Raw genomic sequence first — 51595 nt, 5'->3', positions numbered from 1 at the left:
CACGAATGAGATCGAGCGGACAAATCCACCTCGCGGGTTCACTATGCCTCACTTCATTCCTTACAAGGGATACGAAGATCCAGATCGACATCTCAAGCATTACCGTAGTACCATGATCCTCTACAGGAATAACGATGTGCTTATGTGCAAAAATTTTACCATAACTTTACAAGGCAAAGCGCAAGACTGGTTTCACACTCTGCCGCCGCAGTCGATCTGGAGTTTCAATCCTTTGTTTTCACTAAGGAATATTCGTCTAACCGCTCAATCAAAAAGACATTCGACCATCTTTACAGCATCGTAAAAGACTCTTGGGAGACAATTCGTAACTATGTCAAGAGGTTCAAAGCGGAGAAGGCCAAGATTGTTGGTTGCAACGAAGACATAGCAACGGCAGCATTCATAAATGGACTTCCCACCGAACATCCTTTATTCGGAAAACTGATCATGAGAGAAGAACTGACCCTAGCAGCTTCATATGCTTTGGCAGAAAAGCATGCACTATGGGACGAAGCCAAGCAGTCTAACAAAAATGAGTCGGAAAAGAAACACATGGAACGTTCCCTAACCAGAGAAGACTCAGTGCCTGAAACATTCACCAAATTCATAGTTCCAATCGGCCAAATTCTCCGCAAGCTCAAGAACGAACCTTGGTTCGAGCTGCCGCCACCCATGAAAGTCGATCTTACCAGGCTGGATTATATAAATTATTGCGCATTCCATCAAGGACCAGACCACACTACCAACGGCTGCCTAAAGTGGAAGCAGTACCTTGAGAAGCTGACATATGAAGGTCGATGCGATGAGTATCTTAATAGGTTAACAGAACAGCCTACCCAAGCAGGCGAAGTCTTCATCACCCCCTGAACCCCGTTTGGGCTTTTCCCAATAAGTTCGAAGTCTCAAGCAGCATGACGAACAAGGCCTCGCAAGCCAAAGATTATCCAGTTTGTTATGCAGTTTCTACCTTCCAGCACAGTTGATTTATTTCTTTATTCTCAATGAAGATTCAAGAAGTTACTTATAAGCCTGGCTCAACTGATGTCCACAACAACTGCTAAAAACCCTTTCTGGGTCTACTCTCCAGTGCGAGAGGATAAACCAATTGCTCTCCAGTGCGAGAAGGTAAACCAATTCTCCGACACCCATATGGGTCTACTCTCCAGTGCAAGAGGATAAACTAATTGCTCTCCAGTGTGAGAGGGTAAACTAATTCCCCGACACCCATATGGGTCTGCTCTTCAGTGCGAGAGGATAAACTAATTGCTCTCCAGTGCGAGAGGGTAAACTAATTCCCCGACACCCATATGGGTTTGCTCTCCAGTGCAAGAATGCCACATAGTTCAAAAGATTGAATGTTTGAAGATCAATTAAGCAATAAATGGTTAGGGGGTAGCAGCCACTTTTACACTTAACAGTTCACTCATCCGACACTTTATCTTTAGAGACTCTGATCTTGGCAGCTTCATCTGTGACTGCTCCATCTATGGCAGTTGAAAAATCAAACTCAAGCAATTTCCTCATTTTCAGCAGGCAGCCCAGACGTGGTAGCCCAAACAATTGCCCATTCCATGCTACTTCCTTGGCCCATGCCGGATCAATCCTTGGCTTCAATCAAGCCGAGTTGCTCAAGCAATGGCCTCTGCCACATCACATCCTTAGCCTATGCCAAGCCGACTCCTGGTCCCGGCCAGCTGACGTGTCGCACCACCCTGACGACTACCCCGTGGCAGCACCACCCAAAAAAAAGACAAGAAGAATTAAGTTTTTATTGGTGCGGCACGGAGAAGACGAAGAAAGCAACGAAAGACGATCATTTGTAAGGGCAAGATGTAGAAGATTGCTAGAGGAGGGGGAACAAATATCTTCTAAGCTTTCTCTCTCTCTCTTGTAGGGTAGAATAAATCACTTTCCAAAGTTGATTTAATAACCCACTTAAGGTGGACTTAAATAGGCTTTGAGAGAAATTTATTTCCCTTTCCTAGAAGGATCTAATTTCATATTAAAGAGAGAATCTACATCAAAACAGGAAGCAGTCCTAAATTTCCTAGAGCAAGAAGATCTCTACACCTGCTGCCCTTTCCTACGAGCAACCCAGCAGGTGTGGGGGCATTTGTGGAGCCAAAAATAATCACAAGGCAACACGTGGATTTTTGGGTGAAGATGACAAATTTACCCTCGAGGCATACCGGGTCTCCTACACGCGAGCGGTGGAGAATCATCCATCAACCAAATCAGGAGTACCCAAAATAGGTAACAAGTTCAAATTTGTCTCATCCATCCTCATTCCATAACCTTCAAAACCCTACATACAAATTAGATTAATTAGGCTAATTAATGGATTAATTCCTAATTAATCCATTAATCACCAAACTAATCACCATTTTCACACAAAATCCTTTAAGGGCCGGCCACCTCATTCCCTATATATAGGACCCTATTTCTTCTAAAAAGCTAAGTCCACACTCTTGCAAAACTCCCAAAAACTCTCCAAATACTTTTCTCTCTAAATTCTAACTTTGGCATTGGAGGTTCTTTGGCCAAACCACCCCTCCCTCCAAATTCATCGTGGGCGCGTGAGGCTCTTGGCCTTGACCTAAGGTGTTAATTGTTTTGTAGGTGCAATTTTGTCCAAGAAGAAGAAGACGGAAATTTGCATCCACAACAAGTAGAGGACGAGGTTACGAATTCATATCTGTTCGATTTCTTAATCTTCATTTGAAGGTTAGTCGTACAAAAAGTTATTTCAATTGGAGGTAATTTAGTCATTCAAATATGTAAAACAAATCGATGGTCTAGGTACTAAGTAACATATTCATAATAAACCGTCTATATATTTGATATGTTTAGATTATTAAATGATCTCTCATTCGAATGAGTTTTTATAAGAGTGGTATTCAAATGAAGATCAATAAATTGAACAGTTCTAATCATTGATTTTAGTAAGTCATCATATGTTATTAATAACTTTAAAAAAAAATATGTGCATCCACACATGATAGGTACGCAAGTATTATTCATGAGAAATTTTCTTATTTCTGCGTGATCACTTCACAAAAATCTGTATCCAATCATTGATACATTGTGAAATTAAAAACCGCATTGGATATAGTCGCTCATTCGCACTGACGATTGTTCCTAACAAATTCATTGCATCATCCTCCTTTTTTCTGTTATTTTGGCAGTTGGAAAAAGCAAAGTAAGTGAAGAGAAAACTGGGAAACTTAGTTCAAGTTTGACATTGATGAAATCAAGTGGCATGAAATGCTAAGGATATTCTTTCAAAAATGGGTTTTCATAAACTTTCTCTGACCTTATATTTTTAAAAAATGAGGGTATAGTATTAGTATGAAAATTAACGTTAAACTGTGAAATTTTTTTTACTATGAAACAATATTCATAGTATTTCCCTATAAATAGTGCCCATTTTACGTGTTATAAGTTCCAACTTCCCGTTGCATGTAAGTAGGTCACTTCTTAAACCATCTTTTTCTTTTTAAAACAAATGATATATTATCTACACTGAAGAAGTAGGGGAGTGGGCTAAGTTTCACAATGGCTTAGCAATAATGTTATAAATTTGTCTTCGCAAGAATCGAATCTAAAATATCTTAGATACAAATAAAAAGAAAATATTATTAGACCGTAATACTAAATGATATCTTTTTTTTATTTAAGATACAGAGTCGACAAACTTTTTTTGGCACTTACAAAATGAAATTTATTAGGCGGTGTGAATGAGTTTCTGTACTTCATTTTCTAATTTATTATTATTATATATATTATTAATTGTATATTAAAACTAATTTATTATTATTATATATATTATTAATTGTATATTATATTTGAGAGATATATATTTATTTTTGAAATTTGAGAGAGATGCATATATAAGTGGGATGTGGTGGCTGACCTAAGTGGCCAACTTGGTAGATTTCCAGTCGGCAGCAGAAAAACTAATGGAAAAAGTTGGAAACTACCTACCGAAACCAATAAGAATGTGAAAAATTATTAATACAATAAAAAATAAATAAGTTTATTTGAGGTTGTCGCTGCTGCTTATCAGTTTGTGTCATGGAAAGGAATAATAATCATGTTTCTGATTATTTTAAGTATCAGATAATTACTCTATTATTCTTTAAATCACCAACTAATTAACAGTATAAAATTAAGCCAAAGAGAGAGTTGTCGACAATCATGGAAATATTTACGTCTATAATTTCCCCATATAGCCACTTATTACAAGAGCAGTTAGGGCAACTGAGCTGTTTGATTTCTTTATAGTACAAATATATTAGGTGTTCTTCGAGAATAAAATGCTCAACAACTGATTCGACGTCGACCGAATCGAACCCCAGAAGCTTAATGCCGTAAACCTAGGCTGATTAGGGTTTCTATCTCCGGGGCCAGAGCCATAAGGGTCGGAGTGGTCCGGGATTCATCCTGACTACAGTGTAAGAAAAATCCCGGCGACTACAAGCCTGCAGTTGCCTTGAGACGTGAAGAAGAAGATAGATTGTTATTTGTGAAGAAGCTGAGTGGAACAATGTCATCGTCTTCTCATTCTAACAATTTTGTTATTGTAGTTTAGTGAAACAATGAGTTTGTAGATGAGAATTTTAAAATATACTTTAAATGATTTCTAAAGCTACCTAATCAGCTATTATTGGAGACCTCCTCTTTTCCCTCCTATCAAACGATGCAAGCCACAACTTTTTTGTATGTTCTTTCTATATATATATATTTGTTTTTTAATTTTTAGTGGTTACCCTGCACTCTACCTCCCACTAAGTTGTATTGCACAGTAATTCTCTTTATTAAATTTAATAAAAAAATTACTTCAATTGCTTATGTTATAAGTTTAATTTTTTTCTAGGCATGTAAAAGGTCATCCTCACATAAAATTCTGTCTCTCTCCAAGCCTACATGATAGAATTCCATGATATTGTTTTGGCACACCACACAAGTAACATTGGATGGATTGGGTTTTTTTTTTTTTTTTTTTTTTTTTTTGCATTGGATCGATAGTTCAACATTAAACTTTAAACTAGAAACATTTCATACATTACTTGGTTGCTTTAAAGTGGCTACTAGATCGGACAATTCGTAGATATGTTGAAAATAGCGGTGAATAAATTTTTTATTTTGATGAGATTATAAAGGATTAGACACGACTAGACATAAATAAACTTATGTGGAACTACTCATGCAGGTGCAGTCAAGAAACACAAACTATAAAAATATAAAATAGTTCTGTAATTAAAACAATTTCAGTAAAACCATTATCTCCTCTTTTTTTTTGTTGAAATAATTAAAAATTATCTCTTGAAAATTACAATAATATTTTTTTTTTCAACAAACGTCATTATCTACACTAAGGGAAAGAGAGTGAGCTTAGTCTTACAATGACCTAGCAATAATGTGATGCAAATTCATCTTTGGCGAGAATCAAATCTAGGACCTCTCACTTACAAGTGAATAGAAATATCATTAGACCATAATACTAAGTAGATACTATAATATTTGTTAGACACGCTGTTGACCCTAGAAACTACAAAGCCTACGTGGCGCGCAGGCCGAGTAATTAGTGAGCTAACTACGTCCTTCGGTGAATGCGGGGCGTGCCAACTCGTCGGCCGAGCTCGGTCGAGGAGTAAATTTGTTGATGTTGCGTTGGGTCGCGCTACTGACTTCTGCGTCTTGCGATTGCGGCCGAGAAAGAAACACGTCTCGGCCTCTTGGGCTCTCGAACCTGAAGACAAGGTTACTATTCTTACGAAGTTCAATATCAAATTCGGCTTTCAATGTGCCGAATGTAATAACTGTAACACCTCACTTCGCCGAGAAGGCTGATGAGATGACCTCGACCAATAAGGATTTAAAAACCCTTCTCGACCGAGACTTGGATAGGTAATCAATCGTTCTCGCCGCAGTGCTGTTGATGCCAACGGAAGATACTGCGAGACCGACTGACTCTACGGTGACAGAGCTATCTATGCCGACTTAAGATATCACCGGTTGCTTCCACAGTGTTGTTGATGCCAACGGAAGATGTGTCAGCGAAAAAGGAAAAAGAAAAATCACAAGTTGTGAGAATTTGCGCAGGGCAATTTTGTGTGTTGAATTGGAGAGCTTTTGAAGGATGTGCAACCTCTTCTATTTATAGCAATGGCTCCCCCAAGGTCGAGTTAAAAACCTACTCGGACTAGGTTTTCTTCCCCTGATCAGCATCAACTCGACCAGTCCTACCTTCACTAGGATTGTGAACCTAGTCCCTAACTGAGCCGGATTCACTTCCGGGTCCTGCCGAGACTCCTTATTGCACTAGGATTCGACCTCTTGCGTTATGACCTAGCCGACCTAGGTTTGGAGGCCCATGTACTGAACGATCCATGGTATTCTTGTCGCAAGGCTTTCCGGGCCGAGAATGACCCTACACTCGCCCCAAACTGTTATTTTGGGCCCAAACATTGCCCCCTCGCTTCTGAGGTCCTCGGCCTGAATTCTTTGGCCGAGTTTCGGCCTTGAAGAAGGGAATCTACCACCCAGAACCCTAATGCCCGAGTTCCAAGGCGCATTTATTGAACATGATTGCACGATCTTGATCCTGCTAACCAAACTCGCCACGTGGCGTCCTTTAATACGGCCAACTCCAATGATGACGTCCAAGGCGTGCGGCTGCCTGAACCGTCGACATTATAACCACTACCTCAAACCGCGAGCCACTTCCTCAGTTCGTGAGCCCACTTGTCATCGTGCAGGCGTCAAAACGTCTTCCGCCATTAATTTCGCCGTCACACGCAATCGTGCGCCCCCAACACCTGAAACCTTCGGTCTTCTCAACTGCATTTCCCAAATGTTCATCATGATCAACGATTCTTTCGGTCGATTTTGCCCCTTTGTTTTGAATTTCAAACGATTACCCTTCCTACCAAAAGCCTATAAATACTGAAAATCTCTCATTCGCACTTTACGCTCCCAAAACTTTCTGAAAAACTCTTGCTCTTATTCTCCAGCACCTTTCTTTTTCAAGTCTTCGTTTTCAAATCCCTAACCCAGAAAATCCTTTTACGCCGTGCCTCCTTACAATGGCGTCCTTCATCTCCAAGCTTTCCAGGGAGTGTGACCAGCATCAGAAGATTCTTGATCGGAGCTCGATCAAGACTATACGTTTTGAAAATGACATGAGCACTCAGCACCAAATCCTGGGTCCTCTCTTCAAGGCTGCAATCCCACCGACCATCACCTGTCTTCTCCAGGACCACTGCCTAACACCTTTGCTCCAAGGGTTTGAATGGTCGCGATGGGATGCGGCGAAACCCCAAGGTTCCTGGCCCTCGACGACCACAACCTGGGCAGCCTGGGTTGTTCGAATGGAACGACTCTTCGGCGAGCAATGGAAGGCCCTCGGCATCTACGACGCCATCCTCCTCTCGTCCATGGAAATCGTCTTCGACAAGGAGCTTCTCCTAGCCGCTCTGTGCTTCTGGTGCTCGGCCACCAACACAATGGTTCTTCCTCTTGGTCCTATTGGTCCTACCATCTTGGATATCACCGCCATTCTGGGGACTTCGGCAACCGGGATCCCTGTCGACGCGACCCTCTCTGGGTACCCGTCGAATATCGATCTGAAGACGCTTTTCGACCGTTGAGCTTTCGAGACCCTGAACCGTGACGGTCACATCCCGTCGAAGGAAAACATTCAAAAGCTCCACAAGAACTTCTGTAATTACAACACACTCTATCTTCACTTCACCGGCCGAGGAGAAGAGGACCTGCGAGAGGGAGAGCATGAAGCCTTCCTCTTCTATTGGTACAACAAATACATTTGTTGTACCAAGTCAAACAAGTGTTTGGTCGAGAACATGCCGGTAGCCGAAGCCCTGGCTAGTGGTCACGTCCTGGCACTGAGTTCCAACATTCTCGCCCAACTTTTCCGTTGCCTGGCCGAGGCGACCCTCCACAAGGTCGACCCACACCAGAATGGTCCCCTCTGGGTCTTCCAACTCTGGTTGCAAGTATACTTCGCCTCCCTTCGGCCGGCCATAGCTGACTTCTTACCAACGGAGGCTCTTGGACCTCAGCTGGCTTCCCGACCAACACCTCCTCATCAAGCCGAAGAGGTATTTCGGTACCTCTTCGCTCTCGACGACTTCTCCAACGACGAGTTCCTGATATGTCGTCGTCGAGACTATCCTTCCTCCATCAGGCTGCCTACCTCTACGTGGGGCGCGGAAGAGGACGCCGATCTTCGCCAGACCTGGGGGTCGTTTGTGCTTGCTCGCGACCTCCCTCTCGACTGCGATGGGAAACGATCGGGTTGGGAAGTATATCATCCGAACTTCCTTGCCCGACAACTCGGCTATCTTCAGGGCTGCCCCGTCCCCCTTCTCACCTCCCGAACAGTCCTAAGCAGTGGACGTGAACCTCGTTCCTCGGAGAAGGAATGTAAAACTGCCGCGAGGGAGTTCCAAGAGTACTTCCAAAAATTCCGCCTTCGACCGGCCACCCCAGAAACCCATTGCACTGACACCTTCGGTGAGTGGTGGGAAAATTACACCCAGGAGTTCTTTGGTGCGCCGGTCGAAGATGTGCTGAGCAGACTCTTCGGTGACCGACCTAAGAAGGCCTCGGCCCCCCATACTCAAGGTACCTGTTCAATTTTCCTCTTTTCCTTCAACCTTGCATATTGATTTGCCTTACTGAATTGTCTTTATCTTCTTAGGTAGTCGGCCCTTGAGAAAAACGGAGGCAGTTGCCGCTGCCATGGCCGAGAAAAAATCGGTCGTGGCCAAAAAGGACAACCCCGCTGGTCGGGCCGTGCTGATCAAACGGCCTCGCCAAGGGGCCGAGTCGGCTGTCGAGCCTTCCCCGCCTGCCAAGCGAGTCAAAAAACTGGCGAAGAAAGGTACACGGGAGATCCACGTCATCTCTAGTCACACTACAGGGACGACGACTCCCAGTGCTTCCCCGTCTCCAGCCGCCGGCCAACCCTTGGTCGAGAAACAGCCGGCTTCGGTCACAAAGACAGCCCAAGCGCGGCATGTCTCTGTGGCCGGCGCACCAGTCGTACCTCCCTCCGTCGAGAAGGCACCTGTCCCACAACAGGCGGTTTCTACGACCGAGGGAACCTCCCCAAAAAATCCAAAGCCTTCGGTCTTCGTTCTAGAAGAGAGTGAGGGGAGCGACGAAGTCCCGCTAGCACACCGTCCTCATCTTCGCCGACAACCTCCTCTAGTGTCTAAGACGGCGGTTCAAGCCAGCCCTTCCACGGCTGATCGCGGCAAGCGTCTGGTCGAGGAACCAATGGTGGTGGCTGAACCCCTTGCTCCCTCTCAGGAACAGGGTGTTCCTGCCTCCGAAATGGCTGTCCCGGTCGGCCCTTCCACAGCCGACCGTGGCAAACGACCGGTCGAGGAACCCGAGGCAACGGCGGAATCGCCCGTTCATCCTCAAGACCAGGGCTTCCACATTCCTCCGCAAGAGGCTACTTCGGCATTCGTAAGTATCTTCTTACGTCTTTCCTTGATTGCTTTTCTACTTTAGAATTCTAAACGAGGACAATACTAATGTCAGGTGCCCTTACATTCTTTTCACCGCCAATTCTACGCGCCGAAGGGCGTTATCTATATTTCTTGGCCGCCTCAGTGGCCATCAAACGTAGATAACCTCCATCGGTCGCGTGAATTGAGAAGCAATCTGAGACACTGGGCTCGGCCATTGAGTTCTTTAGGTTCGAGCAACGATCCTGGGGACATGGCCGAGGTCTCCTCTCGGCAGGTTAAAAAAACGAAACCTTCTTGCTATTCTTGTCATGACTTCCTTTAAGCCTAACCTTGTTTGTACGTGCAGGCTTCGTGGGAGGTCGAATTCAAAGCCCTCCTCTCCAGCACAACTGCAGAGTCCGGTCCTTCGGCCATTCCGACTGAAGCTGCCGATCCAAACGCTTTAACCCAGCTGCGAGAAGTTCTGTCGCTCTCCGCGTCGCAAGTGCTAGAGCGCAATGGTCTTGATCGGCTTGGCGTATGTCTGAACGATCTTGGGGTCGACGGTCGCCTAAGTGGAGAGGCCATCGTTCGGGCGTCGTCTGCCTTGGAGCAGGTTCGGGAGACATTTAGTGTCTTCCAGACCGCTCTAAAGGCCGAACAGGATCTACAGGCTGCCACGGCCGTTCAAGACACTCTCCGCCCGAAAATCGATGATTTGAGGGCAAAAGGAGAAGTACTAGCCGAGCTCGACCGTCAGATGGCCGAACTGGCAAAACATCGGTCGGCCATTGCTTCCGAGCTTGCTAAAGACTTTGAGTCGGGTGGAAAGGATTGCCTTACTGAGTACGCGACTACAACAAAGCGGGTCGAGCGGTTGAAGCTGGATAAGAAGAATCGGCAAGCTGAAATGATCATGGCCGACGTGCGGTGGTTGGAGTTAAAAGCCCTGCTCAGCACTCTTCTACCTTCTTCCCCTTGATTGTACTTAGTTTTAACCTGACTAACTTAGCTTGTACTTGCTCATCAATCTTAATGAAATAAATTTGTTTATTCTCGCATTTCCCATGTGACCGGATAATATTTTTTTAAAAACTTCCCATTGATCGGTAATTTGTGAACTACACCGGTTCGATCTTTAAGATGATACGCCCCTTTTCCGTATACTTTATGCACAATGAACGGCCCATCCCAATTCGGCGACCACTTGACGAACCTAGGATCTTTTAGTCCTACGGGCAACACCGTTTGCCACACTAATTCACCCTCGCCGAATGTTTTCTGTCGCACCTTTTGATTATAAGCTCGCTCGGCAATTTGTTTTTGTGCCACCAATAAGTTATAAGCGTCAAGTCGCACTTCTTCCAAATCTTCTATTTCCTGTCTCATGGACTGATTATATTCGGCGCTAAACAAACTACTTTGTTCAAGTAATCGCAACGAGTTTATGCTCAACTCGACTGGTAGCACTGCATCGTGTCCGTAGGTTAGTGCGTACGGGGTTGTCGCAGTCGCCGACCGGGGCGACGTTCGGTATGCCCATAATGCCTCGTTCAACTTCAAATGCCACATGCCAGGCCTTTCTTTTATTATTTTTTCGAGGATGCCGATCAACACTTTATTACTTGCCTAGGCCTGCCCATTCGCCTGTGGATAATACGGTGTGGACTGTTCCAACCAAATTTTTAAATTTACCGTGTATTCTTTAAACCTTTCGGCTGTGAAGATTGTTCCATTGTCGGTTATGATCGTTTCCGGTACACCGAACCGGGTCACAATGTGTTCCTCCACGAAGTCGCAAACCTCTTTAGATGTTAACTCGGCGTATGATTTTGCTTCGACCCACTTAGTAAAGTAATCAGTTGCGACTATTATCCATGCATGCTTAGCAGCTCCAGAAGTCGGCGTGATTTTGCCAATTACGTCCATGGCCCATCCTCTAAACGGCCATGGTTTAATGACCGAATGTAACGATTCGGCCGGGACCCTTTGTATTGGCCCGTGGATTTGGCACTGTACGCATCCTCGTGCAAACTCGATACAATCCTTTAGTATCCTTGGCCAAAAATAGCCGTGTCGTCGAAGTAACCATCGCATTTTCCGTCCGGATTGATGAGCTCCGCAAACCCCTTCATGAACTTCCGAGATCGCCCGAGCACCCTCTTGGGGGCCGAGGCATAGCAGTAGTAATCCATCCTCCCCTTTTCGATACAACTCGTTCTGGTACGTGACATAGTTCGTGGCGTGAACTCGTGTCTTGCGACTATGTTTTCCATTGGGATTGTCAAGGTACTGCATAATGGGTTTTCTCCAATCATCTGGTATTGCCTCGACGGTGCAAACCTCTATAGTATCTTGTCGGTCTAACAACGAAGGTAAAGACATGACTCGAGTGCGTATTACATCGTCGCGCCGGAGGATTTGCTGGTTGACCAAGGCCGGGTATAATTGTCGTAGCACCGGTATTTCTCGGCCTAGCTTGCCCCCCAGGAGTTGTGCGCCAGAGGCAATTTGAGCCAACTCATCTGCGTCGGTATTATGGATCCGGGAAACATGCTCGAACGTAATACCGTCAAAGGACTCGGCCAAATAGCTGGCAACCATGTGGTAGGGTGCCAGGGTACAACTCATGCAGCGAAAAGATCCATTAAGTTGGTTGATCACAAGTTCAGAGTCACCGAGGACGAGGGCACGGGTGGCCCGCAAGTCATGAAGGAGGCCAAGGCCGATGATTAAGGCTTCATATTCGGCCTGATTATTGGTGCAGTCAAAATCCAACTTAAGCGAAAAATACCAACGATCATGATTAGGAGATTGAATGACAACTCCAACGCCGGCCGAGGATGAAGTACTGGACCCGTCAAAATACATCGTCCAATAGTTGTCGCGTGCTTCAACCAGGTCGATTTCGACCTCGGTGTCCCCAAAACCATAGGGGGAAGGATGGTGAGCCAGGAAATCGGCCAATGCTTGGCATTTGACAGCTTTCTGAGGCACGTATTGTAGGCTAAACTCGGACAACGCCATCGTCCACTTCCCAATTCTCCCTTTTACGATCGGCCGGGTAAGCATGTACCGGATGACGTCGGTCTGGGCAATGACTTGTGTGACCGACGGAAGCATGTAATGCCGGAGTTTGGAGGCGGCGAAGAACACGGCAAGACAGAGCTTCTCCACGGCGGAATAATTGATCTCCGGTGGATTAAGATTTCGACTGAGGTAAAAAATAGCCTGCTCTCGCCCGACATCATTGTCTTGGGCAAGGAGGCAGCCGATGGACTCTTCAGCCGCCGAAATATATAGTTTGAGGGGTTTACTGCGCCGAGGTGGAACAAGAACAGGCGGCGTTGTGAGGGAGACTTTGATTTGTGTGAATGCCGCCTGATGCTCGGTAGTCCACGCAAATGTATCTGAGTCCTTAAGTTTCAAAAGCGTGGAAAACGCGTTCATTTTTCCTGCCGAGTTAGCTATAAATCGGCGGAGAAAATTTATCTTGCCGAGTAAGGACTGCAGCTGTTTCTTCGTAGTCGGTGGTGGAGCACTGATGATTGCACGTGCCTTATTCTCATCGACTTCAATCCCACGATGATGTACGAGGAAACCAAGAAAATTCCCGGCCGATACACCGAAGGCACACTTGGCAGGGTTCATCTTGAGGTTGTGCTGACGCATGCGGAGGAAAGCCTGTCGGAGATCGTCCAGATGTGTCCGTCGGCGTTTAGATTTGACGACAACATCGTCGATGTAAACTTCGATGATGGTGCCAATTAAATCATGGAAGATGGTGTTCATTGCCCGTTGGTACGTGGCGCCGGCATTCTTGAGGCCGAATGGCATGACAACCCATTCGTAAGTGCCGAGTGCCCCCGGGCAACGGAAAGCAGTTTTGTGCACATCGGCTTCGGCAATAAATATTTGGTTGTACCCGGCATGTCCATCCATAAAGGATAAGATCGCGTGATTTGCCGCAGCATCGATTAACAGATCTGAAATCGGCATTGTATACTCATCTTTGGGAGTTGCCAGATTCAGATTTCGAAAATCAGTGCAGATGCGCAGTGCACCATTTTTCTTTAATACATGAACGATATTCGCCAACCATTCGACATATCGAGCTGTCCGAACGAATCCGGCTTTCAAAAGCCGAACTAATTCGTCCTTGATACTGAGTTGTACTTCGGTCGAGAATCGACGAGGTGGCTGACGGAAAGGTTTAAATCCAGGCTTAATACGTAATTCATGCTCGACCAGAGTACGATCTAGGCCGGGCATTTCATGATAACTCCAAGCAAAACAATCTTTGAATTCCGTAAGCAAGGTACGAAACTCGTCTTTCATTCGTTGGGGAAGTAAAGCACTAATAAACAAAAGCCGTGGGTCATCGGCCGTCCCAACATTAATCTCTTCTAAAGGGTCCTTAACTAGGGGCCGATGATCTTTGAGCTCGGCCGGGGCGGCTCGAATTTTATCAAAAGGTAATACAGGCCCATTATCTTCCTCAGCAAGGAACTCGACGAGGTTGACGCCCGAATTTGGTTGTTTAGATATCGTATACCAATGGGCCAGCAGCCGTTCCATAGTAGATGAAACCGCGGCCCGGCGTGTTTCCCGATCGGTGTCAAACATCGGCTTCGGGGAGGAAGTTGGCTAATCCGAGTCTCGCCGAATCCTGCTGGACAGTCTCGGCGCCAACCTCGATAGCTTTCTGAACGGAAATCCGAATCGGCCGTCCCTCTTCATTGAAGCCTTGCAAAGTAATGTAACCGACGTGATCGTCATAATACCGTGCTTGGATCATGTTAGCTTCGAAGGGCTGGCTATCAGCCGGATGAACAGTGACCGATTTGCCGTCCCAAAAGACGAGCACTTGGTACAATGAGGAAGGAATATAACTGGTTTGATGAATCCAATCTCGGCCGAGCAATGCATTATACTCGGTTTTGGAATCAACCACGAAAAAGGCAGTCATGTGGGTGCGACCGGCAATATTCACAGTTAACGGAAGTACACCTTTGGTGTGGGATTTGTCGCCGACAAAACTACTCATTGTGATTCCTGACGGAATAAGTTCGTCATTTGAACGACATAAGGCCTTCATGATGTTCAGAGGCATGATATTGACGGTAGCTCCACAATCGACAAAAACTTTAGAAACTGGATATCCCTCGATGTGAGCCGTCACATATAATGGCTTTAAATGGTGAAGCTTGGCCGATGATGAACGAGGGAACAATTTGGCCAAAGCGGCCTTTAGACTATCATCTTTTGCTGTTGACTCGCCTTCAGCAATCGATACAAAATCAACATGGCCGGGTTCCTCGGCAACCACATCTCCATCAAGGAAATTTGGTTGAGCCGTGCTTGATTGAAAATCGGCAGGTAACACATGGACCATACTGATTTCCATATTATCCAGGACTGACGGGCCCATCTGGTCAAGACCCTCCTCGTTCGGTTGGTCGGCGACTACGGACTCAGTTGTCGTCAAAGTCGGACAACGAGATTCTTCTGTCCCTTCTTCAATGTCGTCACTCGGCGGAGCTGCTTCGGCCACTTGTTGGTTCTGCGTGACCGCCTCAGGTAAGGTTGAGATTGACAATGAACCTGGGGTCAGGACCTGAACCTGCTCCTGGTAGTGTAGCCGAGCATCCCTAGTGTCGAGATAAGCATCCAGACGGGCAATACGTGCGATTTCATTGGTCGTAAGGCCGAAGAGAGAAACCGCCGAAAATACTTCAAAGTGATATCGTAAATACTGAAGGTCCTCCAGAAAGAAAGGAAGGTCGGCTACATCGATATCAGTGTACGGGTCGACTTCAAATCCAAAGACACGAGCTTCTCGTATGTGCTGGAACCTTGCTTTCAAGCCTGGATATGAGGTCTTCTGGATGATTCGCTCAGCATCCGGACAAGTCAGGACAAGATCAATGGTGTCCTGGCATGCCTTCGGCAAACCATACAGATCGTTGGCCGAATGTTTCTTATGAAATTCTCGCATATATTCCAAAGACTCCCCAAGGAACGGGGGATGCAAATTCCGTCGAAATTTGACCAAAGGTTCTTGTATAGCCGGCGGGGATAATTTGCATTCGGCCTCTTGCCTGAAATGTTCAAGGCGTGCCTTCATCTCCCCTGGTCGAATGAGAAGTTTGATCCGTTTATCAGCTTCTTCAAACGTGGTCTCGACATCTTGATCGACCAACCGTTTCCCCTGAACCAACTCTGTCATAATTGCTGGAGGTGGTCGCTCATCATCAGTGGCAGCTGTGTCCTTCGGCCGCCACTTATGGGCCGAAGTTTCTTGGGCTGCTCGTCGGCGAGCCATGCAATCTATCCGTTGATGCCGGCGTTTCTGAGATTTGGACAACGCAGTGTAGACGCCCTTCGAAGAATGATATGTGTACCAACGTTGATCTCTAGGCTCGGGAGGCTTGAAGGTCTTTTGGCTTCGCGATGATTCTGAACTGCTAGAATTACGCTTATGGTAATCATCGTCATAGAATGAAGCATCAAAATCGAGGCGCCGCCTGACCGGGGGTGTCTCTTCCATCCGTACTTTAGGACCGAGCCTCTCAAAAACCCCGTGATGTTGGCCTTCATTGGCTACCTTTTGCCAAGTTGCGGCCACAGGTTGCGAAGAGGGCTTCTCCTCTGGTTCACTGTCGACCTTCGCTCTACATTTCCTGCACAAAACCGCCGTCCCACTGTCTTCATCGGTGCTATAATCCATCATAGGTTTGACAATAGCGGGCCCCGTTAAAGCCGTAGGTGGTTTGTTTGAACGAAAATCGGCCATGAACCGTGGCCGAAAATTCTGATTCCGCGGGCATTGCGTCTCAACCACTTCGGCCTTGCCTTTCCCTTTGTTCTTGGGTAGGTACGCGTCGACCATATTTACTGTTGCCGTGGGGAACGGATCAGTATCAACACTCATCCTCTTCTCGGGAAACTTCAGTTTGCCATTATCAATCCAGCTTTGGACGTTATCGCGAAATACAACGCAATTGTTTGTCGTATGTTTGCTTGAATTGTGGTATTTGCAATACACCTTTCCTTTAAGCTCTTCGGCCTTAGGAATGTTATGACCAGGCCGAAGCTTGATGATTCTTGCTGATAACAGTTGGTCAAAAATTGCGTCAGCCTTGGTAATATCAAAAGTATAAACCTTTGACGGTTTCAATGTCCCTTCAGTGGCCGAGCGACTTTTGGCTTCTCTAGAATCAACCTGAGTCAACGCCTTGCAAACGTATGGCTTATCTATCACTATCTCAGCCGCATCCACACTAACGCATTCATCCTCGGTTGATGCATAATTGACAGTAGGGTTCTTGTAAATCGTTCCCCGAGTTGGAGTTTTCGAAGTCTTTTCCTCGCGGAGTAAATAATCATACTGCTCGACATGTTGGGCTAATTCGTACATATCCCGAAAGTTTGCCCCCAAGAATTTCTTTTTGTATTCAACGTCGAGGCCGTTCAAAGCAAGCCTGACAAATTCGACCTCGGGTAAAGGCACTCGGCACCAATTCCTAGCTGATTTGAACCTGGTAAGATAATCCATTGGTGACTCATCAGATGCTTGGGCCATCCGTGCTAATGAAGAGACTGACATCTCCATCCCCGGCCGATAAAACTGCTCGTGGAATTTCTCGACCAACTCCTCCCAGTTTTGGACGGAATTAGGAGGAAGATTGATGTACCAGGCAAATGCCGAGCCGGTCAATGAAAAGTTGAACAGCCGTAACTTATGGAAATCACTATTAACATCTCCGCATTGCGTGGTGAAACGAGCCACGTGTTCCAACGAAGACAGGGACGATTCACCGGCGAAAAGACTAAAATCTGGGATCTTGAAACCCTTCGGGTATCCAAACGTTTCCATGTAAGCTGGGTACGGATGAATAAACTTGGGAAACTTCGGCCCTTTCTTCATGGCCGAGTCAATCATCCGCTGAACTTCGGTTATATCAACAGGTGTTGCTTCGATCCTCTGGTCGGTTCCGTCTGACCTACTATTCGGCCCTCCTCCTTTTTCCAGGTTAATTGGTTTGAGCGGAGCAGGAATAGGCTCGGCCGGTACAATCGGTACCGGGTTATTTCCTGGTGGACAATGTTGGAGAAGCTCGAAATGCCTGCTGCCACCAACTTTACTAACCAGCATTTCGAGCAGCCTGGTTTGTCGATCATTGGAACTAAGTATCGCGTCATGCAGCTTGTCAATGCCTCGACTGAACGTCTGCTCGACTGACCGAGACTGCTCGTCTAGTCGCTTTCGGAGAAACGACCTCGTTGGTGGGTTAGATCCTTCACCACCATCCTCATCACACTCCTCTACTATCCCTTCATTGAGAACGCATGTGTTTCTGTTAGGGATTTCTAAACCACGGAGTTGACCGCCGAGATTAACTTCTCTCTCTCGGCGAGTCGCGCTCGTGGACTCAGGTGTCACAGCGCTAAGGGGATTCTGCGCCTGCGGCACACTTTGTCCCAGGCTTTGATTCGGCAAATCGGTTGTCGACTTTCCCATAGTTGTTTTCTTTTTTACCGATCGTGTTTCTATTGGCATGAACTTCGTAGTTTAGCACTAGGTCCCACCGGGCGTGCCAAAATGTTGACCCTAGAAACTACAAAGCCTACGTGGCGCGCAGGCCGAGTAATTAGTGAGCTAACTACGTCCTTCGGTGAATGCGGGGCGTGCCAACTCGTAGGCCGAGCTCGGCCGAGGAGTAAATTTGTTGATGTTGCGTTGGGTCGCGCTACTGACTTCTGCGTCTTGCGATTGCGGCCGAGAAAGGAACACGTCTCGGCCTCTTGGGCTCTCGAACCTGAAGACAAGGTTACTATTCTTACGAAGTTCAATATCAAATTCGGCTTTCAATGTGCCGAATGTAATAACTGTAACACCTCACTTCGCCGAGAAGGCTGATGAGATGACCTCGACCAATAAGGATTTAGAAACCCTTCTCGACCGAGACTTGGATAGGTAATCAATCGTTCTCGCCGCAGTGCTGTTGATGTCAACGGAAGATACTGCAAGACCAACTGACTCTACGGTGACAGAGCTATCTATGCCGACTTAAGATATCACCGGTTGCTTCCACAGTGCTGTTGATGCCAACGGAAGATGTGTCAGCGAAAAAGGAAAAAGAAAAATCACAAGTTGTGAGAATTTGCGCAGGGCAATTTTGTGTGTTGAATTGGAGAGCTTTTGAAGGATGTGCAACCTCTTCTATTTATAGCAATGGCTCCCCCAAGGTCGAGTTAAAAACCTACTCGGACTAGGTTTTCTTCCCCTGATCAGCATCAACTCGACCAGTCCTACCTTCACTAGGACTGTGAACCTAGTCCCTAACTGAGCCGGATTCACTTCCGGGTCCTGCCGAGACTCCTTATTGCACTAGGATTCGACCTCTTGCGTTATGACCTAGCCGACCTAGGTTTGGAGGCCCACGTACTGAACGATCCATGGTATTCTTGTCGCAAGGCCTTCCGGGCCGAGAATGACCCTACACTCGGCCCAAACTATTATTTTGGGCCCAAACACACGCTTTCTCCAAGCATTTGCTAACTAATTTGTCATCAAAATCTAGCATCAACAAAGTTTTTTTTTTTTTTTTTTTGAGATTATAATTTTCTCTCGTGAATGATATGAAGACTACATTTTTCTTTAACTACGAGTGGTATCATACGATAGGACATTGGATTTGATTGTCACAGTATTTTAAGACGGTTAGAGCAATGTATATGTCTCCAAAAGCCCGAGTTCAAAGGAATTGTGCATTGTCAGAGGAGTTGAAAGGTTGTCAAAAAGGAACAAGTGGAGACAGATAAATTTTGGTAAGAGCTTATAGTACAAATGGATTTCAATAGGGGCTCTAAGTGTTATAGTACAAATGGCAAAAGTCCTTAGCGGTGACTGATTTGGTTAAGAAATTCATGGGACAAACTTCATAGTTTTCGCAGACTGTTATGCTCGCTTATCGAACAAGCAATTTGATCTCAGAAATGATCATGATAGAAATCACATGAGAAACCGAGGGAAACAGAGAATCAGAGAGGTTGCTGAGGCATAAGAGAAGAGCTGGCGAGGGGTACACAACAAGGATCGGGAAAAAACAAAGATGATAAGTCAATTGGCGCGGATTACAGAAAAGAACTGGCAAACAGAGCAATAAAAGCTAGGTTGCAAACAGGATTATTGTGTGCGAATGTCAACAAGTAGTATATCTTCTAACAGTTGATAGGATGCCCGAAGTTACAGCAGCCAAAGTTTCACTGAGCTCTTACAAAAGCGGCAGGGACGAAGTTTGGATCTAATTGGCAAACCGAAGTTTTAACTGATGATTGCTGGTACGGTTTTTTTACTAGGAGATGGGGCAGCTCTAAAGAGGTTCATCTAATCGGAAGTACGATGTTGTGATCAACTGTGCAACAGGCATTCCTTGGCCAAATTGTGAGCCTAACTCGAATGCAAAAGGGAATAATTGCATCATCTCCGATTACTCACAAAATGGCCTTTTAAAGTATAAGGATGCAAAAGCTTAAACATCAAACAATCGTATCGAATTCATACTAAACTAAATGTGACATGAAAGAAAGTTGGAACATTTGAATTGTGTACGAGGAAGAACGAAAACCTGGTCATACACTTTCGATTGTGTAAACCACCAGTTGTATTGCATCCTTCCTCTCCCCATGTATTCCTATACACCCCAATGCTTAGTTGTTCAATTTCACCTAGTTGTATCAAATTTCCATATCAAAAAAACCCATCTTCCTCATCTGAATCCTCATTCTCACTATCAAGCAGATACTCCTCACTATCCGAATCGTCTTCCACCCAGTCTCCTCCTTCCAGTTCCCCTTCCGAAAAGGCGGAAATCCTCAGTCCACCAGACTGAGAACTTCTCACTAGTTCCTCAACCACATTGTCTAATCCACTCCCACCATCAAAACCAAAATCCGAAAACAGCCCATCACCATTTTCCTCCTCATCCCCATCAAAGAACTCGCTTATCCTCCTTCTGGGAACCAAATCTTTCTCCGAAACCTCCCCATTTTCGACACCAATCCAGGGCACCCAAACATCAGCATGCCTTCCCAAAGCTCTATCCATGTCCCCAACCACTACAGTCCCCAACTTGGCCTCCCTAGCCTTCCTCAACATATCCGAAAAGTCCGAATCGTCGGAAACCAAGAACAACCAATCAATCCCTCGGCTCATAGAATGCTGCATTTGCCTCTTCAACGCCCAATCCGCCGCCTGCGGCTTATCCTCCACCGTCTTCACAAAAACCCCCGCCCTCCGCAACTCCGACGCCAATCCGTACCCAACCTTCGGCTTGATCAAAGACCTCGCCGCCTCATTGTACTTGTGATTCCCAGAAACAAACCTCTCCTTAAAACGCTGGCGTTTCTTCCCTTTCAAAGACCCCATCCGATTCAGCTTCTTCTGCCTCTCCCTTTCGTGCAGCTGCTTGAAATGCTTCTTCAAATCCAAATTCGTCTTGCACTTCCGCCCGCAGACGCCGCAGACGTACGGATCCGGCGGCGTAACCACACCCTTGCGCTCCAAAATGTCCAGTTGCTTCCGCTCGCGGCGCTCCTCGATGACCCACTGCGGCAAATGAACAAACGCGTGGCGGTTGGCGTATGCCGACGCGTCGACCACCTCGCCGAAGCGCTGGGCGAGCTGTTTCAGCGCCATGGCCGCCTGGTACGGCGGCCCGCGTGGGGGTTTGTTGTCCAGGTCCCACAAGATCACAACTTTCTTCTGCTTCGGCGTGTATATTCCCTGCTTGTTTTGCACCATGTCAATTTCGGAGCTTGCGGATGACTTGATGACACCGCGGCGGCAATTCCTGGTGGTTGAGGTTGCAGCAGTGGTGGCGATGGGTTGGGGTAGAAGCGCGCGTTTTGAATGAAAGAAAAGGGAGCGAGAGGAGTGGAGGGAAATTGGAGGGAAGGGTTTGTAGGGGAAGGTGTGGATTGGGTTGCAGAGGAGCTTCATGGTTCATTTATGGCGGCAATTCTGTCACTGTGTGAGTGAGTGAGTGTGCCTTCTTCTTCGTTGCTAGGATTGTCTGTGAATTTGTCGTGGATAGAATGCTTCAGAAAGTTCAGATGATCCGTTTGGGATTTATGGGTATATCCGAATTTGATCCAATGAGATCCCAACTTAGCATGAAAGCCTGCATAGATAACAATGGGCTTTCCTTCAGTTTGCTGGGCCATTATATATTATGGCCTTTAAAAAAGAACTCTTTGAACTACAAACGCAATATTACTTCTCAAAACGACAGCAGAATAATCAACTACTTTCAAGGGCTCTTTTTTTCATCTTTTTTAATTTATACAAAGCAATAACGAAAGAGTGAGCCGTCAAACAAATTACTTGCACTACAAGACTTGTAGGGAGAGAAGTTGCGGCATTCCATGCTTTATACACATTGCCTTTGTTTCACTTCTCAGGTAATGAGTAGAATGTACCACTGCCACTCTTCACTAGAACCAAGTTGCCTCTTTCTTATTTTCTTATATTTACACATGTCGTATTTTATTTGTATTTCTTGACATATTTAAAGGTTGTAACAACTGAGTTTACGTGGTCTTGAACTATATATGTAACTATTAACCGCTAGAATTGGGCTAACTAACTAGAGAAAATGAAAACAAAAATGGAAAGAGATCCTCTCCAGATCTTTCCCTCAAAGACCCAGGGATTAAGTGATCCGAGCCTTTAAAATTTAATCCAACAGTAAAAAATTATTACAACTTTTAAAAGTTTTTACTAACTTCTCTGTTTTTAGCCGTTAGATCAAATTTTAAAGGCCCGGATCACTTAATCCATGAACTTTGGAGGAAAAGATCCGAAGAGGATCTCTTTCCAACAAAAATGGCAGCGTAGGCTCAAACCAGCCTAATCAAACCAAACCGCCTAACAATGGTTTGATTTGATTTGATTTCACTATTGGTTTTACTTACAGCAAACTAAATCAATATGGTATATAGTAATTGATTTAGCTGTAATTTAAATGTGAAATTGATCCAAGCCAAACTGTGCTTGCGTACCCTACTTCATTTATTTGTAAACATCAAGATGCGTACTGATTACATAGTGATGCAGTTTTGACGTTTAGGACTCGAAGTATGATTCTTTCCTCTCTCTTTTTTCCTCCCCTTCCCTCTCCTCCTATTTGAACGATCACATTTAAGCCACATCAATATTTTATAGTCTCTTGTTTTCCCAAGTCCTAGATTTATCCTCCTAAGAAACCCTAACCAATCATAGCTTGTGGCAACTTTGTCTACGAGAAGAGAGACAAATGAAATGGATGAGCTCGTACTTACATGGTTTTGCTTGGGAACGTCGTGCCATAAAAAAGGCTTTACTATTTGCCGGTCATTATCCTTAATGGTGGCTTTCCATTCTTCTCTTTTGCTCTTTTATCATAATGCGCTTTCTCTTTTCCTTTTTCAAAACTTCTTTTGCCATTTTCAAGTCCATAAAACAATCTTTTCATTACCCATTCCATTAATTATTTCGTTGGCGTAGTCACAGTGACTAGAACATATGTGATTCATACTCTTGAATTAGAATCTCACATCCTCAAGAGAAATGCTAAGGAGACTTTCTCAAAAGTAGGACTTCTGTCACCTCATATTTTTTGCATAATATTTTATAATATTGGCACAAAAATTGACGCTAAACTGTGACTGTGAGTCTCACTTTAAGAGAGTCTTCTTACCATTTATCTCAGTCAAGGAAGAAAATATCGGTAATATCGGAAATATCGGTAGTCCGAAAACACGAAAATATCGATGGAAATATCGGGATAATATCGATATCGATAAAAATTACATGGAAACCACGGAAATTGTAAGAAAAACTTGGAAATTTTTATTGAAACTTTGCAGGATGTTTATTTAGTCAATTATCTATTAGTTTATCACAAAAAATTGGAATGAAATGCATTGCATGATGGATTTAACTGATTTAAGTTGATTATATAGCGAGCTGTCAAACATTGTGAGTGTAGAAAATATGTAGTAATTAATGAAAGAAGTTTAAACACACCATAATCATTTATATATAATGAATTAGTACAATATTTTACACTTTATACATTGCCTGGTAAGATACATGAGTGACTAAGTACCACATAGAGTTCCTATGAGGTTCAAAATTTTCACTATCTTCATCATCTCTATGTGTAGAGTAAGTGTATTGTGAAGAGTAGTCAGCAACCATGACAATGGCTTTCAAGAACCGAAACCCAAAAGTCAATAGGAAACCGAATACTTCGGTATTTTTCGGGATTTCGGGATTACCAAACAAATGGGATTTGGAAACCAATCCCATATCGAAAATTTCGGTATTTTTCGGGATGGTTTTGGTTTGGGACTTTTTCGGTTTGGTTTGGGATTTTTGGGATTTTTTTCCAACCATACATGTAAGTGACCAAATAAAAAATAGAAAAATTAAAAAACACATGCCATTGACTAAGTAATTAATTGACACAATTTAAAATATAATACCACAAAAAATGAATATGTGCAAATTTGTTTCTTGCAAAAAGTATAGTGGTCAAGGCGCTTAAGGAGTTAGATGGGAGGAGTTCGAATCCCTTTATGTGCATGTTTGAGACTTTTCAGAAATTTTCAAATATTTTTAGGTTCATATCGCGATAATATCGATATTTTCGCGATATTATAGCGATAATTAAAAGAATACTCACGAAATATCGTTATTTTCATCTATGATCTCAGTACAATATCGCTTATATAAAACATTTCAATTTTTAAAGACTTTTTAGCTAAAATATTCCCTGATATTGGTATAACTTTTCACTTTGGTCTCTGAGATTTGAAATCGATAGAAGTCGTTCCTGAGTTTGTCCACCATCAATGATTTTGGTCATTCCGTAAAAAAATCTCCATTAAATAAGGATAAAATGACAAAAATATTATCAAATTTTGTCAAATCATTTTGACCCATTGTTTATTAAATTGAGGTATTTCTGTTATGTTGGTCCTTATTTAACATAATTTTTCACTGAAAAGACCAAAATAATTGATGGTCGATAAACTCAAGGACGACTTCCATAAATTTCAAATCTCAGAGACCAAACTAAGGAGTTATGCAAATCTTAGAGATCACTTTGACTAAAAAGCCTTTTTAATATTTATTTTAGGCATGAGAGTTGCCTAAAACCACAAAGAATTATTATAAGCATGAGAGTGCCATAACACCAATTCAATATGCATTGGTTAAGTCCTAGAGGACTGTGGATTAATTAGTACTATCCATGCAGTGTGCTTAGCATAAACAAAAGCCAACCATCCTATTAAGGATCCATCAACGGTCAATTTAATCTTTGATTATGTCCTCCTTGATTCATGGCAGTTTCGTCAGAAAGCAAGTTAAGTAAATAACATAATTGAGATGATTAGTCACAAGATGATAACTAATAGTTTATGTCACTAATTTAAAGTATTCTGATGAATGATAAGGAATTAAGTGAACAACTTTGGTGGGTGTTCTGTAGTTGAGTAGCTACCAATCCGGTTTGCAAAAACATACCTGAAATAATGAATAATAAGGCCCCATTAGGGTTATATTTTATGCAGACCATTTGTTTTTTATTTTTGGTTAGTAAAGATAGAGTTCTTTTAGTCTTTAAGCAAATAAAAAACTGATTCTTGAACCCCTTCACCCTCATGTCATGCCAAGGTACTGCAGAAGAAAAAAAACTGCAAAATTTGATCCAAATTATCGTAATCGATTAGTTAACATGTTGATTAACCGTATTCTGAAACGCAGAAAAAAAATCATTGACTAATTAGATTATCTATCAGGTTTTTTGAAGTTTTAAGGTTTTGCATGTTCTTAACTTTTTACTTTTACACAATTTGATTAGCTTTCTATGCAAATGTGTAACGTTACATATACATCAACAGATAACAGTCACTCACTCGTTCATGGTTTTCCACTTTTGTTTACCAATTTGATTAGTTGCCTATGCAATGTGTAATTTTACATATGTATCAACGACTGACAGTTACTCACGTGCACGTGAACACTTCTCACGTAATGACAAGAATAAGGACATCATTTTGAATTTTCAAGTACCCTTTTGACACGATTATATATAGAATGAGGTAGTCATTAGTGGGCGGCTGGATGTACCATGGATATCGAATCCATTCAATGACATTTCCTCTTATAAGATTTAGTTGTGTTTTGAATTAGCTAGGGTTATCACTGTGAAAATATGGTTGACCACTACTTAAAGAGAGAAAAAAAAGGAGGAGGTCAAAATGTATTAAGTACAATTAAGGCTCGTTTGGAAGTACTTTTAAAATGATTGAAAGTAAAAATACAAGTGAATTTTGAAGAACACTTTAAGTGCTTTTGAAACCAAAAAACAATTTTATTAAAAACGTTATCAATTATTTTAAAAGTATTTTCAAACGAGTTTTTATACAAATAAGTGCAACGTATAAATAAAGAAAAAGGGGAGGTCGATAAATATTAAATGCAATTATACAAATTAGTGCAATGCATGTTGAATGTTGAATCCACTACCCCATTATGCATGCTGGATCAAAAGACAAGATAGTGGCTAGTAGGAGGTGTCACCTCATTCTAATAGAGGTTATGGAGTCTTGCCAACCTTTTTCAAAAGCCAAAAATAACCACAAAATGAGACAAATATGTTATTTTATGTGGACTTTTCTTTCTAATTTTAATTCCATTACAAATAAAGTACCTCATTTGTGAGAGATTTTTTAGTGTGTTGAGAATATAGTTCGGTATATCCAATATCATATTATAAATGGATAGAAACTTCTAAAAAAAATTCTTTTCCACTTGTATTATAACACTTGGTGTTCCAAGCCATATTGCTGGTACACTGTAAAATCTCTCCTCCTTTGTAATTACATTCTGGTTTAAACCTTTTAAACGTGGCTTAACTTTTGAGTTTGGGGATAAGCATATATTGTAGCCATGCTAAGCATAAAGTTAGTAAAATCAAATTAACTACCAACTGCTACAAATTTATACAGTTTAACTCTTTTCCAACTTCATTTTAACAGCCTCATCCCGTCAGGTACCCAACTCCTCAAATGTCCCCTCTCCTCCAAATATACCAGCCAAGAAAATAGTGACAAAAATACTACTAGAATATTAATCCTCCCCAGCAAACAGTTTTGACCTTTTCGCTTTCTAGAAGAGCATGCTAATGAACACAAACACATATGATACGACCCTAAGCAGCTTTCTATGCCGACAAATTAAACTTATCGTATTACCGGTTATACACAAATACCAACATATTTCAGACACAGAAACGATAAAGTCATGATTTGAATAATGTCTGACTATTCACGTATGAGATAAACATATATAATTGGTGGAGAAATTTTTTAGTGTGTCAAGAACACGGTCTAGTTGTAATAACATAATCGGTTGGAAATTTGAAAAAAAAAATCTAACCAATTGTATTATTATTGATACTTGGTCTACTAGTCCTTATTTCCGGCACACTTCATACTTGGCGATATGATACGCCTAAGATCCTAAGCATTGGTAGATTTGAGAAAACCTATCATATAACTAGTTGTACAATATTATGAGCATATTTCGAAATTAATAAGTCATAAGTTGAACGATACATAATTGTTCAAGTATAACTATTTATCCTCTCACCATTTGTGATGTGATAATTTGAACGATATATAGTTGTTCCGAAATTAATAAATAAATAAATAAAAGTCTCTGCCTTTGAAAAAACGTTTTGCCCGTCTCTCTACTCCTACAACAGATGCCATGCCCACATTTTGACCCCATTAATTTTCCTTTCTTTCTTCTCCTCCTTCTCCCTGCCTTTCTTGAACCAAGTCAGTCCACGCCCTCTCCCTTCCGGCTCCTCCGCTTCTTCTTAAAACGTCTCCGCCCTAAAAAATAAGAAAATATTTTACCGAAAACACAAAAATTCTCGTTAGCCCATTTGAGAGAAGATCGAAACACATGATCGGATTGAAGCATGCCGCGGTGGTTGCAGTCAGCGCAGGAGTTGTTGCGGTGGTTGTTTTGATCGTATTATGGCGATGGAATTGTTACAAGAAACGTAAACAAAATGCTGGCAGCGGCGGCATGACAACGGCGGCTGCAGCGACGACGGTTGTTAGAACACAGAGCCTGCAGGATGGAATTGCAAGGCTTCATCACCACCAACCAAGCAAGAGCATGTCGACCGGGAACAACTATTACCGCCGGGGGGTTTCTGGAAAGCCGCTGTTCAGCTGGGGTAATCATCCGACGTCCATCACGGACGCTGTGGAAAACGGGTGGTCGCGATTCGGCTTCACAAATTATCAATCTTCCGGTTCGACAAGGTCGAGACTTTTGGGGATGTGCGTGGCCGGCGATCAACGAGTTAGGGAGGCAGAGCCGGAGATAAGCTGGGAAGTGTGTCAAGGATCAGTCGATTTCATGCAGAAAATTCGACTCAATCCTGGGTTGAAAAAAGTGCTTAATTTAAGCACTTCTAGTTCTGCTTCTGCTGCCGCCTCTGTGATCAAAACTGCTCTGCCTCTGCCGGGCCCTCCTCTTGGAAACAATTCCTTCCCGCAAGAAGCTTATTTCGAGATCACAATTTTGAGTTCGCACGACGGCGATGACACAAGTCAGTCGATTGTTAAGGAAGGAGAGAAGATTAAATTGATTCAGGAGAGATACGATGAGAATTCGAGTTCGGATTCTTTGGTTCATGTGAGGAGTAGTAGTGAGAGCATTAGCAGAATTGAGGAGTTGAAGATTAGAGTTAAGGATGATATTCATCATGCTAAAAATGAAGCTGCGTTGCTGTCGATTGGACTCTCCGTCGGCGGCGCTCTTCCTCTCAAACTGCCGGGAAGTTATCCGGGAAGCATCGGATTCGGCTCCAATGGCTCTGTCCATCTTGATGGTAATTCTTGAATTTCCCTCGTCTTTGTCATTGATGTCACTGTGTGCTTGCAGTGTGCATTGTCCTATGTTAAAAATCATGAGTGCGCAAATTATTAAGGGTAGCGATTTTCACATTCTCGCTTTAATCGTTACATTTTCAACTGAATATTTTATTAATAATTGTACAGTAAGGCATGATGACTTTATATTTTACCTAGAAGGACTGATGAACTAATCTAACCATAGAAGAACAAAATAACTTAATATACGTGACCCAACATATTACCTCTTCACGCGCAGCAGGATGTCATGAAATTTGGAAACTAATGTCAGTATGGACCCATTACATGCTGCCATGTACTTGGTTTCATCTGAGTAGGTTTATAGTTGTTGCTAAAACATAAACATACAAAAAAAAAACTTAGTTTCTTACGTATAAGGAGTCATTCTTCACTGTAGAGAAAGTAGAATTTCGAATCGTACATAAGCCATTTCTTTTAATAAATATCTTTATGTATGTGTCGGACTGGCAGTAAGAAGAAATGACTTCATTACCGTAAGGAACGAAACAATTATGAAAATGAAGAATAGATTATAGAGCATTAGGTGTTTGTTGCAACACTATTCCTTACTTCACCTGCAATTTTGAATAATATTTGGCTACTCAAAAGATGAGTAGGAGTTCTTACTTAAAATTGTTTATTTCAGATTCATAGAAAATCATGTTTATGATTAGAACAATTTATATTATAAATCACTCCATAAAAATCGCGTCTACAAAAAATGAAATAAAACTAAGGTCTTTAGTCATCAAACTCTATAAAAATAGATGAACGGAATTGGTAAAAGCATTACGGATCGTCTATGTATTTGCCACAATATGTTGACTAAAGAATCTTAGTTTTAATTCTTTTTTTTTCTTTTTGCAGGGATAATCTTTATAGAGTGATTTATAATATGAACGATTTTAATCATAAGTACAAAACTCTGTAATTCGAACACGGATGATTTTGAGTAGGAATTCATACTCATCATTAAGTAGCCAAGTATTCTTCCAAATTTTTGCAGTTTACTTCAAATTTTTAAAATATTTTTAGAACATTGCATTCACTTGTGCTTATGTGATTAATTTTAGGGACTTGGGTTTTTTTTTTCAGGGATTAAACTTGTGTTTGAATCAGAAAAAGCAGCATGGGGACAAAGAGACAGAGTGATTGGATGCGGGTTTGATCCCAGACAAAAGAAGGTATACTTCACTGAGGAATCAGAGCTTGTGCACGTGGTCCACTGCAAGTCAGAGGAATTCGGCACTCCTCTCTATCCAACCCTAGCAGCAAACACTGACATTACTGTCCTGGTCAACCTTGGTCAAAGTGCTTTCAAGTTTGCCCCGGCCAATGCCCAGAGGACAGCTAACCCTTGCTTTGTGGGCCCTCTTGTGAGATCCTCTGCTGCTGCATTCTATGAAGATAGCATGGAGCTTTTCTCCATGGACAGATCAATTGACTCCCAGTGGCTCAACAGATGCACAACCAAGGGCAGCCGAAACCCTAGTCACGAACTGGAGTTTGATGAGGAATCTGATGCTGATTTGTTTGAGATTGTCTTGGAGAGTAGTGGAAGATCCCCACACACGATATCGTAGGAGCTTATTGACAACATATTAGTAATATATCGACACCGATATTTACATAGTATCAACAATGATACGATGTTGATATCATGGTCGATATATAAGGTTACTAACCAGTGCCATAAATATCAGCAAAGATAGATTTTAGAAACAGGGTTCATATCCTTCTAAAGATTTTTTCATTTGTTTACTTTTTGCAGGAGACCATATGTTCCCCTTTGTATATATTTCAAGCCTTCTTATGTTCAAGTTGTATCTGAGATTTGATATGCCTTGTTTTGATGAAACTGAAGGTCCTTCTATAACAAAAGCCATGTTAATTCATTGGTTATCACTCGCAAATTAATTGTTGGAATTCAGCATCTCCAAACGAGTTAGTTTTTCTCTTAAAAGTGTCATTTGCGAATCCATTTGGCACTTTTATGGCACTTTACAATCTCTTTACTAAACAATACTTTTGAAGAAAATATACTGCGAGACTCAATTTGCTAACATGAAGAAGTATCAACTGACTCCGTAAATTCTTCAGTTAGATAGTTGAGAGTTACTACAACCGCTGGAAATGCAATTTTCCTGCATGACATGGCAAGTTTAACTTTGCTACCCAATTCTATCTCTGTTGGACATGCTCTTAGGATTATTGTCGAGTACACCAAAAACTACTCCTCGTCACTAGATACTTCCCTTTATATGCATCACTACAAGTGACGTGTAAGTGTTAAGAGAGGATAATCTCTATGGTAGGAGGAAGACTAGGGATAAATCGCTTGGCCATCATAAGTTACTTGCGATATATGATTTTCTTGACAACACGCTGACAATTATGTAATCAAAGTATTAATAACTTCAATCATGTGACCAACATGACAATAGTCAATAACATGTTCGTATTCATCGATGCATGTTGATGTTAGATAGTCGGACCAACCAACTAGTAAGCAACCGGATCAATATTTTTCCTCCCTTGTAGGGAAGGGTACTTCTCGTAGTGGAAGCGGAAAAGGACGCTGGGTCTCATCAGTCACTAGAAGGATGCTAATAAGGAAAAGGACTTTGAATGGCCAGTTGGACTTTGGAGTACTACATTACAGACATGCAGTAGTGAACGAGAACGACCGAAATGGGGAAAGAAACAAAACACACGAATTATATGAAACAAAAGTCTAACCCCTAACCTCCCAATTCTAAATATAGGCCCCATTAAATTCTCTAGAAGGGAGTAGAAATGAAGAAGTCCAAATTCCGTCACGTTCTCCGATTGTAACACGGGTAGTGATTTTCACACTCCTCATCCTGTTCTTATCTCTTCATTATTGTTTCGTTTGTTTATTACATAACTCTTACAAACTATAACACATGCCATGGCTACATCCGGAACACAAGTCAATGTCATGGCTACATCAGAGAGAGATGAAGAAAAAAAGTGAGTTTTGAAGTATTAATTTGAATTTTGAAGTGCGTCAGAGCTTCCAATAATACAAAGAGAATAGCCGCAAACATAACACCATGTCCACTGCCAGAACAGCAATGACTATAAAACATTAAAAACAACGCCATATCATATTTGCAATTCAAATGAGAACCAACTTATAAGGTTGATCACGTCTAGCAGAGAGATTTAAGCATGACCTTCTTGACCAAATCAGTGAGTTTATAATCATATCTAGTAAAAGAACAATGCATCATATAACAGGTGGATATTGCTTTGCCTGCTGTCGCACTCTTCGCTTGTACTCCGCTGGTTCCTGCAAGTCAGGACAGAAATCGTCAAACACAGTTCATATTTCATGAACAGTCACAGGAGTGAATGAGAGACGGCTAGAGATCAAGACAAACCTGGATAAAGAGTTGATAACCTTCAGTTTGTGCCGGATCAGCAGGATTAGGCTGGCCTAGCAAATCCTGAATGCCTACTAGGATTTGCTTCACTGTGATGGCCGGCCTCCAACCCTAAAAATAGAAATTGATGTTAGGACGACTTCATCAATGAACACAATCTCCATATACATGGTACAGCAGGAGATATTGCTTACTTTGTCCTCACTGAGAATTGAAAGACAAACAGTTCCAGAAGGATACACATTTGGGTGGAAAAAGCCCTGTGGGAACTTGCATTTTGGGGGCTTGCTGGGGTAATCCTCAGTGAAGTTAAGTGTAAGTGGAAAGTAGCCACCTTCCCAATCAGTCTGCAATACCAGCAAGATCAATACCGAAAACAATATATTGCAAAAATTTCTTGTAAGGATGTTACGCCAGCAACCAAGCAACCACCATCAGTCTATCATATAAATAAGCATTCCCGTCAGCATTATGAAGCTCTTGAACATTGTTCTAAAAATCCCGCTTAGGAGCTAGGCGGTTGGCCACTGCCACAATTATTCCCTAGGCGTTAAAGAAATAAGAAAGGGCACTAGACCTGCCTAGAGACCCCCTAGCCCGCCTAGACCTTCCCAGTTTCAATACGTTCCTCCCTCCAGCATTCATTGATAGACCCTCTAATTGATTTCAGATATTAACACTGACTAGAATATAAGTGCCGAAAGCTAAATCCTACATGTTATACACTATCCGAATTGCGCATTGTATACAAGTGCCGATTTACCAAAATTGCAAGCCAACAGGCAAAACTAAACAGAAGTACGAAAAAGCAGTCCACCAAACAACTTCTGAAAAAAAAACCCACATGCAATTCTCTATAGAAATTTATGCAGTCAAACATAATTAGAACAAAATAGAGAAAAACTAGAAAATAACCCCCATAAAATCTAAAACCCTAATACCCCGATTGAGGGGGCTAACTGATCAAGCAAGTCAAATTCGGAATTAAAATCCCAAAATCCCCAATCTTTAACTATCTTCAATTGCATGTCTTACAAAATTCTCACCAGGAGAAAGAAATAGAAGAAGACTCACAGATGGTTTGCCGGGGATGATGCACTGCCACACCATCAAATTGACGGAGCCATCCGGAGCAGTCTCCGGCTTCGCCACAAAACCCTAATTTAATTAATTAGCCACGAAAACGACGTCAGGCGATGCAATTAACGGCGAATGAAGATTGAATTGAAAATAACATAGGAGAGAACAGAAGAGAAGGACGATGGTCGGTACGGACATGTGGGTGGTTCTTGCGCCACGCTTTTCGCTCCTCGGCGAGACGACCGCGCGCGATTCCTCCAGACATTCTCTCTCTGTAGGTAACTGATACTTCTAACGTATGGCAAACAATCAGATCAGATGGACTCGGTCTTTCGAATGTCGACGGAGTCTATGTTGTTTGTCGGTCAATGATATCAGAAATCGCGAAATTATAGATTTGAGTAAATTCTCTAGAAACTTCCGGGCTGCGCCCAAAGCAATAGGTCCGTACTCTACAAGATTCCTTACGCGGCTTCAAAAGGCGAGCGCGTTTTCCTGTTCTTTTTTATTCGTCTTCGACCCCAAAAGTAAGTTTATTTAAAATCTAGCCCCCCATTCAATAAAACACACAACTAATATTTCTCCTTCAATTTAACAATCACACCACCAGAAATCACAAACTTGTAATTAGAGACAACGCGATACTGTAACAACCTCATCACTAGCTCGTAGATCTATATAATCAACAAGCTAAATTCTTACGACTGTTGAAAACGTTGGCATTTTTATGAATGCCCACACACACACACATTTTCAATACCCATAGAGATTGAAATTGATTTTGGGGACGCAGGAGATCATATTGTCCAAAATGGTGCTGTAAATTTTCAACGTATAATTAATGCATCAGTATTAGAGTTGCTCTATAAATAGAGCACTCCGTATGCTTTCAAAAACACAGACAGAAAGAAAGAAAGAAAGATCAATAACATCATCTATTCCTCCATATTTTATTTGTTATCCTCTTGTGCTATAGTTTCAATGTAACATTTTACACCTGCTTCGCTCCATTCAATAAAAAGGTTATCTCTCTAACTTTTACATATTTATAACACGTTATCAGCACGACTGTCTAAATATTACTATTCCTCATTTCTCTTCGCCAAAAGAAATCATTTCTCTTTGCCGAAAGAAAAAATGTTTCCTCTAAGATTTTTACTGTTCATCTTCTTCCTCTGCCTCAACTGCGCGATATACCTCACGACGAACCATTTGCTCCATGCCTGCTTTTAGTTCTCAACTTAACAGTTACATATATCTTTGATTTCTTGTTTGGTGTAGATCTTGATTACTAACCCAGTATTTATTTATGTTAATTTTACTGCAATCCAAGATGGTGCGGTACAATCGCCCATCTTGAACTGCAAATGTAATCTTACTGCAATCCAAGATGGTGCGGTATCATTGCCTATCTTGGACTGCAGATCTAATTTTACTGCAATTTAAAGTGGTGCGGTATAATTGTCCACCCTACTCTACGTATTAAAATTTTTCCTGCTACTTGAGTGGTGTAGAATAATCGCTCATTCTATGTTATATTATTTCAATGAGAATGGTGCGGTACAATCCCCCTCCTCATTCATCCTGAAAATCTCAAGCCAGAATTTTCGAGTACTTATCATTTTGGCCTGAAGATCAAAATGAAAAATTCGTAAGAACCAGAAGTTCTAACACTATATTCCTTCAGGAATACATATTATTGCACGCTCTTACATATCTCATTTTTCTTTCAGAAAAGAAAATGGCGAACTTGACAAAGCTTGATTATGCTGCCCCGGACATTACCAGGAAGAATTACCTTACCTGGGTACTGGATACCAAGATCCATGTGCAATCAGGGAATCTTAGAGATACCATCACGGAAGAGAACAACTCATCCTCTCAAGATCGGGCGAAAGTCATGATCTTTATTCGTCGTCATCTTAATGAGGGACTAAAGAGCAAGTACTTAACGGTTGAAGATCCGTTAGCTCTCTCAAATGCCTTGAGAAACAAATACAATCACCAGACAACGGTGATTCTTCCAAGGGCTCGCTATGAATGGACTCACCTAAGGATCCAGGATTTCAAGTAAGTGGCATAGTACAATTATGCGTTGTTCAGAATTACATCTCATAAGAAACTCTGTGGGGATACTATTACTGAGGAAGATTTGCTGGAAAAAGACTTTCAACACATTTCATGCCTCAAACATGCTCCTGCAGCAGCAGTATAGAGCACAAGGCTTTACTGAATACAACCAGATGATATATGTGCTCCTAGTAGCTGAACAGAACAATGAGCTCCTGATGAAAAACCATCATTTCCGACCTACTGGATCTGCACCATTCCCAGAAGTGAATGATGTTTCCCTCGAAGTGAACGCCACATTCTCTAGTGGCGATAATCATAAACAAGGACGTGGCCACAAGCGAAGTCGATGGAACAGGAAAGGCAAAAACCATGGTGGTCAATTTCACAACCAAGTTCCAAGGCATAATTCAGGCCCGAGTTTCAAAAATGTGAATCGTCAAAAAGGCAAAGCTTATATGAACAATGCTCCTAGGAACTCTGAACGAGCCTGCCATAGGTGTGGTGACAATGGGCATTGGGCGCGTACTTGTTGTACCCCAAAACAATTGGTGGATCTGTATCAAGCCTCCCTCAAGGAGAAGGGTGTCAAGACTAATTTTCTTGACCAGGCTAAACCAATGGATATACCTTATCCAATGTGTGACTTATCAGGGCAGTTAAACACAACTCACCTAGACGTTGCAGACTTTGTTGTGGAAAGGGGAAATGAAGTATACCGGTCCGACTGAATCGTTTATGTTTGATGTACTTTTATTATGCTGAACTTGTAGTTTAAAACTAGCATTTCAGATTCAATAAAAATGGTATGTAAATTTCTTGTTATAACTTGCTTTTAACTCTGATTCCCTTACTTAAAGAGCATGGATAAAAACTATGGTTATTCTCAAAACATGAGAAATGGTGAAGATATTTATCTTGCAGACTGCGTAACTACGCATACAATACTTCGAGATCAAAAGTATTTCTCAAGATTGATGCTTACAAAAGTAAGGGTAACAACAATATCAGGACCTTCACGTGTAATGGAAGGCTCAGGGAAAGCCCATATTATGTTACCAAATGGAACAATATTGTCTATACATAATGCGTTGTACACTACTCGATTTACTCGAAATTTGTTGAGTTTCAAAGACATACGTTTAAATGTATACCACATTGAAACGAAAAGTGCAGAAAATGTGGAGTATCTATGCATTACCTCCAATGATACCGAGAAGCGTATATTGGAGAAGTTGCATGGTTTGTCGAGTAAATTGTATTATACATACATAAAGATAGTTGAATCACATACTGTCATGAACCAGAAGTTCATTGATTCAAAAAGTTTACATGTTTTGGCATGACCGTCTGAATCACCTAGAATCTACCATGATGCGTAGGATCATTACCAATTCTAATGGACATGCATTATTGAGCAGACACATTGCTATCTTAAATGATAACCCTTGCAAGGTTTGTTCTCAAGGGAAATTGGTAATCATACTATCACAACTAAAGGTTGATGTTGAATCCCCATCAAAGAATTCAAGGGGATATTTGTGGACCTATTCAACCATCTTGTGGACCATTTTGATATTTTATGGTTTTGGTTGATGCATCTACCAGATGGTCACATGTTTGTCTCTTGTTTACTCGAAATATAGCTTTTGCGAGACTTCTTGCTCAGATAATTAAGTTATGTGCACAGCTCCCAGATTACCCCATTAAGTCAATCCGACTTGATAATGCTGGTGAATTTACGTCTCAAACTTTTGATGATTATTGCATGACATTGGGCATTGATGTTGAACACCTTGTTCCTCATGTCCATACTCAAAATGGTCTAGCAGAAGCATTGATCAAGCGATTTCAGTTAATAGCTCGCACTCTGCTCATGAAAACAAAATTGCCAGTTTCTGCATGAGGACATGCCATCTTACATGCTGCATCATTGGTTCGATTAAGACCTATAGCCAACCACCAATACTCCTCAGTACAACTTGTGTTTGGGCAACAGCCAAACATTTCACATTTACAAGTTTTTGGTTGTGTTGTTTATGTGCCTATTGCCCCGCAACGCACTAAAATAGGACATCAGTGTAGATTGGGAATTTATGTGGGTTTTGATTCACCATCTATCATTAGATATTTGGAACCTTTGACTGGTGATATGTTTACAGCTCGTTTTGCTAATTGTCGTTTTAATGAGACGGTATTCCCGTCGTTAGGGGGAGAAAAAACCATTCCTGAAGAACGGAAAGAGCTGACATGGGTTGTTCCCACATTGTCTCATTTTGATCCACGTAGCACTCAATGTGAAAATGAAGTGAAAAGGATTGTTCATCTTCAAAGCATTGCCAATCAAATGCCAGATGCATTTAATGATGCTATGAAAGTGACAAAATCACATATACCAGCTGCAAATGCACCTGCAAGGATTGATGTCCCTATTGGACAAAATAAAGTGGCAGCAAATGATTCATCTGGTGCATGCCTGAAGCGTGGTAGACCCCCAGGTTCAAAAGATTCAGCCTCTCGAAAGAGAAAGACAAGGGCACAGCTGAATCCAAATGAAATCATTTAGGAAAAGAGAATGATTGACAAATCTACAATTCATGATTCTGAACTTCCAGAAAAAGAAAATGTCATTGATGAGACACATGTCCCTGAAGAGACAACAGTACATGAGAGCAAAGAAATCTCCATAAATTATCCATGTACTAATGAATTGTGGGATCAGAATGGAATAATCATTGATGATATGTTCGCATTCGCAGTAGCCACTGAAATCATATTAAGTGATGATATTGAGCCCCCCTCTATTGATGAATGTAAACAGAGACAAGATTGGCCTAAGTGGAAAGATGCAATCCATGCATAATTAAATTCCTTGGAAATGCGACATGTTTTTGGACCAGTAGTACAAACCTCGCCTGGTGTAAACCCCGTGGGTTATAAATGGGTATTCATAAGGAAAAGCAATGAGAAAAACAAGATTGCAAGATATAAAGCACGACTCGTTGCACAAGGTTTTTCGCAAAGACCTCAAATTGATTATGAGGAGACAAACTCTCATGTAATGGACGCAATTACGTTCTGTTACTTAATAAGTTTAGTAGCTTCAAAAAAACTTGACATTCGACTTGTGGATGCCATCACCGCGTATCTATATAGAGAATTAGATACTGACATATATATGAAAGTCCCAGAAGAACTTATGTCGCCTGAAACAACTAACAAATCACGAGGTATGCTCTCGATCAAATTAAGGCGATCATTGTATGGGCTAAAACAATCTGGACGAATGTGGTACAATCGTCTTAGTGAGTATTTGATCAAAGAAAGATATATCAACAATGTCATTTACACTTGTGTGTTCATTAAGAAATCCAACTCTGGATTTGCTATAGTGGCAATATATGTCGATGATATGAACCTAATTGGAACCTCTGAATAGCTCAATAAAACTGCTGAATATCTGAAAAGCGAATTTGAAATGAAAGACATTGGAAAAAAGAAATTTTGTCTCGGCCTGCAGATCGAGTATTGTGCTAGTGGAATTTTGGTTCACCAATCAACTTACATTGAAAAAATCCTGAAGCGATTTGGTATGGACAAGGCTTATCCACTCAGCACGCCATTAGTCGTTCGTTCTCTGGACATTAAGAAAGATCCATTCCGTCCAAAAGAAGATGATGAACTGCTTATTGGTCCAGAAGTACCATATATGAGTGCAATAGGCGCTTTATTGTATTTAGCACAATGCATTATACCAGATATAGCTTTTTCAGTTAACTTGTTAGCAACGTATAGCTCTGCTCCAACAATTCGTCATTGGAAGGATGTCAAAGATGTATTGCAATACCTTCGTGGGACAACAAACATGGGTCTCTTCTACTCAAAGAACTCCACAAATGACTAGGTCTTTGTTGGATATGCAAATACTGGTTTTCTCTCTGATCCGCATAAAACCCGCTCACAAAATGGATATGTGTTCAAGAATAGAGATACAACAATCTCATGGCGCTCAACAAAGCAAACATTAGTTGCTACATCTTCAAATCATTCAGAAATACTTGTTTTACATGAAGCAAGTTGTGAATGTTCTTGGTTAAGATCAATGATCCATCATATTCAGAATTCATGTGGTCTACCTTCAAAGATAGACACTCAAATTGTCATTCATGAAGATAATGCAGCCTGTGTTGCCCAAATGAAGGAAAGATTCATCAAGGGCGATAAAACTAAACACATATCTCCAAAGTTTTTTAGTGCACATGAGCTTCAGAAGGCTAAAGTTATTAAAGTAAGACAAATCCATTCTAATGAAAATCTGGCAGATTTGTTCACCATATCTCTACCAAAATGCATGTTTCAGAAGTTAGTGCAAAGTATCGGATTACGTAAACTTACTAAACAACTAAATTTGGAGAATGCGGAATCAGGGGGAGCATCCATGATACATGCATGTTGTACTCTTTTTCCTTTGATTATGATTTTTCCCACTGGGTTTTTCCTATCAAGGTTTTAACGAGGCAACATAAGATACTTAACACTATATCAACAATCCAGGTAAAGTTGTACTCTTTTTCCTTCGCTATGGTTTTTTCCACTAAGTTTTTCCTAACGAGGCAACTGATGTTGGTATGTGGGCATCCAAGGGGGAGTGTTGAAAACGTTGGCATTGTTATGAATGCCCACACACACACACATTTTCAATGCCCATACATATTGAAATTGACTTTGGGGATGCAGGAGATCATATTTTCCAAAAGGGTGCTGTAAATTTTCAATGTATAATTAATGCATCAGTATTGGAGTTGCTCTATAAATAGAGCACTCTGTATACTTTCAAAAACACAGACAGAAAGAAAGAAAGATCAATAACATCATATATTCATCCGTCTTTTATTTGTTATCCTCTTGTGCTATAGTTTCAGTGTGACATTTTACACCTGCTTTACTCCATTCACTAAAAAGGTTATCTCTCTAACTTTTACATATTTATAACAATGACATCATTTGTATTCCTTCATTTTCCAAAATGGCGTCTTATTTTTCCAACCCTTCATCCTCTATCCCTCTATCTATGCCACCAAATGTTTCCAACTTCCTTACAATCAAACTGGATCGTACACATTACCCTCTCTGGCAAGCCCATATGCTTCCCTTGCTTCATAGCAAGAATCTCACCTCCTATGTTGATGGCATTAGCAAATGTCCTCCCACCTTACTCAATGATGCTTTAGGCAATCTTACTGATAATGTGAATCTCGAGTTTAAAGCATGGATTCAATAGGACGCTATGGTTATGTCCTAGACCAATAACTTTGTTCTTCCCAATGTGCTCGTTGCCCTAAAACTAGTTCTCATTTTGCATGGACCTGTCTGCGTGAAGGTTATGATTCGCAGTCCACTGGTCGTCTTCTTCAACTTTGTAGTGAGCTGATGAATGCTTACTTTGGTGACTCCTCCATTAATGAGTTTGATAAGTTCCTTGATCGTGTTAATCGCCTTGTTGACACCCTATCCTTGTCTGGTGCTTCAATTTCTGATTCAGACTTTGTTGCCATCATTCTGAACAATGTTGGACTTGTCTATGAAAGTAATGTAGATTTTGCTCAAGCTCATGAAGAAGTCATCTCTTACAGTGCTTTAAAGGTCTTTTCTGCTTGGTGTTGAATGTCGTTAAAAAATGCATATTGTCTTCTTTGCTGATATAGGACCTGCTGCTGCAGCTGCTACTCGTGGCACGGGTGGTTTTCGTTTGTGGGTCAGGCTAAGGTGGTTTTTGTGGTGGTCGTGACTCCCATAACAGTGGTCATGGCTCCTCATTTCATCCTAGTGGGTCGAGCTCTAGCTCTCACTCCCATTCTAGCAGTGATGGATTTCTTTGCATTGCTCATTCTCAAAGACGTACTATGTTTTCCCCTTCTGGACGTATTCAAAGACAAATATGCAATTGCCATGGACACTATGCCATTGACTGTTTCAGTCGCCTCAATATGGCGTACAAGGGTTGTGTTCCTGCAACACCACTTCACGCTTATGTAACTAGTGCTTCTCCTTCCACATATGCCACATATCTTGCCCTCCATAATTAGTTGTTTGATATTGGTGCAAATACTCATATAACCAATTATCTTTCTCATGTGTCTAATTCGTGAACCTGCAATGGAACTGATCATGTCAATGGTGTTGTTGGCGACATAGGTTTGAAAATTTCTAAAGTTGGCACTTCTTGCATTCGTACACCTCATACATCATTTACCTTATCTGACACTCTATTGCCCAAATGCATCCACCAATGTGATATTTATTCATCATTTAACCAACGACAATCAATGTTCCCTAGCCCTCTATCCTAATTCCTATGTTGTTCAGGATCTCAAAACGGGGAGGACGACTTTCCAAGGCCAGAGTAAAAATGGATTCCATCCATTTTCAAGCATTTCTTCTCAAAATAATGGTGTTTTTCCTTTCTTTAGAGCTACAGTGTCGAATGTTGTTTGGAATTCTAGATTAGGTCATCCTTTTGCTTCTATTTTAAATTCTCTAATATCTCAGAAGAGTAATTCTAGGGAGAAATTAAATAGACTAAATTTGGAAACTAAATGATGTGTCACCAATGACAAATAAACACTAAGTAATAATCTAATCATCAACTTCTATGTCATTGAGTTTACAAAATTTAGTTTACAAATTTAGTCTTCCCAGCATTACCCATCTAAGAATATATTACTAGTCTCTAGTCATGTAACTCAGGATTTTTGTCATTTATGTCCTATGGCCAACAGTCGCAAGTTTCCATTTTCTTTATTAATTCAATGTCATCTTTTCCATTGGAATTAATCCATTCAGACATGCTCTATGGGACATGACTTTTGCCCTATGGAGACATGGTAACTTGATAAAGGAAATGGTAATTTGTTATTTTGCCCATAGGACACAAATGACAAAAATCCTGAGTTACATGACCAGAGAGGCGGAGACTGATAATTTATTCTTAGATATTAAAAACCTTAAAACAGAAGCATAAGGATGACCTATTTTAAAATGCCAAAAAGCATTTGACACTCTAGCTCCTAAGAAAGCAAAAAAACGCCATTAGTTTTTAGAAGAAACACTTGAAAATGGGTAGAATCTGTTTTTACTCCAGCCTTGCAAAAGCGTCATCCCCGTTTTGAGATCCTGGACATGATAGGAATTAGGATAAAGGGTTAGGGAACAATGATTGTAATTGGTTAAACGATGAATAGATATCATATTGGTGGATGCAATTCAGCAATAAAGAGTGTTAGATAAGGTAAATGATGTTTGAGGTGTACGATTGCAAGAAGTGCCAACTTCAGAAATTCTCAAACATGTGCTGCCAACAACATCATTGACGTGATCAATTCCGTTGTAGGTTCGCTGATTAGACACTTGAGCAAGATCATTGGTTATATAAGTATCCGCACCAGAATCAAACAACCAATTCTGGAAGGCATGAGCATTTGGCAGGCATGGAATGAGGAGCAGCAGTTGCAAAAGCCTGAAGGCTTTATGCAAGAACACGGCCCTCATACGCCATATTGAGGTGATATAAACAGTCAATGGTAGAGTGTCACTAGCGATTGCATATCTGACATTGAATATGTCTAGAATGGGAAAGCACAATACCTATTTGAGAATGATCAACGCTAAGAAGCCCATCACTGTTGGAACGAAGAGTGAGAGCTACAGCTCGAGCCACAAGGACGAAATGTGGAGCCACGACCACTGTTATAGGAGCTAAGACCACCATGAAAACCACCGTAGCCTGGCCCACGACCACGGAAACCACCTATGCCATGACCGCCACGAGCAGGAGCTAAAGCAGTAGGCCCAGTATCAGCAGAGAAGAAAGCATGGATTTTTTATGACGTTCAGCACTAAGCACAAGGGCCTCCAAATGACTGTAAGAGATGGCTTCTTCACAAGCCTGAGCAAAAGCCACAGTGCCATCATAAGCAGGTCCAAAATTGTTGAGAATGAAGGCAACAATTTCTTAATCAGAAACTAGAGCACCAGACAAAGATAGGGTGTCAGCAAGGCAATTGCCATGATCGAGAAACTTAGTAATGGGAGAGTCACTAGGGTGAGTGTTCATCAACTTACTGCGAAGTTGAAGAAGACAACTAGTGAACTGTGAAGCATAATGTTCATGCAGACATGTCTATTCAAAATAAGAATTGATCTTTCCTAATTCGGACAACGAGCACAATGGGATGAACAAAGCTATTGATCCCAGACACACCATAGCGTCATGTTGAATTCATGCTTCAAACTCGGGATTCACATTATCAGTAAGATTGTCCTCACCATCCTTGAAAAAGACTGGAGGACAATTGCTAGTGTCATCGACATAGGAGACGAGATTCCTGCTATGAAGCAAGGGAAGCATCTGGGCTTACCAGAAATGGTAATTAGTGCGATCGAGTTTGATTGTAAGGAAGTTGGAAACATTGGGTTCCATTATAAAACTAATTGGCAGTATGAGGAGTAGCCTAACTTCTTATAAACCCTTGCATGGTTTCTTCTTCCACCGATGTAGGACTCTTTTACCTTCACATCCTCACACTCCCCCTCAAGTGTAGCAAATTTGCAAGCCAAACATGTGGACAATGCGTGGAGCACGTGTGATAGTTGAGCTTCACATGTGGGGCAACCTGGCTATGATACCATGAAAAAACTTGGGGTTCTATTATAAAACCAATTGGCAATATGAGGAGCAATCGAACTAAAATTGGGGTTCTATCATAAAACCAATTGGCAATATAGAGAGTAGTAGAACCTCTTATAAGTCTTTGCAAAATTTCTCATGCGACTCTTTTACCGTCAACATGATCAAGAGCATGCATACTCACACAACAATAATATCATTTTTTTTCTTCTGGCAAATGCTGCAATGGCATTGAACATTGCAGACAGTCGACAAATAGAGAATCACGTCGGGAGTTCCCAAAAAGTTTGCTATTCTTGCCTCGCAAGCAAGGCGGGCATCTGAATCTGATGCAAAATAAAATGAAATGAGATGAAATAAACAGATGTATGAAAAGAAAAACCAAATTCATCTCAAGTAGTGAGGAATACCAATTGTTTCATAAAATCCACGAGGACTGCCAGAATCCTGAGATCAGACAGAGGTACAAATGATCTGCTAAAAAATATACATAAAAGAAAATAAAACGTCGTCTTACAAGCAGGTTCTCATGTCCTTTCAATGGCAGATAATTTGCTGCAACGAAGTTCACGACTTCTTTGCCATTGATTATTGTATGTGTCCCTGCAGGACTGAATAAATTCTACTCTTTAGTGGGATCCCTTAGAACAACCAAGGCGGGGGTAATTAAATTGCTTAATACTCGTTAGTTTTGAAAACCTTAATATTCTCACTAACCTTTCCAACGCTCTGGGATCATACAACTTCTCTTGAGAGGTAGGAGGAATAAGAGGTTCACATACACCAGCAAAGGTCGGTTAAGAAACCAGGAAATCACAAGCATATCATACTAAATCATTTGGGATGGAAGTTAAATTGTGACAAGTACAAAAACATGTATGTATATAAATGGGCAGTGAAAACATGGAGAGAGAGTAGAGCCTGATGATTGAGAGCGGGTGAGACGGCGGAGATGGTGACGGTTTGGGGGCGACGGAGCAACGGATGAGGATTCACATGTGGTTGTTTCTTCCTCTCCCTTCGCTTCTTTTCGTGTTTTGTTTTTTTCGATGGCATTTCTGATAACAAAAATAATTTCAAAAGATCAGGACTTTACGGAAACATGCAATTCTAGTCTGTATCAAACTCCCACGTACTATGTTTTGTATAATTCAAATTCTTATGTTTCCTGTTTTTAAGTAAGTACGTAACTCAACAAGAAATTTCCTTGCCTGTCCAATTTCTAATGAACCCTAACTCTGACTTGAATTTAGGATATAACTAAGCAAGTCCAAGGATATCCGGATTATGATAACATTCCATTCGTATTTGGATAAATGTTACCTTATGACAACACCTTAGCGAACAAATTTAATATGAATACAACACTAAAAGAGCATGTTCATGTTGTAACATGTGGATTTACTTGTCGATACTACATTTAGGTTTTGATATCAACTGTGTCGTTCACTCATATCACATGTGACGATACATCAATAGTTAATAAAACAAAACAAACACACTCGCTACATTGTAACGGACAAATAATACCATGGGATGATGTTCCGAGTGGACAGATTAATTCCTCCAATAATGCGCAGTTAGTGTTGGGGTAAAGTCAATTTTGAATGACAGGCGTGTTAGGATCCGAAATTCATAGTTTGCATAAAATTAAGCAACAGATCATATTTCATCTAGTCATTTCCAACAAATCAAATAGACACACACTCATGTTATCGACTAAACTTCATGCTAATCTCGTTCACAAGTCAAAACGCGACAAAATGCAAGTATAATTTAATCGTATCAGTATGGCATAAACTATCGACACCCGGATACGCTGCCTTTCTTTGTTAGTCTGCATCACAAAACTGATCAACCATCGAAGGGCTTCGTAAAGATGCTGGACGTGCTCCTGCACCATGATCATGTCCGCATGGATGCGAGAGCGAGAGAATTCTGGGATCCACCAGTTAAATATGATCCTTCAGCACCAATTCTGCAACGCTTTTCAGTGATGCAGCTGCCTTGAGCAGATCGGATTCTGTATGCCCAGCGGAGACGAACAATCTAATTCCTAATGGAAGACGGCATTTATCAAGTGTTGACTTTTGGGAGGTGACCACGAAAATGGAATGCTCCTTTAACAACTGCAAAACCGCAACCCTTACGGTTAAGAAAGAAGAGTAGCAGAAATTGATTCAGAAAAGTGTAATTAAGATAACCATTTACTTACACTGTTAGCAATATTTTGAAGGAGCTGAAGTTGCAGTTCATTCTTCAAAGAGTCTGCTTTCTCTAGTCTGAGGAAGACAATCGGTGATTCTGGACTGCTCGCGAATGAGAGGCCCCGTATACCTGACAATCCTGCACATCACATCATATTTCTCAATCAAGAGCATCACAATGCAAGGCAGGCGGTAAGTGCTCTGACAAAGTAAAGGAGATACCAAGGAAATTGAACAAGGGATGGGTAAACCACAACACATGGATATATATGCACATGAATAGGAGATCAAGAACATACCCTTCCATAATTCGGCAATGTTTTTCTTCAGCTTCGTTATCAGGTCAGGGTTTTCCTCGAGGATATCAATAGCAGTAATGGCAGCACTCGCAAGATATGGGGGCAAAGAAGCAGAAAAGACGTAACCAGAGCTGCTCAATCGCTGCCAAATACCATATCCAAAATTTATCATTTAGATACCTTTTGAATATTTTTGTTTAATAAATGCATGTACATACAAGTGTTCGTGGGCAAATAGTTATAAGAATTTATTAATATAGAAAGATAAGAAAGTGATTTTCTTGTTACAAATTCCATCTGTCAACACAGACATCATATAATAACTTGTTAGTAGTATGTATTCAGTAACCTACTTGGTGATCAGTGACCCTAGCACTTCCAGTGCAGAATCCTCCTTCTGTGGCTAATGCGTGTCCCATTGCAGCAGTAATAATATCTATTTTTTCAACCTGCAAAACCACACCACCAGAAATCACAAACAGGTAATGGATCAATACTCAATAGTTACGAGAGATTGGAAAAAAAGAAGGGTTTCTAAAAATACCGGAATCCTACAGTATTCAGTGAGACCTCTTCCGGATTTTCCAAGCACGCCAAACGAGTTACTCTCATCCAATAAAACACGAAACTTATATTTCTCCTTCAATTCAACAATCTTGTCCAAGGGGGCTATTTGGCCAGAATTCTGCAAATTTTATTAAAAGGAGCAAAAAAAGTCATATAAAATCAACATGCTAATGACAGCGTTGAAGGCAGAACAGACAGTTTGCTTTTCTATTTGCCAGTGATTCATGAATTTCATTAGAGATAGAAGTTTTCCTCAAAACGTAACATGACGCCAAGACTTTATGTAAAACCTTGAAAAAATTCAACCATACCAGGAGGATTGATTTCAAGAACCATCTTCCACCGTTATTAAAGGGGTGAAGGTGTCATAGGCCCTAAGACCACTAGCGGAGGCAAGGTGGGTGCAATGGGATTCATTGACCCCAATAAGTTTGTTGGGCCACTGTTTTTCTTTTGGTGCAAAGAAGAGAAAAAATGGGAAGAGGCATTGCTTTGGTTTTTTGAAAAATAAAGAAAAAGAAAAGCTGATGACTTTGGTTTTATAATGGGGGAGAGAAGGCAGAGCCTTTTGTTTGGGCAGCATCCAATATATATTAAGGCATTTGTAATGCCTTTTGGTTTTGAGCGGCAGCAGAAGAGAGATGAGAGCCACACCAGGGAGAGCATTCGGCTCTTCCATTTGAAAAAGAGTGCAGTCAGGTCTACCATTGTGAGAGAGAAGCAGACGCAGAGAATGAGAAAAACATGGGGCACTATTTAGAGAAGGCAGCAGCAGATTGCTTCACTTTTTGCTCTCCTTTGAGCAATCACTCATATTAGTGCTAGAGAAATTTGTTATGTATTTTCGTATCTACTTGTTCTTTGTTTGAGTGAGAGCTATGGGTGTATGTGGGATTTGGGATTTGAGTTTGAAATCTATTTTTAAATGAAAGCATGATCAATTTTTGAAAGTTATTTTTTGACCCCATTGCTGTAAATTCCTGGCTCTGCCACTGCCTAAGACCATTAGCTGTTAAATTGTGTGTGCTGAAGTATAAGCAACCTATTTTGTGAAAGTGGATGATGCTGGATTGAATCATAAAAGAGCTCACAACATATAAAAACATAATTAAATAAATTTTGATATTATGGAAGAGAATGGGATACCTGGTATACAGCTTCAACTACAATGTAGCGCCGCAATTTCTTAACTCGCTCACTTTTCTTATTTGAAGTGAGTTCCTTCAGAATTTTCCTTAAATCTTCCATGTCATTGTGCTTGAAATACTTGATTGTGCTCCTAGAAAGATGAAGACCATTTTGTATTCCCCAATGGACACCTTCATCTCTAGAAAAAGGAAAAAGAAACCGCCTTACATGAATGTGTGAATAGAAATTTTCATGAAATCTTTTTAGCAGCATAAGGTCCATCGATACTAAGGCACAAGATCAAAATTATAGACTCGTGTAAAAATAGAACGAAAACATACATAGTATTTGAAAAATATGAAAACAAGAGCTAACGTATTGAACTCCATGCATATGAATATGAACAAGGTCATACAAACCGAGTGGGAATAAAATTTCACTAAAATTTATTCCATGTCATGCAAATACATCAAACAAAAGAAATACTGTCACAGCTTTACATCAGCAAAAAGGAACAAAAGTAATGAAATAAAGGCAGAAGTAAAACATAACTTTCATGATTACCACTTAAGTAAATTCAGAAGTCATTTCATTGTCAATTTGAATCACAATCAAAGATAACTGTTAAACGATCCAAGCATTTTCTTAACGTATAAGACATTTGCAACGAAACAAGTTCTACACAGGGAGGAAAAGACTGCAATAATTACGATGATCAAGATTATGCATACTATTACTCACACAACAATAATATCCCCCTTCTTGGCAAATGCTGGAATTGCACTGAACATGGTAGACAGTCCATAAGAATATAGAATTGAGTCCGGAGTTCCCAAGAAGTTTGCTATTCTCGCCTCACAATCAAGGTGGACATCTGATGCAAACCAAAATGAAATGAAATAAATAAATCAATTAAATGTATGAAGAAGAAAAATCAACTGTATTTCAAGTAGGTGAAGAATACCAATTGTTCCATAAAACCCACGAGGACCACATGAACCAACACCATATTTTTCCAATGCAGAGGTACATGACTCCTGAGATGACACTGCTATAAATGCTCCATTGAAGAAAATATACATATAGAAAAATGTACTCAGTGATACTATGCAAAGCTCCGTCTTACAAGTAACTTCTCATGTCCTATCAATCCCAGATAATTTGCTGAAGCAAAGTTCACGACTTCTTTACCATTGATTATTGTATGTGGCCCTGCAGCACTGAATAGATTATACTCATTTAGAACAATGAAGGGACTGGTAAATTTTCACCTTAATACACAAATCATTAAACATCCACTAAAATGATTTTTCCTACACAATATTTGTACGAACACAAAATCTTCCACAATGAGGGAAAAATGACTAAACATAAGAGGGACCATCATTGAACTCCAGGCTAGACATACAGAAGATAGCCAGGACCAGTTTGTAATGCACCACTACTAAAGGAACTCATCTAGCTCTCTCTTCTGGAAAATTAGGGAACTGATCATACGAATCAAAGATTACATTTTGACCAGAAAAACATGGGATCAATTTATGACAAGATTAGAATTAATCCCACGAACCTTTCCAACACTGGGGGTTCATACAGCTTCTCTTCAGTGATAGAAGGAATAAGAGGTTCAGGAGCCCATTCCTCACATAGCTCATCTTTTTCCTACATATATCAGATACACCAGCAAAGTTCAGTTGAGAAATAAGGACACACCTCAGATACGAATCACAACTCAAGCACATCATACTAAATCATTTAGAAGGAAAGTTAAAATGTGACAAGCACGATACACGCATAGAGGTATCATTACATTTCCATTCACCGAGTAAACTCGTCAAATCTGTAAATCGCATATTTTTCATATAAATTGGGAGTCCAATCTAGTCATAACAATGCCTTGGAATTTCCCTCACTAGGTAAGGTACTAAGAAACTGTGACAGATCATTTGAAAAAAAAAACGATGGAAAATAAAAATGAGGCATGCATGCAAACTGGATGTTTAGTTGTTAGGCTCCACTTACCATGAAAGAGTAACCAGAGAGAAGTTTACTGTTACATATACTGTTATATAACATAGAAGATTGTATAACACAGATTTTGGGTTTAAGCCTCTGATGCTCTCCGTAAGGCGTTAACTATACATGGAAAAGGAGTCTAAGACTAGATAAACCTAATCAATAGAGATGGACATCTTATCTCAAAGAGTACTAAATAATAGTATCATCTATCAGATAGAGTCCTATTAAAGGAGACAAAGGGTTAGGGTTGCAATCTAAACACGAACCTGCTCTGTTAAAGGCCGCCTAGGCGGTCTGTAACTGTTCTGGGAAAATAAATAAACGATGACTAAGAAAAGCAGAACTTCTACAAATAAATGTCCTGCAATAAAAGGGTTAAACAAAACTTTGTTAACACAAACATTAGTTTTCAATAGTAAGCAATAATAGCCAAAAAAGGGAGACAAACAACAGAGGCAGCAATAAGGATCCGGTAAGCTACCGCCAATTGGAAATCCGAAAATAACAGCTCGAGAAGAGGGAGCATCTAAAGTCGCCGTCACCCAATCTACAGTAGCATTCACTATGTTCAGAATGCTTGATGACATTTTACTCGATATCTCGATTCAATTCACAAATAGGCCTCAAACATCACTTGTCTAGAAACTAAAGCACTTCCATCATTGAGACCAAGTTCCCTGCACGTAAATACCGATTATTCACCAATTACTAATCCAGTAACAAAAATTTACAATGTTATGAACTAAAACCCTTCAAGTTTTCCTTATGAGCTAAAACTAGCATTAGCAGAATTGAAAGTTCGAAACTCCGCAAAAGATAAAATTTACATATAAATATATTTTCTTTATCATCGTCCACGGAATTGCCAGAAAACACGGTGATCAATGAGATCCAACAGCAAACAAAACCCTAAAGTCGCCTCCAAAAATAAATAAACCAGAAATTCGGGGCCTTTTCGGTTCGCAATTCAAAACAATTCTCAAAACTGTGAGCTGTGTTCTGATTAATATAAATATCATTCGCGTAATCTATACATATATATGTGCGTGTGTGTAAATCAATGGACGGAGACAGTGAGGAGATGAGTGAGACTAGTACCTGACGATGATTGAGAGCGGGTGAGACGGCGGAGGTGGTGACTGTTGGGACGACGGAGCAACAGAAGAGGAGGATCGGATGTGGTTCTTCTTCCTCTTCCTCCGCTTCTCTTTCTCTATCAGATTCAGATGAAAATGCGTGGGACGGCGTTCAACCGAGTTGATTATTCGTTGCCAGATAATATTTTTTGTGTTTTTATTTTTCGTTGTTGGTATTTTTGTAGGGACCGTTTGGCGCGTACAAGGACAGAAAAAGAATAAAGGGCAAAAATTGTTTACTACCCTCAAGTTTCGTGGTTTTCAACATTTGGTACATGAAATTTTTTTCGTCCCAAAGTCATACCTAAAGTGTTAATTTTGGGACAGTCTCATACATCCGTTAGTCTGGCTGTTAACTCTTCCGTTAACTGATGACTTGGCGTCCATGTGGACAATGACTAGATGCCACGTGTCATTAAGGGTCCACGTGGAAATTAAAAATTAAAAAAATTTGGCTTCCTCCCTTATCCCTCCATTCTCTCCTCTGCACCAAC

At 41.2% G+C, this 51595-nt stretch overlaps 5 protein-coding genes across 6 annotated transcripts in view; 2 read left to right on the top strand and 3 right to left on the bottom strand.

The window, feature by feature from the left end:
- Nucleotides 1-867, top strand: part of LOC126631309 (uncharacterized) — a 1094-nt gene extending 227 nt beyond the window's left edge. The window contains exons 1-2 of the mRNA XM_050301483.1: nucleotides 1-189; nucleotides 297-867. The exon at nucleotides 1-189 is cut by the window's left edge and continues 227 nt beyond it. Coding sequence (XP_050157440.1) covers nucleotides 1-189; nucleotides 297-867 — 760 coding nt within the window. The remainder of the gene's footprint in view (nucleotides 190-296) is intronic.
- Nucleotides 868-20023: 19156 nt separating this feature from the next.
- On the bottom strand, nucleotides 20024-21616 carry LOC126633058 (uncharacterized). Its single transcript, XM_050303601.1, has one exon. It carries the CDS (start codon nucleotides 21490-21492, stop codon nucleotides 20242-20244), a length of 1251 nt encoding a protein of 416 aa, XP_050159558.1. The 5' UTR covers nucleotides 21493-21616; the 3' UTR covers nucleotides 20024-20241.
- Nucleotides 21617-27308: 5692 nt separating this feature from the next.
- On the top strand, nucleotides 27309-30394 carry LOC126633056 (uncharacterized). Its single transcript, XM_050303600.1, has 2 exons — nucleotides 27309-28456; nucleotides 29595-30394. The coding sequence occupies exons 1-2, from the start codon at nucleotides 27517-27519 to the stop codon at nucleotides 30080-30082; spliced, it is 1428 nt and encodes a 475-aa protein (XP_050159557.1). The 5' UTR covers nucleotides 27309-27516; the 3' UTR covers nucleotides 30083-30394.
- Nucleotides 30395-31481: 1087 nt separating this feature from the next.
- LOC126633060 (SUMO-conjugating enzyme SCE1-like) lies at nucleotides 31482-33444 on the bottom strand. Its single transcript, XM_050303603.1, has 5 exons — nucleotides 33186-33444; nucleotides 32984-33067; nucleotides 32104-32256; nucleotides 31907-32020; nucleotides 31482-31815 (listed from the first exon to the last, which is right to left on the bottom strand). The coding sequence occupies exons 1-5, from the start codon at nucleotides 33252-33254 to the stop codon at nucleotides 31753-31755; spliced, it is 483 nt and encodes a 160-aa protein (XP_050159560.1). The 5' UTR covers nucleotides 33255-33444; the 3' UTR covers nucleotides 31482-31752.
- Nucleotides 33445-45364: 11920 nt separating this feature from the next.
- LOC126633055 (long chain base biosynthesis protein 1-like) lies at nucleotides 45365-51255 on the bottom strand. Of its 2 annotated transcripts, XM_050303598.1 has the most exons (13): nucleotides 51064-51255; nucleotides 50447-50642; nucleotides 50232-50326; nucleotides 49517-49608; nucleotides 49073-49166; nucleotides 48911-48983; nucleotides 48688-48820; nucleotides 47965-48145; nucleotides 46796-46936; nucleotides 46605-46700; nucleotides 46252-46393; nucleotides 45961-46091; nucleotides 45365-45874 (listed from the first exon to the last, which is right to left on the bottom strand). In XM_050303598.1, the coding sequence occupies exons 2-13, from the start codon at nucleotides 50550-50552 to the stop codon at nucleotides 45698-45700; spliced, it is 1461 nt and encodes a 486-aa protein (XP_050159555.1). In that variant the 5' UTR covers nucleotides 50553-50642; nucleotides 51064-51255; the 3' UTR covers nucleotides 45365-45697. The 2 variants fall into 2 exon arrangements, with proteins under 2 accessions (XP_050159555.1, XP_050159556.1); XM_050303599.1 differs by lacking the exon at nucleotides 51064-51255 and having other exon boundaries at nucleotides 49073-49158; nucleotides 50447-50502.
- Nucleotides 51256-51595: the final 340 nt, after the last annotated feature.

Source organism: Malus sylvestris, chromosome 8, assembly GCF_916048215.2.
Source record: "Malus sylvestris chromosome 8, drMalSylv7.2, whole genome shotgun sequence".
Classification (NCBI taxonomy): Eukaryota; Viridiplantae; Streptophyta; class Magnoliopsida; order Rosales; family Rosaceae; genus Malus; species Malus sylvestris.
Note: the sequence above shows the minus strand (reverse complement) of the source record. Positions and strands in the feature narration are given on the sequence as shown.

Excerpts from the sequence above, each read along its gene's own strand:
- LOC126633058 (XM_050303601.1), bottom strand. The coding sequence starts at position 21,492 with ATGAAGCTCCTCTGCAACCCAATCCACACCTTCCCCTACAAACCCTTC.
- LOC126633056 (XM_050303600.1), top strand. The coding sequence starts at position 27,517 with ATGATCGGATTGAAGCATGCCGCGGTGGTTGCAGTCAGCGCAGGAGTT. Across the intron at positions 28,457-29,594 it reads TGGCTCTGTCCATCTTGATG|GGATTAAACTTGTGTTTGAA; the intron begins GTAATTCTTGAA and ends TTTTTTTTTCAG.
- LOC126633060 (XM_050303603.1), bottom strand. The coding sequence starts at position 33,254 with ATGTCTGGAGGAATCGCGCGCGGTCGTCTCGCCGAGGAGCGAAAAGCG. Across the intron at positions 33,068-33,185 it reads GGCGCAAGAACCACCCACAT|GGTTTTGTGGCGAAGCCGGA; the intron begins GTCCGTACCGAC and ends TAATTAAATTAG. Across the intron at positions 32,021-32,103 it reads CAATTCTCAGTGAGGACAAA|GGTTGGAGGCCGGCCATCAC; the intron begins GTAAGCAATATC and ends TTCTATTTTTAG.
- LOC126633055 (XM_050303598.1), bottom strand. The coding sequence starts at position 50,552 with ATGTCATCAAGCATTCTGAACATAGTGAATGCTACTGTAGATTGGGTG. Across the intron at positions 48,984-49,072 it reads TAGGACATGAGAAGTTACTT|GAGTCATGTACCTCTGCATT; the intron begins GTAAGACGGAGC and ends GTGTCATCTCAG. Across the intron at positions 45,875-45,960 it reads TTCAAAATATTGCTAACAGT|TTGTTAAAGGAGCATTCCAT; the intron begins GTAAGTAAATGG and ends GCGGTTTTGCAG.